Here is a 72,089-nt window from a genome sequence, read left to right as displayed (position 1 = left end):
GTCCATTTCATTTACTCCCGTTTTTTAGGTAAAAGCACTAGTTTTTCAAAATAATTGTGTGGGTTTATTGATTAATAATGCACTTTTTGAATTGGTGTGAGGTATGGGGAAGGGGGATTGTGCTTAAATTATTTGCAATTCCTTATAGTTAATTTCAATTTTCCAGGCTTCTATAGGAAGTGCAAAATTTGATTCGTGACGCGCGCTGTGTCCCTGGTTATCAGATATTCACTTTTTCCGCTATCTTGTTTTGTGTGTTCTATGTGGGAGTTTGGAACTAGTAATGACGCTGTACATACTTGGGAAGATATTTTCCGCAGCCGTACTGTACTGTACTCTGTAAAGGGAATTGTGCTGGCGATAAACGAAGGTAATTCGAAGGAGGAAGGGTAACTTCGACTGTCTTCTGACCAGATAGAAGTTTAGATCAAGGAGCCAACTTTTCTGGGTGCGTCGGAGACTACTGTCTTGCCTACTCTCCTCCGCCCGTTTTATTAATCAAGCTCCTACAAGGCTGAAGCTCAAATAAACTTTACCGATAGTTGGCCGCCGCTGCTGCACCATATAAAATATTTGCTGATGGGTTTTAAGGTTTATGGCTCTGATTTTTGTTGGCAAAGAGTATTCATAAACACTCTTATTTGAAGGACCAACCAAAAATGATATGCAATAAAGATTTTCGAGGTCTTCTCCATGTGATTAATAGTAAGTATATTTCCTACGCATATTATCTTCGAATAATTTACTTGGCAACAGATATATCACTTAGAAAAAATACCGAATGTTAAATGTTTTCAATTTTTAATTAAACTCCGTAATAGTATGCCGCCCCCATGAAGGTACGTAATAGACCAGGATCAAGAACGAAGAAATGTCTATTTTTGATATGTGTCACTCGTTTTCTGCAGTCAAATCTGTGGATAAAACATGGTAATTTTGAAAGTATTACTTCGTCTTTTCAATTTGAATTTAACATGCTTAAGTTATATTCTAGTGGAATTTAGTATTCTAAATCTGTTACTGTACATACCGGGTGATCAAAAACTCAGGAGAAATTTGAAAACTGAATAAATCACGGAATAATGTAGAGAGAAAGGTACAAATTGACACACATGCTTGGAATGACATAGGGTTTTATTAGAACCAAAAAAATACAAAATTTCAAAAAATGTCCGACAGTTGGCGCTTCATCTCATCAGAATAGCAATAATTAGCCTAACAAAGCAAAGCAAAGACGATGTCCTCAACAGGAAATGCTCCGTATGTCCACCATATTTCCTCAACAATAGCTGTAGTCGAGGAATAATGTTTTGAACATCACTGTAGAGCATGTCCGGAGTTACGGTGAGGCATTGGCGTCAGATGTCGTCTTTCAGCATCCCTAGAGATGTCGGTCGATCACGATACACTTGCGACTTCAGGTAACCCTAAAGCCAATAATCGCACGGACTGAGATCTGGGGACCTGGGAAGCCAAGCATGACGAAAGTGGCGGCTGAGCACACGATCATCACCAAACGACGCATGCACGAGATCTTTCACGCGTCTGACAATCTGGGATGGAGCGCCATCCTCCATAAACATCGTACGTGCCAGCAGGTGTTTATCAGCCAGGCTGTGGATGATGCGATTCTGTAACATATCGGCGTACCTCTCACCCGTCACGGTAGCAGTTACAAAACTAGAATCAGGCATTTCCTCGAAGAAAAAAAGCCCGATAACGGTAGATGTGATAAATCCAACCCATACTGTGACTTTCTCGTCGTGCAATGGAGTTCCCACGACAGTTCTAGGATATTCGGTAGCCCAAATTGTGCAGTTATGGGCGTTGACAGACCCTCGGAGCGTGAAATGAGCTTCGTCGGTCCACAACACGTTACTCAACCAGTCGTCATCTTCCGCCATCTTATGAAACACCCACACCGCAAATGCCCTCCACTTCACTAAATCGCCAGGTAACAGTTCACGATGCTGATGGATTTTGTACTGATAGCATCGGAGGGTACGCCTAAGTGTCAACCGAAAAGTAGTGTGTGGAATGCCGAAGCGAAATGCGACTGCACGAGCGCTGAGTTCCCCGTCGATAGACGAACCCGTTACCGTCTCCATTTCTTCCTGAACTGTCTCAGCAGCATTGCGCCTTGTGCTCGGTTGGCTACTACGGGCACTATTGTCTAAACCACCCGTGGCTTGGATTTTCGAAATCATTCTCGCCACAGCTGCATTTGTCAACGGACCTTTACCCGTTCGAATCCCCTTCCTATGGCGATAGGATCGTAACGCTGAACTAGCACATTCCCCACTTCCATAATACAGCTTCACTAAAAGCGCTTTTCAGGTGACGTCAACATGCTGCGACTGCTGGCGCATCTGATTCTCTCTCTCATTTCAGCTCCTTTTATACACGATTGTCATGCGCAGTCACTGACGTTTTGCTGTCCAACGCTATCTGTCGGGCATTTTGAGAACTTTGTTTTTTTTTTTTGTTCTAATAATACCCCACGTCATTACAAGCTTGTGTGTCAATTTTTACCTCTCTATCTACATTATTCCGTGGTTTATTACGTTTTTAAATTAATACTGACTTTTTGATCGCCCGGTACAATAGAGCAACTGCGAGATGCCAAGGTTACAAGGATGCACATACTGTATTTTCTATTGCATGAATTACTATGTGAAGCGTTCAATCAATTTATTATTTGTAAAAATATCGCAACTATTTCGAGACCATAACTAAATACGAGATAATGCATCACATAAGCAAACATCCAAAATTACTTTAAGCACTGTAGTTTGCGTCATCTGAAAAAATGTGCCTTGTGGACATACGTGTAGAAATGTCGGTGGGCAGTACAAATTCAAACACAGTCACCCATATCGAACATAACTGAAACTGCACGTGACTTACGTTAGAGATCAATGCTGGTATTAACATGCTGTTGTTCAGATAATTCAATAGATTACAAACAAGTTATGAAGTACTTGAAAATTAGGCCGTCAGTCACCGGAAGAGCACATACAAGGATATCAGACTTTGTGCTTGCAATTTCAAATGATGTAAACATACTGAAGCAGATACCTCTGGGCAGAATACTAATACGCCACTGGACGTCAGTGATTCATATGAACTACTGAAAAAGCGTGGGCTATGTATATTGAATGTGTTGTCCGCCTCCGGTAACTGAGTGGTCAGCGCGACAGACTATCAATCCTAAGCGCCCGGGTTCGATACCCGTCTGGGTGGGAGATTGTCTCCGCTCAGGGACTGGGCGTTGTGTGGTCCTAATCATCATCGTTTCATCCCCATCGACGCGAAAGTCGCCGAAGTGGCGTTAAATCGGAAGACTTGCACCAGGCGAGCGGTTTACCCGACGGGGGGCCCTCGTCACGCGACGTTATTATTATTATTATTATTATTATTGAATGTGTTTAGGGAGTAATATTCAAAACTGAACTAATGGCTCTAAACTTAAATATTACAACATGTGACTCAAATTGAGTCAGTTAACAGTAGTACTAAATGAAGCAAATACGCTGCAAGGAAACGGTGCTCTGTTCTCCAAACTGAACCACCAGTGCTCTTAGAGAATGGTCGCCACAGAAAGCGCAATCAAGGCATTCACCAACTGTTATTTGAGAAACTCTTAAGTGTGTCACGTTTAACATCCACCCTGCGTCTCGACCCCAGCGGAAGTACCTAATGTACGGTACGTGATTTCAGAGCAACGACTAATAGATCATACCTACAGTATCTGTCACACGATAGCCTCACATTATTCAGTTTGCTAAGTTCGTTGGCATTGGTTATGTATTTGGCTTAAGTGAAGAAAATAAATAAAAAAGTGGAAGATAGCGATGTAATTATCGTTTTAAATAAAAGGTGTAATGGTTAAAAATGTAGTACCATGTTACCCTCTAGTTCTGAAAACTGAATCTGCAACTGATTTGACATATCAATAGTGAACACATCGTTGTCACTCCTCTGCTCTGCGAAGCTCAAAGCAGTAGTACAAAAAATTTTGACTTAGCTACCTTTTAAGCAGGTTGATACTGACACGAATTAGTCGCCATACAAAAATAGGTAAGCTATTCCTCACCGGCAGTTTAATCTTTTAAAAAGACTTAGAATTGTTCACGACAGTGCACGACATATAAATTCTCTTCAAAATGAATGCAGAACTCTAAGCAACAGTGTAACAGAAAATAAATACTTAAGATATGAACCCGGGAGTAGTACACAAAATAATATTCGCTTAGCCTCCCCTCCAGCCGTTGTGTAATGGTGGTAACTTGAGAAAGAACTATAGTTAATTAAATAGGATTATTTTAATATCAACGTCCATTACGTAAACAACAATTTGGAAAATGAAATCGATAACCTACCATACATTAAACACACACACACACACACACACACACACACACACAGACACACACACACACGCGCGCGCGCGCGCTCGCAGACTCATAAGCCTAGTTATAGCACGCACAGCGATTAATTTTTACTTGAGTTTATGTAGCCTACTAATGTCCAGATACGTTCTTACGTTTACCGTGATCAGATTTTACTAAAACGTGCATAATAATGTGTAGTTATTGATTTTACCCGAAACACGATTAACCGAGTTAATTATGTGATCGCCAAGACGAACTGTTAAAGAAGTATTGTCGATCAGTTTGAAATGTATGCAATGGATGTAATCTATTATAATTTTAACTGTAGCTGTTTTACCTTAGAAGCGGTAAGTGGATCTTGCCGAGACCTCGCCTCAAGCTTCAATGAGTACAGTATCCGTTATTTCTCCACATTCTCGTGCTGATTACGGTAATCACATTGTTTTGGGTAAACGCTTACGCAGTTGTACACCACCCAGCACTGCTGTGTCTTAGTTTTTGAGTAACCAATGTTATAACTTGTTTGATGCGGCCCACAACGAATTCCTCTCCTGTGCCAACGTTTTAATTTCAGAACAGCACTTGCAACCTACATCCCTAATTATTTGTTGGATGTCTTTCGATCTCAGGCTTCCTCTACAGTTTTTACCCTCTGCAACTCCCACTAGTACCATGTAAGTTATTTTCTGAGGTCGTAATACATTTACTACCATCCTGTCCTTCTTGTCAGTGTTTTCCAGATACTTCTTTCCTCTTCTATTGTGCAGAGAACCTCCTCATTCCTTACGCTACAAGTCCATCTAATTTTAGGCTTTCTTCTATAGTAACCGACCTCAGATGTTTCAAATCTCTACTGTTCTGAATGTTCCACAGCCCACGTTTCTCTACAATACAATTCCGTGCTCCAAAGACGCATTCTCAGAAATTTGTTCTTCAAACTAACGCCTGTTAGATATTTGTAGATTTATCTTGGCCACGAATGCTCTTTTCGTCTAACAGTAAGTTACAGATTTGAAAGAACAACCCGAGACGCATTGCTGACCCAAATCTTTACGGCCAGTGCCAATAACGAGAGTGAATACAGCCTGATGGAGTTGCGGGCACGTAGCGCGGAGAAGAAAGCGTAAATGTTGAGCAGAAACGAATGACGTCACTCGTTCTCTAGATGCCAAATAGCGTAAAGAGATATCCCCGAAGCCTGTACCCAACCGAACTCCATAGTAACTGCCGTAAAGATAAACACCAATCCTTTTAAACGAAGTGGAAATTGACTGTTGGGGAATCTTTCCAGCGTCGATACAGTCCACAAATGCAGAAATCCACTGGGGTATGAGATTCTGACAACGGGTGGATCTTTGTGACCCGGTTGATGAGAAGGTGCATCTCGCAACCGACGAGCTGGGGTGGCTGTTTTCGTGCCTCTATCGTGAGCATCTATAGAGTGGTGCTGGAGAAGATACCATCAATAACCGACGAGGTATTTGACATGAACGCCGCAGCACAGATCGGAGGCCTTCCCGCTCTGTAAGGCAAGACAAGCCGCAAAACGTGCTAGATCTGCACCTAACGACGGAGTGCAGTTCTCGTGCAGGCACAAGCGTATCGGCGTGCACGTTTCAGTGCACTTTGATGACGATGGGTCTCCGCAGCAGACGGCCACTAGGTACTGCCATACTGACCCAAAGGTAATCGTTAATTATTGTTGTAGTGGTCACGGGTACATCAATACGTGACCGTGGACCAATGGCAAAGTGTCGCTGGTCAGATGAATCACGTCTTTTATATTAGTTTGTTGGCCGAGATCGCACACGCCCTCATCCAGATGAATGGTTTCTCGAAACATGCTCTGTATTGCAGCCACGTGTTGAGAATCACATAACATTTCATGGGCGGTGATCGAAGTTATCGTAGCCTGCCAATAATTTACAGGAACTGCATGACTGTGCATTGACATCTGGTGCCACCTACTTCTAGAAACATGGGAAGGTCAGTTCGAAACCATGCTAAGCAGAATCACTGTTGTAATATGTTACAAAGGTGGACGAATACGACATTAAGAAAGATGTCGAAATGATTTGATTCTTCAATGTATATGTGATCCATCTCATTTATGAATTATGGAAGTGCAATTTTAAAGTCTGAATCTATCCATTACATTCTGCCAGACTTTCAGTTTTTCTTTTCTTGTGGTTATCTATTCATCTCTACGTAACCACCACTTAACACTGCAAACTCTATAATCCGATTTTGTGTATGTGAATCATCATCTGTTCCTGTTGCTCCCCCACCACCTTCGCCAATGCTGTCTAGCCCCCTTGTGTAACAGGTTCATCATGTGCCGTGAATTAGCGCTGCCCTATTCCCACCTCGCTTTGCTTTTGGGTCTGTCGGTAGTGTTGCTGCATACAGTGCAACGGTAAGTCATGGAACATCATTTGGTTTCATGTACGGGAGTGAACCGGCGACATAAATTCTGAGCCAGCGATGGGTATTATTATCCAGAGCAGCAAACGAGACTTTCATGCTGCGCCGCGGCATGTTTATGTTCGGTATGGCTGGTTAAACATATTGTCCACCGAACTGCGGCATCTTGAGGTACAGAGGCGGGGGCCCTACTGATCAACGAATGCTAACGCCAACGTGCGAATATCGCTTATGTTTATGTTCTCCTGTGGCTGGTTCAGGGTGATGCCCGTGATGGCATCCGCGTGTAGAGGGAAAACGGAGCAACTACTTTCTTCATCTGGTCAAATCTTTGCGGAACGGAGGAGTATCAACACGGCCAGCTGGAAGGCAACACAGCCAGCAACTTCAGTAGAGATCAGTCGGCAAGATGTGGTGAACCAGGGAGTCATGGACTGAAGCAGCGTCGCAGCCTGACGAACTTGTAGCAGAGGCAGGTGGTCCTGAGGGGTCAAAACGTTACCTCATTCCGTTCTGGAACGGTGGACGTTGCTAGCCTTTGTGGCTCCAGGGATCTGGCGCTCTTAGCCGCAATGTGTTTTCACTGACAATGGTGAGAGTTGTATTTGTGGTTTTGGAAATGCTACAACCACTCACGTAAGAAGTGATGCGCCGTCCCTGATATTCAGGTAATGTCTAACGTGAAGTGTTTCCCGACCCTAATAAATATAATGAACAGTTAGGAACCAAACACTTTCATACAAACGAGCGCATTGTAAAGCTTGGAGTAGCATATCTCAAAAGGTGTACAATCTTTGAGAAAGCAACATGTGTCATTAACAAGTGTTGGCTCTTCAATTGCAACAAATACGTAGGGCAAAAGGCCCAAATACATCAATTCGCAGTGGACGCAAAAATTAAACATTGAATAAAACATTCAGTAGAGCTAAATCATTTACCGTACATATAATAATAATACTCCAATGCCGCAGTGCCACCACACTTAGTAAACCAGCGACAAGTTAGCCAGAAAACCCTTACTCAGTTCCAGTAAAACTAATTAGGATGTAAATGAATTTTCTGAATGCCATCGTCAGCTCTCTGACTTTCCGTATGGTGTGTAAACGTAATCATCAAAATGACTTCCACTCAGTTACTTCCCTGCCTGACTTCGGGTTTCCAAGACAGTGGCATCCTTTGTTTACACACATTTACGTAAAGCATGATCAGTATAGCAATCCATGATGTTGCTATGCAAAACGTACTGTTAGCAATCGGTTACACTGTTTTTCATGAACAGAACGGAAATTACTATCTCATCCCTTTAATAGTGTTCACGATACTACTTACAAAGCCATGCTTATGTTATTACAAAAATAATACAATGCCATTTACAAAATAGAACTAGCGCTTCGTGCGAATTTTGGCATCGAGAACTAAATACATGTCAGAACGCAAAGAACTCAGAAACGTTGCTGTAACCAGCCTCCAAGTACGTCTCTAAGCCTACACCACTCCATAATGAACACGCGGGCTCATTGCGGCAAGTGTAATGGTACAAAACATGATCTAAGGTACCTGAAATTATAGATCACAATTCAGCGTAATCTACAAATATCTTACCTGTTGTCTTGCAGGTCATAACACACTTTTCTAAACCATGGCTCTCCATTGAGCTAAACTAATGTCATACAACAACGACCTCCATCAAGCATAGACCCGTAAGCAGACAAGTATTACGAGTTGTCTCACAACTGTATTGCACTCGAACTAGCACTGGAATGCCGTGTAATGCCCGACTTCCCACTGAACAGGCAAGCACCCAAGAACTCTACCGTCCAAGTTATTGGCTGATGGCCAAGCCCTTATCAAAGAGTATGTTACCTTTGCAGTAGTTGATGAAAGAGTTTACGAAAGTAGTTATCTCAGTACATGTTGAAGTTGCTTAAGTTGATTTCTCAGAGAGAAAGGAAAAATTAATTTTATGGATCTCGAAAAAAGGGAAACTGGTGGTGAGGATATGAAAGAGACAACAGACTGGTACCTATTGACAGACTTGTAGTGCAGAAGATTGTGTCTAGTTTGGCCAGATTAATTGCTAAGAGATCGCAACTTTCAATTAGGGCGTGCGCGCCGTAAGACCCACAGTGTTAACGCTCGCAATACCGAGGGATGGGGTTGAGTCAGTGGACGTTATTCCCGCCTTTTTACAATAATTGTAATCTAATCAAGTTCTCTATATTTGAAAAATTTGAAATATTATTTTATGTTTTTAATAAATTCTTCTAGGGATTCCGTATATATTTCAAATTTTTCAATTAAATTTAAACCAACAGTTTAAGTCTCAGTAGTAGATGTCATTTTCCGCATTGAAGATCATGCTCAATATTTTCAGGTTCAGGGCATTAATTTCACATCAGCATCTCTTTAAAACGTATGTGGATAGTAAAAGTCAAAAACAATGAACAAAATTTGTATTTGTAAAATTTTTTTGTGGTGTTCATAAAGTCAGTAGTTATTAAAATGCACTGATACTGTAAGGATTGCGTTAAAAGGTATTTTCAAGTTCTGGAATGGGGTTACAAAGCAGTATCTCTTTAAAAGGTATGTTGTTAAAATAACTCTCCCAAGTCTGTTGCTACTTGTGGTTTTATACGTAAGAGCAGCCCATAGTGGCTCGCCTTTCGTGTATTCTTTTTAAAACTTTTTGTGACTGGACCCTTTCTGACTTGATATTTATCCTATACGTGACATGTAACTACTATTTCTTTCTTGTGCTGTTAGTATCTACACTTTTATGTAAAAGTCTTTCCCATAAATTTGTACTTATATGAGAATTTGAATATTTAATTTCTGATGAAGTCACTCATAGAAGTGTTGAAACCTGGTCATAAAGACGAAAAATTGTGACGTAGGCATATTTAGTTTAATTTGTAAACGGTCACTGAACCAAGCAGCCATGTTTAAAACTTGACAACAGTAAGCTAATTTTGTATTTAAATTTTTCCCCCACCCCAATTCCTTGGTAATGCGCGTTATGCAAAATGCCTTTTATTGCTAGTAATAAAAGGGATAAGTTCCATTTTATTTTTGTTGTATTCAGTGAAATTTACATCTCCCCTATTTGCCGACATTCATTAACTTGTTCTTCGCACTCATTATACCAAGCAGAAGATATCTTGGGCTGGTGTATTCTGGTGCTCATTTACTCTAATGTTAATTTCTTGTTTAGTGTAAGTTTGAGGTCGGCTTTGGTTCTGTACATTTTAGGCTTTGGTATTCTGGACTAAGACTGATTATTGTGTGTTGTCTTGTTCTCCTTTTATTACTGTGTTATTATTACTTGTATACTATTTCTCACTCATTTACTGTAGTGAACTTTCCAAGGAGCGGATTATTTTATAGTATGTTCTATTGAGTAAGATATTAAGTTTAGCAATTTGTTGAATTAAACGTTGAATACCTTACCAGTGGCGCACAGTGTATGTGCTTCCACTTGTTGAAATATATTACTAAATATACTGAACCACTGTTGATGTTTTACACCCATATAAACTCCGTCTCCTGTGCCACGATGACCATCATTTCAGCATTCATGTGCGACCCGTTGTAGGGGTATGATCGATCAGTGTACCTCATTTTGCATCATTCGTGCTAATAATTTCTCCATTTACCGCGATGCAAAGCACTGGCACATGTTTGAATGAGCACACTTCGTGAGGCGGCAGTTCTGTGAGATTCGTGTAAAATTAACAACGGAATTCAGGCGACAACAAGGATTCTTGTTAAGTACTTCTTGTGCCATGTTTCTGGCATCTTATTGACGTGTTGCTTGTACACCTAAGAGACAGCATTTTCTACCGTGATTTATTGCTTTTCGTAATGTATTAGTTTTCGTAATTCATTACTTTTCGTAACGATACGTATAAATTTGTGATTGAGAAGGTTTGAGGTTGCCAATAGGCACCCTTGTGAACATAGCAACATGAGAACCACAAACGTACGCGGTATTGTCTTTTTGATATGCATTAATTCAGTACTGAAGAAATGGCAGTAATCAGCTGATGCCTTGTGATACAAAAAATTCTTAACAAATGAAACTTGTCTACCAGACCGGAACTCCAACCCGGAACCTTTCAGTAGAGTTTCTGGGCTGTTCGGAAATTGCGTGATAGTGTCGGCAGAGATGAAGCTCTGAATGTGGATGGTGATGCTTTCCGGATACCACAGTCAGTATGACCACTGCCGATGACAGGTGAGATTCTGCGATTCATTCAAAGGCCGCTAGATAGTGTAATTGCTAGGGAGGAGTTGTGTGAGCCGAGGGTGCCAGGAAATAATTCAAAACAATTTAGACAAACTGTTGTTTAAATATGTAATTTACGAAGTAGCATTTGCAACACTTTAATCATTCATACTAATTGAAACAGCTTTACCAACCTGAAACTTCCTGGCAGATTAAAACTGTGTGCCCGACCGAGACTCGAACTCGGGACCCTTGCCTTTCGCGGGCAAGTGCTCTACCAACTGAGCCACCGAAGCACGACTCACGTCCGGCACTCACAGCTTTACTTCTGCCAGTACCTCGTCTCCTACCTTCCAAACTTTACAGAAGCTCTCCTGCGAACCTTGCAGAACTAGCACTCCTGAAAGAAAGGATATTGCGGAGACATGGCTTAGCCACAGCCTGGGGGATGTTTCCAGAATGAGATTTTCACTCTGCAGCGGAGTGTGCGCTGATATGAAACATCCTGGCAGATTAAAACTGTGTGCCCGACCGAGACTCGAACTCGGGACCCTTGCCTTTCGCGGGCAAGTGCTCTACCAACTGAGCCACCGAAGCACGACTCACGTCCGGCACTCACAGCTTTACTTCTGCCAGTACCTCGTCTCCTACCTTCCAAACTTTACAGAAGCTCTCCTGCGAACCTTGCAGAACTAGCACTCCTGAAAGAAAGGATATTGCGGAGACATGGCTTAGCCACTGCCTGGGGGATGTTTCCAGAATGAGCTTTACCAACCTGTCTTAAATATTTCAAATCAGTAAGCATAACAAGAACGACGTTAATTTGAGTTCTTAAATACTCTTGAATTTAACGAATAAAAACTTTCATCCTAGCATTTGGGAAGGAAATTTGATTTTAGTCTCCGCCACTGAGCACATATCATTAGCTACAGTTGGCTAACATAACTAAAACAGACAGATGTCGCACTGTAAAAAATAACAAAAAATCCAAATAAAATTAATAAACATTACCTGACACTAATTTAATCAGTTAATAACAGAGTAATAGTGAGTACGTCACTAACCATAAGCTTTCAAAGCAATAGCTTAAAACATTAAGGAATTAAGAACATTATAGGTCAGGACCAGCATTGTTAAAAGGATTTACAATAAAAGTACTAAAACCACCCGATAGTTGAGCATACCGAGCTGATTTGTAAATTATTTCCTTTGTGTTAGCGCCATAGGGAGTACAACAGGAGCCGTAAAGGCTGCTGAGGATCTAATACGCCGTTTGCAAAAATATGCTTCCTTAAGGATACTTGTGAGAGAAATTCTTTTGAAGAAATAGCCTAAAACATCTAGTACGATATGTCTCACTATTAACACGCTGATGCACCGGAAATATACTATGCTCGCCTCTAGAAGTGCAGCGGACCGACTTCTTCTATGTGGTTGGATTAGTTCCAGAACCTGTTCCAGTCGTCAACGGCCAACGTGTTGTATGTAACTTGCAAGGAAAAAAAGCTCTTTTCTCGCATAGACGATAATATCTCAAGCAGAAAACAGAAGTAGATACTAGGCATCCACGATGTACCATGCCGTGACTATTTGCAGACACATAATCAAGGTACTACGATCCGTAGTGGCTACTTGTATGTGAACTCTCGAACAACAGACTTGATGTAATAAGCGAAGTAGGAATACAGTATTCTCCGCATACAATGGTAAGGCAAAACGTTATGAGCACTGCCCACCGCGAAGCTGGATACCGCCTGATGGCGTTTCGGGTACGTGAGGCGGTAAATAATGCATAAGCGAAGCAGGTACGTACAGGGCATCAACCAAGGGAAGATATGGGCTCCATGATGACTGGGTGTTGTGTGCTGTCCTTAGGTTAGTTAGGTTTAAGTAGTTCTAAGTTCTAGGGGACTGATGACCATAGATGTTAAGTCCCATAGTGCTCAGAGCCATTTGAACCATTTTTTATGGGCTGCAAATGGGAAATTCATTGAGATAAGGGACTTCGATTTTTACACAGACACTGTGAACGAGTACCTCGAAAACGGAGAAAATGGTCGAATGTTCACTTTCTACTGTCGTGAGCACCTACATAAAGAGGTAGAAGGAGAGTCACACTACCACTAGGCGCTATATGGTTGGACGTCCACAACTTTTCACAGAACGTATCTAGTCTGCAAATTATGATAGTTGGTGATCTGTGACATCTCTGACGAAAGAGAACAATGTTGATGCACCCGCAAGTGTTTCAGAGCACACCGTTCACCGTACATTGTTGAACATGGAGCTCTGCAGCAGACCACCCCTACGCGTTAAAATGATGACACGATGACATCGTCAATTACGATTGCTGTGGGGACAGAGCCATCGGGATTAGATGATCAATCAATGAAAACGTGTCGGCTCTCAAAGTGAATCACACTTCTGTCACACCAGGTCTATGGTTCCAGAATGAGATTCTCACTCTGCACCGGGGTGCGCGCTGATATGAAACTTCCTGGCAGATTAAAACTGTGTGCCAGACCGAGAGTCGAACTCGGGACCTTTGCCTTTCGCGGGCAAGTGCTCCACCAACTGAGCTACCCAATTACGACTCACGCCCCGTCCTCACAGCTTTACTTCTGTCAGTACCTCGTCTCCTAACTTCTAAACTCTACAGAAGCTCTCCTGCGAATCTCTCCTGTAAAGCTTGGAAGGTAGGAGACGAGGTACTGGCGGAAGTAAGGCTGTGAGGATGGGGCGTGAGTCGCGCTTGGGTAGTTCAGTTGGTAGAGCACTTGCTCGCAAAAGGCAAAGGTCCCGAGTTCGAGTCTCGGTCCGGCACACATTTTTAATCTGCCAGGAAGTTCCAGGTCTATGGTTGTCTCCACAAAGCCGTCATCGAGGCGAACGGCGACTCGAAAATACAGGGCCACGCGGACGCAGGCTAATGGGAGCAGTATTATGCTGTGGAAGATATTCTCCTGTGCCTTAATAGGACCTGTGGTAGTAATCGAAGACGCACAACATCGAACCACCTGCACCCCTTCTTGCTTGATATCTTCCCCGACGACGGCGTGATCTGTCAGCAATATAACCATCCGTGTCTCGGAACCAGAATAGTGCTACAGTGGTTTGAGGATCAATATAGTGAACTTACGTTGATTTCTAAGCGACCATATTCGCCTGATGTAAGTCGTATGGAACCCATCTGCGACCCTATCGGGTGCAATCACCGTGTATGCAAATAAGCAGCCTGCAGTTTAGCGAATTACATGACCTGCGCGTAGACGCCTAATGCCACATACTTGCACAAACCTCCCAACACACTGTCGGACCCCTGATACGGAGAATCAGTGGTGATTTAGTTCCAAAGACGGACAAAGAAACTATTAAGCAGGCTCTGTCATGATATTTCAGTTCAACAGCGCATAAGGTCCAGCTAAACATAACGTTTGCCTCCAGAAGGCCATACTGATGTGCTTGTCTCCGTTGTGTTAGATTAAAGACATTGTTTCACTTGTTTCGGGGCAGAAGTTCCTTTTACTTTTATTCACCAAATTGTGGTCATAACATTTATGAAGAACGACACCATCATCAGTCGACGTGCTAGAAGAACAATGGAGATCAGTTATTAAGGATATTACTGTCACATTTGTGCCTATTTTCAGTCAGACACACGGATTTAAGTCACTAATTTACCATCAGATCTCTCCATCCTACTAAACAAAATTCCTGCTGGCACCTCTTAAGACGATTGTTGAGAAAGCTTCTGGCTTATCGAACGGTTCCATCTAAGAGTTCATCAGTTAGCCGGTAGTTCACTTTCTTGGAATTCTGTGACCGCAGGAGAACAAGAAACGCTCTTATAATCACTCGGCCTGCAACCCTGATTCGAAGAGGATTTTACGACTCTTTTCTACAAGCTTCCTTTAACCCTCCAACCTTCGGCAGCATTTCTGCAGATTAGTAGAAAACTTTCCCACAAAACACGGAGCACAATGGATTTATTCCAGCTGTCAGACCTGGAAGTCTTTAAAACAAAGTGAGAAAAGAACTGGTCAGGAAATGAAAATGGAAAAGTTGTTTCTGAAATGCAGCACTGAGATTCCTTAAACCCCGAGAGCTCCGTGAGAGCAGAATTGGTTGTTTCGTGTCTTGATCCATCATTATAATTATCTTCCATCTTACAACGAAGATGGAGAGAAGAAACGGTCGTCCTTTCTCAAGATGGTTACCATGCAAATGCCCATTCGAGAGGTAGACCATCTCTCTTACAGCAGTTGTTTGAATGTAATGAATTCATTTAATTTTGAAACCAATCCGATTTCAGAAATTAATTCAATAGCTTACACTCTTGGTTTGTTAGACCACATGGCGATGATTCTGAAATTTGTTTAATGTGGTGCATGTTTACTAAAGTTTGAGTAACATGTATATCCGGAAGATAGAACGACGCCGAAGGTGGAAGCGTGTTTATACCCTTAAGTAATATCAGAATATCTCATACTGTTAGTACAGGTTCTTATCGAGATATAATTTTATGGAAGAAGCGAGTGGATCGAGGTTGTATTCAACTGTCTTAGGAGCCTCACTGGCGCAAAATTTCCACGAAAACGTGAAGGTCACGTGATATATATATAACAAATGGCTCTTAGCACTATGGGACTTAACGTCTCAAGTCATCAGTCCCCTAGAACTTAGAACTACTTAAACCTAACTAACCTAAGGACATCACACACATCCATGCCCGAGGCAGGATTCGAACCAGCGACCGTAGCGGTCGCGCGGTTCCAGACTGAAGCGCCTAGAACCGCTCGGCCATATATAACACCAGTGAATGTCGCACACCCGATTCCTAAAATAATAATCGAACTCCCTTCTATGAAACAGATTGAAACATCTGAATTTTTAACATATGACTTAATGTCTTAATTAATTGACGTTAAGTGTGTGAGCGAGAAGAAGTCTCGAATAGGTTCAAAATTTTGGCCGAAATCTGTTGGAAGGCATTTAGTGCTCCTACTGTCAGAGGCTGAATAAGTATGGAACGGATAACTTGCTCTTCGTTTTTAGTGAATATCTACTTTTCCACGCATTTTAATGTTTATGACGTAATATATTTTGAGCTGTGCGTCGTCCAATAGCAGAAATTTGCTGGTATACTCGGTGGTCTATATGGCTGCTGTATATAAAATATTTACCGATAGAAGTGTTAGTAAGGAAGTAATAAAACTGAAGCTCGATACTCTTGTTCTACTGCATGACCTGCAAAAATGCTGTAAGTCATATTCATCTTTCCGGGGGCGGAGTGGGGGCTATATCAACGACAAAATCACTTTCAAAGTTTTGAAATTATGTGGTAAGTTTGTTGGTGGTCGCCAAAGGCCCTAATCCTCAAATAGTAGAAGAATCTAGTCCTACAAGCTTCTTTCAAACTCCAGAAAAAATTATACAGTTCCAGTAGAAGAAACGAATTGGTGTCGTAATTCGGTGACCATAAACGATAAAAATTACTTGCGAAAGTCAGGAATTTCACCATACTGTTCGCTGTAACTTGTCGAAAACCGTATCTATATATATTTATTCATTCTGGAAGTGTTTGGAGTGAACTGTCTTAAAACTAACCCCTGGAGTGCGAGATCGTAAAAGGCCAGTGATGTTTAAGGCATTCGATGCCCCATATATTATCTACCATGCAACTATAATACTGGCAACAGGGGGTTGGATGAGAGTATTCAATACTGAAGATAGCTTGAGACTACGGAGCGAAGATTAACTGCTTAGTCGACAAGTAACTCACAACAGCGCTACAGCATTAGGGGCATTGATACAAAGCAGAGCAATGGCAATGATAAAGCAAACATTGTACGATGTCAGCAACAATAATTTCCGAAGTTGTCATTTCGTCAGGTAGGGACCCAAGGAATTTAGCAGAGTGAGAAGGAATCGTCAGCGGAAATATTAGCGTCTCTGTAAGATGAGTCAGTGAAATATGTGGTCTCATATACGCTCAAATGTGCGGACAATTGACACGAGCGGTACAATAATGACGGCACGTGCTTAAAAAATGAAAGTGGTATTGAAACAGGTGTCGAGCCGTATAGTTTATCATCCTTCTCGGACAAGGAGCCACAAATCCTGTCTCCATTAAACGGTAATAAACGACAATCTTTGTCCAAAGAGCCGATATCAAATGTAATTACCCACCTGGAAGATCGTAGGCTGTACAGTAGAAACAAAAACAATGTGAATATATTTCGAAAAATTCCCCAACCAATATGACGGCGTAGCGCATGAGAAAAGCTGCGGATATTCAAGGAGGGACAAGGCAATCCTTGTTACAAAAACGGCTGCGGATATTCAAGGAGGGACAAGGCAATCCTTGTTACAAAAACGGGTGTTTGTGCGTTTCAAGGATGTTCGGTACAATTTACAAGATGTGCTTGATAGTGACCTACTATGTTGTGCAAACCAAATTATGCGCGATATAGATGATAGTGATTTCAACGAAATAATTTCAAACACTGCTGTAGAACTGGAAGGCGCAAGGCAATAAAATTTCGCCGGCCGGAGTGGCCGAGTGGTTCTAGGCGCTACAGTCTCGGAATAAAAGATAGCAAGAGAGTATCAAGATCAACTAACATCAATGCGTAACGTATTCTATACCATTATGTCGATTTCTAATGTGGATGGTAAATTGTTTACAAAGTTGTTTACTGTGTTGTGGGACGTCGGAGGTCTTCTACACTACGAGATTCTTCCTCGTTTAGATTACCTTGCTAGGGCAGTATTGAATATTTTCGCCACAACTAGCAAGAGCAGTAAAAGGGGCGTAACAGAACTTCAACTATGGTGTGAACACGGTTTTTGACCAAGAACTTGTCAAAATAACTTGCTTACGCCTCATTCATGATTTGAGTACAAAATTCACACCCCTTTAAAGCAAACAGTTTCTCTTTAAAGGTGTGTAAAATTGCAATCCATACAACAATGAAACAGTGGAAAAATTCAGCCTATGGGTGTTTGTTTTTTCCGTGCCTATAAAACATAGTATCGCACTATCTGCAGCCACGCCTTAAATGATAGCCAGTTCCACCGTAAGATCCACGACAGATTGTTTAGCATTCGATTGCATGCCAACACAGTCATTCAGTTCTCATCACCCTGTTACACCAACATGATTCTATATGCATTCTATAGGACTGAGTACATATCTGAACGCCCCGCACGGGTTGTAACTCCCAAAGAGATCTTCGATTTTGATGGTGAGAACCTTTGTGCACCTCCTCTGCTATCACTATCAAGCTCCGTTCTTAATTTGGGTTTCACGGTGAAAGTTAATGGTCTGTCATTAACATCTCTTGATTGTCGACGACGTTGATTTTGTGAATTTTAATACATACATCCGATAGGTGGTTTATCTCTACGCCTCCCGAAATACTCATTTTCGGTCGCCCTCCTGATGCACATGGTGAGTCATTAGCAGCTAATACCATGATTTTCTTGTCCAATTGTTAGCGCAACACTTTCAAATGTTACTGAAGAGCTTGCGACCTCGCACTCAACGGGTTCTTTATTAGCTGCCTCATCGAGTATGGAATTTGCGCATTAAATGAAAGGTATCCCAATGTCTTGAATTACACTTGTTTGCGGCATATCCATATCAATTAAAATCGATTGTAGTGTTTGAAATTGCTCTTGAGTGCGGCTGTTGCAAATTATAAAAATGTACAGGAACACCAGCGGCAAGATGGGAAAGATATGACTAATAAATGTTTATTTTAATAAACGATAATACCTTTGGAACACGTTTATTTAAATGCAGTTTCAATATTAGTTATACTCAGGGAGTGGCCGTGCGGTTCTAGGCGCTGCAGTCTGGAACCGAGCGACCGCTACAGTCGCAGGTTCGAATCCTGCCTCGGGCATGGATGTGTGTGATGTCCTTAGGTTAGTTAGGTTTAATTAGTTCTAAGTTCTAGACGACTGATGACCTCAGAAGTTAAGTCGTATAGTGCTCAGAGCCATTTGAACCATTTGAACCATATACTCAGGGAGAAGGAAGTATCGAGTTACCCATTATCAGTTCCAAGATTCTCAGGGTCTTTACCAGGGTGTAGCAACCGTCGTTGCTGTGGGGCAAACAGAAATGGCAGGCGCACTTAGGCGACAGCTGCCGAGAATTTTACGGGGCAGTAATCGGCCTGCCGGTGTCGTGGTGGAAGACGCGCTGCAGAACGGCTGGCCGCCCTCTCATGGCACCATGTGGGCAGTGGGAAGGAGTGCTGGGATCAGATGGCCATATCTGTCGGCCGCGCGTGGGCAGAAGGTAGTGCTGCTTCAATTATAAGTCTCCTCTTTCGCGTCTCGTCAACCAGTGTCTTCCTTCCTGGCTCAATCACAACTGCGCCTCCCACACATTCTCCAGAGTTCTTTCCCAGGGCGTGGCCATACACCCTATTGGCTAACTTATATTTTCTTCCACTCAATCAAAATCACGATTCATCACCCTTGTTAAATATTCCGTGTCGCCTACAGTTTCGACCACATGTAGTCTTCATTGTCAGCGGAATTCTCCACTGGGAGAGCTCCACGTCCCCAGTTAAGAATGTTATCCTGTTTCCTGTGTTTTAGTCACCCCATCCTCCTTTGTCAAAAATTTCCTTCCACTTCATCAGGATCTTTCCTACATAGGCAGCAGCACACATGCAGACACTAAATGGCACTAACAGCAAGCGTTCTTTCCCTTAGAAAACTTCGTCTCGTCTATATTTTTATCGGCATCTCACGTAACTTAGAGATATCCTGTTCTGAACAACACGGAGAAACATTTTGGCGTCCTATAGTAGTTACAGGGATTCCGCGTGGGAGGGTGAGGCGGGGAGGGATGTACGATGTGTAGCGGGCGTATAGGGCAGGCCACTATTTTCTGATCCACTGTACTATTCGGTAATATACCATGTGTCTGTCCTAAGAGTCATCAGACGCATTCTCTCTCATGTTTTATCAAATTTTGCAATTTTGTTCTGGCAATCAACAGTGTAAGTCAGCCCAGAAAAGTACTGCTCAACACATCATTCATGCGATGCCCAGTGTCGACAGACAGCGTCCATTTGTTCAGCATTACAAACAAAATGATGCTAAAGAGGAGTTATAATGTGCCCATTTGTTACGGCGGTCGTGAATTAATCTAGTGCGGTATCTGTTTTGTCGGTATGCTTTAACAAGGGCAACAAAACATGAAGAATAATCAGCCAGTACTGCAACAGCGCCTGAGCAGCGCTCCTGCATCGCAGTAGCAGTTTATTATGGGGCAGGGCAGCGCTCTCATTGCCGGATTCTTTGTGTTTTACTGTCCGTTTCAATAGATGTCGATTAAACGAACATCGCACTAGACTAAGGTAGGAAAGCTCTATCAAAAGGATCCGTAAAATTCCTTTTTGTCTCAAGCGATCCACATAGCAGGGTTACAAGGCATGCTCTTTATTTGCTATATAAGGCGATCGGCACTGTCCCGCATTGTTGTCTAATGGGGAAAGTATGGATTTTGAGAATATCACACTAACTGTGTGAAAAGACTGAGGAGTTCCCAGAAACGTAATACAAGATGCTATTCCAATCGGATTGATATCTTAAGACGTTGCTTCGGCTGTATACAAATGGGTGTTAAAACACCAGCATAATAGAGAAAACAAATTTTAGGAGCACACGACTGCAATGTTTATTTAGAATTAACTGTTGTTTTGATTGTAGGCACCCATTAACCAGTGGAATACATGATTTTGAAGTTTTAAATTCTTCAGTATGAAATAGAGTATTCAGTCAGTCAGAAGCTTAGTTAACCGTGGATTAAAGAATAAGGTATGCGGATACTTAATTTCCAGTCGAGGACGAGATAATCAGAAATTGCGAAATACTTGAAAATTTAGAAAATTGGAGAAATGAATCGGTCGTATCATTTACATGAAAACTATCGCAGTATTAACATTCAGGACTCAGAAGAACGACGATAAACGTAGAATAAGTCGGCTGGTGGGTCCATCGGCTGGTTGGCTACAGGGAGGCTGTGATCCCGGCAAATGTGTGTGTGTGACTAACATACCATCGTCAGAGTACTTGCCACTCTCCAAGAGCTGCACAAATTGCCCCGTCAGATAAATCAAGATGTCAGATGCCTTGATGTCATGTTGAATACTGATACTAGCCTGCCGCTCTGGTAGTCTATCTGGTATAAACTGGAAAGGTTTTGATAAACTCATGGATTACCACTAGTTGCAGCTCAATACTGGATGCTGTATCAGTTATCATCCGTGGATATGGATTGGTTGTCATCAGGCAGCAAGAGTACTTCCAAGATAGGACCGTTGCAATAACCAGAGAATCATGTGTGTATGATATGAATAGCTTGCTCCTACTCATCGACTGGCTCTCAGCTAGCAGCGTGGAGAATTTATGGCGCCAATCAGCAGTTGCCCTTTGCGACATCATCTGTAATGACGAAAACGGTCTTACTCGTTATGAGTCATCTGCGGTCTTCAGTTCTACTTTATTGGCTTACTCAATATTTTTCGGTACCATACCTGCTTCCTTAAAACCCTGAAAGGTGCTGTAGCATCCTACACACTGGTTTTTACATATTGCTACAAAAGTAGGCAAGAAGGATTGTTTTGCACCTGTCTTATACTTTCCCAGGGCACTCGCTCGCACACATACACAGGAATGTTAATGTTGCGGTTTTGGTGACCGAGTAACAATGCTGAAATACTTATGTTTAACAGATGGCTCATGCTGATACTTATATGCTCTTGAACTATGTCAGAACATGTTATTTTCGGATGAAAAAAGAATACTCCCTCACATACAATTATCGTAAAATTACGAGTTCAAACACAGCGATACATCTTTGTAAGTATCTGAAATTGCAATTGCGGTCGAACTGTGACAGAATATGTCGGAACTTATTCAAAAACATCGGTTTACAAAGCATCATTTTTGGACTTCAAACACAATTGATAATACCGTTTATTATATTACATTGTTACTACCTCTATTACGTTATACTGGTAAGGATGCCAGATTATTGCTTAGTTTTGATAATGATTCGTTGTAAAATAACATGTCTCAGTGGGGTAAGGTCATATTATAAAAGTGAATTAATTTCTCTGCCTGCAACTGAAAATGGAACATTCTGAAAATATTAGCAGAGGCTGCCAGTTGAAATGACAGATAATCGAGCATTGTAATTATTTTTCAGAAAGAGACTGCGTAACAATATGTGAAGCTTATAACACTGTAATAGGAAGTGTCATCTAATGATTCGAGTAATGTGTAATAACAAGAAGTCAGCAATTCAGCTGTGTGATGAACGAACGAACATTGAGTACTGGGAATGGACAGCACTGTTTTCGGTAACTATTAATTTTCAAATTTGCTTTCCAAGTTAGAACTTTCGGTATGGGATCTTATTCTTAGTATTTATTCACAAATCAAGATTCAACACATTTAGTGGTCATTCATATATATTTACTTTTTAGGGCTATCTGATACAAGCCATATGTTTTCAAAAATTCACAGTTCAGTTTCTTGATGTTGAAATTAATGACGAGTGCCTACTAGACGTTTAGCAAAGAATGAAGTAACACCGATAATGACTTCAGATGATATCACAAGACTGCAGTAGAGAGGGGAGAAGAAATATTCACATGCAGGTAAAGGTGAATCACATGTGCTTAAAATCATTCTCTGTATTTCCTTTTGCTTAGATCTTGTAGAGAAGCTTCCAGAATTTAAGGATTTACGTTATGTGTTGTACAAATTTACCATGTCTTCAGAGTACCACAATTTCGTGTTATGTAATCCAGCTCCTAACAGCTGCATCTGTTTTGCACTAATTTCCATCTAACAGTTTGATTCGTATGCACTAAGTTTCAAATCTTTTACACAAAACTTTCCCTTCACAGCATTGCAAAAAATTAGTACAGTATTCATTTACTATGCGTTTAAGGTAGATACACTCAGACAGACCATTCGGAACAGAGACCAACTATCGATATAAACCGTACCGTGCGATAGCAGCTTTGCATGGAGCGGAATGACAGAATGACTACTAGTCAGTCACGCACGGTGCATGTTGTATCAATGAGCGTGGTGTCCTAGTGTAGAATGGAGAAGGCACGTGATCTATGGCCAGTAGGCTCGGTACAAGCGTTTTGGAAACCGCATGACTTGTCGGATGTTCGACGAGTGCTGTGGTGAGTGTCTTCAACACGTGGCGAAACCAAAGCGAAACCACATCCAGACGTTGTGGGGTTGGGCGGCTCCCTTTGTAGACTGGCAAAACAGGACAGGCAACGAACTGTGGCGGAACTCACATCACACTTCAGCGCTGAGCGGAGTACAAGTTTGTCTGACTACGCAAGTACCCTGAACATTTCCAACGATGGGCCACCGCAGCTGACGACCCTCCATGTGCCAATGTTAGCACCTCGACATCGGCAACTACGACTGTCCACTGAAACGAGCATGCGACTATTGGCACTGGATGATGGTGCAGTGGCAAGGCATTGCATGATGTGATGAATCCCGATACCTTGTCCATTACCAAGGACGTAGCCACGGTTTGGCCAAAGCGCGGGGGGGGGGGGGGGGGGGTCCGATTTCTTAAGGAACACCTTGACGAGACTCGTCCTTTCCATTTATTCTGAAAGGTTCCATAAGGACGACTATGAATATTATTCGACAATGGTCTCAGAGTTTCTATCAACCGGAGATATAATGTCTCATTATTTAGGAGTGTTGTACTTTAGCAAACCACTTAGAACAGTCATGTTCCAACCTCCCTTCACCCTCCAATGTCGTTTCAAGCTCTTATGTTTTCAGTCTATATTTGAGGGGAGGAGGTGATCACGAATGGAGAATGCTAATATTTTGGTACACCGTTATTATTGCCAACAGATCTTCTGGAATAAGGAAATCTCTGTTCAACACAGAAGCTTGAACAATTTTTGAAGGCAAAAAAGCAAAGGGCCTGGCATTATTCCACCTAACGCTTTCCAAAATTTCCTCATTTAAGTATGTGTCTGTCAGTTTCTTCAATAAAAAAAAGATCATTTTCCGTTTTTAAGAATGTCCTAGGAGATGGACGCATGAGTGAGAATAATGAGAGTTGCCACTATTGTTTAATTATCATGTGGATTTTAGTGCCGGAAATCTCCGAAGAGATACTGAGCTCCCCTTCGGCCCAGCTCTTTCCATTTACTAAGAGGTGCTGCATCTTTAAGGGAATAGGATTCTCTCAGGAACGAATGATATTCGGAAAGAATTTGCTGTTTTAATTAACAAGGAATTTCTCCAAACAGAGGTCGGCGAAGTAATTTGTTTCACTGTCCCTGCATGAGATTCATATGGGGACTGAAGATGTCATATCGAATTTCCGAAACGGTTTGTGTAACTGAAGTAAAATAACTTCCCCATTTTGCACTGCTGTTTGACGATTTACCCTGTTAATCTTTGACCAGCCACTGTTTCACGTCCACAATAGATGAACAGAGACGGATTTGGCTAGTGCTTATAGTAAGGGACCAACTCCCGCATTTTTCTAAAGTTAAATTGGGAAACCCAGAAAATCATTTTCAGTGTTACTGGCGGATGAATTCACCCCCCAAATACAGGAGTTACTACGTAGCGGCCCAACACGCAGAGCTACCCCAAATTGATGAAGAATTTGGTTGAACGATTGTTGTATATTGTCTTAAAATAAAATAAAAACCATCATAACACATTCAAATCTAAACATTTTATGTTTTTCCTTTATTGTGTGTGTTTCGCCATTTCATAGTGTATGACTTGTAGCATATTTCAATTGCGCATATAGTGACTAGATTCAGTTATTGTAGTACTGTAAGAGTGTAAACAGATTTTTGATGAAAGAAGAAAGGAAAGGTGCAGTGCGGAGTCGGCTTGAACGAACTCAAGCCGACCGCTGAAAAACTCCTTTAGAGACTAACCAATTGTCCAATGTGTTGTTTGCACCTACCCCCTCCGCTCTCCAGAAACCCCATCGTTCCGTATTCGAACTGGTCTTCTTTACTGAGTACCGCGCGGGTGATTAGATTGGACGATGTATTGTCTCTTGGGCTACTGATCACAGAATATCGAGCAAATTTTTAAAGAACTACTGTCATCGTCGTCGGACTATATTTTGTTGATCAACGAGACTTTTGGGCGACACAGACAAATCTAAGTGTACTTTTACACATTAATTTTAATTTACTGATATTTGCAACGATATTTGCCGGCCGGGGTGTCCGAGCGGTTCTAGGCGCTACAGTCTGGAACCGCGTGACCGCTACGGTCACAGGTTCGAATCCTGCCTCGGGCATGGATGTGTGTGATGTACTTAGGTTAATTAGGTTTAACTAGTTCTACGTCTAGGGGACAGATGACTTCAGTGGTTAGATCCCACAGTGCTCAGAGCCATTTGAACCATTTGCAACGATATTAACTATTTAACTGTCTTGTGAAAATCTGAAATACTGTAACCCCAAAGTTCTACCAGCTTCCAAATAACGACGCCAGTACTGACATTTATCTCTTATAGATAGATAATTAGGCTATTACAGTCGTGTGTACATTTCCTTTAACTTACCATAATGTTAGTGGACCAATCATAATCAGTTTTCCTCGTCTTTCTTGTTAAAGACCTATCCATTATCACAAACTTTAGCAATAGCACTAAACACAAAGACAACAAACGGTAGCACATATATTAAACTGAATTGCAAGGAAGCACCGAACTTATTAACAAAACAACTGTTGTCAAGGACTCCAACAATGGATCGTGGATAAAACAGGCCTGGGCGATAGCCAATAGTGTTACGGATGTATGGATAGATTAAATCTATCCTTGGCAGTGCTGATTATCGATAGTGTGTATCCATTTTCCGTTGTATGATTAAACAAAATCAAATTATCTTCAATTTCACTATTCGGCTACTAGGCGGTATGTAATTTCGTTTTAGTGAAAAAGAGTCGGGGTGGGAATTTGCTCGCCCCCCTTGGAATCCCCTCTTGGCGACGTCCTTGACATCATGCAGATGGGAGAGCTCGAATCCGTCGTCTCCAGGGGACCACCTCTTTGTCACCTGTCATACAGGGCGGTGACAAGCCAGTGGCGGCTCCATTCTGCTCTGGAGGATATTCACGTGGGCATCCATGGGTCCAGTGGACCTCGTGCAACGCACCATGACGGCCTAGGTGTATCGTACGATTGGTTGCAGGCCACGACGAACTTTCATGACTGCTACGTTTCTTGATAGCAGTGGCATTTTTCAACAGAATAATGCGCCATGTCACAAGGCCGGGAATGTGATGGAGTGGTTCGAGGAGCACAGTGGCAAGTTTCAACTGATCTGCTGGCTCCACAACTCGCCAGATTTGAACCTGACTGACACTACTTTCAGTTATATCCCACACGTGTTCAGAGTTCATCGCTCCCCTCCCCGGAATTTACGGGAATCAGGTGACTTGTGTGTCCAGATGTGATGCCAAGTCTCTTCAGAGACCTACAGAGGCCTCATTGTTTCCATGCCAGAATGCGTCGCCGCTGTTTTCCCTGCCAAATGTAGACATACCGGGTATCAGGTAGGTGGTCATAATTTTCTGTCTGATTCGTGAATATACGGTATCTCATTTGTCTAGTAGTTAATCAATGTTACCGATATTAATGACTTTCCTGTTGTGGTTCGTGAGAGATTTGGTTAATTTTACCTTCACATGGGACTGTGATAGCCCTATATATAATTTTAATGCTACCTTTTATCAGGGCACCCACTAAATTTGTAACCTTTATATACTGAATGTTCAGGTGAAGACATCACCTCCATTTAAAAGTTACATACATCTGAATCGAAGTTAAAAGTCGCTGGCGTGCTGCATCGCTCTGTAGGCAGAAGAGAAATTGTTATAATTCTCATCGCGGAGAGATGTAGTGAAACGCAAACTAAGACAAGATGCGGTACATCATGAAGCGCCTTGTGTTAACTCATCTATACGCAGTTAGGGTGAGTTCGTTAACATTTTTAATTTTTCTATTGAAAAATTTCATCACAGTCATAATATTCTTACTAAAAGCGGAAGTAGTTGCTGAATAGCTGGTCTTTCGTGAGTAATTATCTGCGGTCGCCTGAACAGGACGATATCTGAAAGAAAGAAAGGCAATCAGGGAATGCTTTACTTTTTCTTTTCAGATTACAATCATACGTATTCAGATCAGACCACGCAGCTGGGTCGTACTTTTATTCATTAAATTTTTATTTCGTAGCTACTTGACCTTCCACTTTGTTATACAGACCTACGTATTTCTTACAGCATTTTGAAGTGACAGTATAATATTCTTTTAAGGTCCAATCAATGAAAGAAAATTACGGGAAAAGTCGTATAGTCGGAAATTTGTGGACAGCCGTAGAAGGGACATCTGCAAGAACTATATAACCGCGGCTCCCAGAGAAAATTTTTACAAGCTCAAAATTAAACTACATTACATTTCCTACAAAAAAGTCGTATTTATTTCTTTTTTAGTTTCCGCGGTGCAGGGGATAGAGAAATTCAAGACTATGGAAATAATTTCTCAAAGTATAAAATTACTGTTTACTGTTAAAAGATGTGCGGTATGAACGAATTTAAACGCGTGTACTAAGTGTAAAATTATTAAGAGATAAATTGTATTATGTAGATGCAACAGGATGAAGTGGTGGAGGTGTAATGTGCAAACGGGAGCTTCTTCATAGGTTTCCTGACTGAAGAGCGAGCTGGCGTTTCCACCCTCTTTGTTCCTCACCATGTCAATGAAAGCAAGTACAGGACGTTTCACAAACTTACATGGACCCTCTGCAGCGCTACTTTGACTGATTAGCCTGAACATTACGATCACCTTGCACGAGCTCCACTGGACCCATGGATACCCACGTGAATGTTGGTTGGTTGGTTTGTGGGATTAAAGGAACCAGACTGCTACGGTCATCGGTCCCTCACTTGAATGTTCCCCAGAGCATAATGGTGCAGCCTCCAAGTTATCTCCGCCCCGTGGTACAGCTGTCAAGCTATTGGTCCCCTGAAGAGGACAGATTCGCGCACTCCCATCGCCATGATAAAGAAAGTATTAGGACTCATCAGGCCAGGCAACGCACTGCCATTGAGCCAACGTCTAGTACCGATGGTCACGTGTCCATTGCTATCATAAATGCAGACATCGTAGTGTTAAAATTGACACAAGCAAGCGTCGTCAGCTACAGACTGGTAGCCGTCTTTGGTGCACTGTGTGTTCAGACACACTTGTTCTCCGCCAGCATTAAAGTCTGATGCCAGTTTTGCTACAATTCGCCGCCTGTCCTGTTTTACCCGTGTATCCAAGCTATCACGTCCGACAATTTCAAATGAGGAGTGGTCGCCCAACCCCACGATGTCTGGATGTGTTTTCACCTTGGTTTCGTCGCATGTTGAAGAAACTCACCACAGCACTCGTCGAACACCCGAGCAGTTGTGCCCCTGCCCAGAATCCGGGCCATCACAATCTGCCCTCGGTCAAACTCTGTTGCATCAGGCGGCTTCCCCATGGAACACACGGGCAACACGCTCACTGATACTACCTGCACAGTGCGCGTGTCTGAGCAGCAGTCATTCCCTGCCAGGTTACGCTGCTACTACCTGGACCGGTTTATATGTACAGTAGGTCGGTGATCAGAATGTTCTGGCTGATCAATGTACGTATCAACAGCAAAGCAGTGGTTAGACGAACCCGGGAAGTGTTCGTATTTCACAAGAGCATTAACACTACATGGAATTCAGATATAAGTTACTAACAGTACTAATGCAAGAAAAACATATGGACAAAATAACATAAATCTAAGCACACTGTCACACTCATAAGGAGCGGAAAATGATTATTAGTCGTTATGTATGGCAACTGTCATGTTCTTCTGGTAAAGGTAACTTCGCAACCTCCATGACTTCTGCTCGCATGTTAGGTTACAGGTAAACTATACGTCCCCAGCATTTCTGGTTGAATTCTCTAACGTGAGCAAACAAAATAACTTCACTGAGCTCGTCTTTTATTATGGCGCTACTATCAGAGTATGAAATGAGAACTTATTTGCGTACGTTAAGCTAGTTTTTATGTAAATCGCGTTGCTGTAAACAACGGGTGAGAAGTGTATAATGCGATGTGGTCAGTGACCTTTGAAGTATTGGTGGGAAAGGGACTTCCTCTGTAAATGTGGCAACTTGCTGCCATCTATCATTGCAGCTTTTTGTAAAGCCATGTAATTCAATCACAGTCGCTTGATGGTGAATTAATAAATGACAGAAAGTTAGTACCCTTCTCTCAACATTAACCATGTTGCTGGTAGACTGCATAAATCTCTTCCACTTAGGAATCGCTGGCACTTGTTGAGTAGGCTGCACTGTGTGAAGCCACTTACTATTCATGAATAAGGCTTTTAGTAGAAAATGTAATGTTTTAGTGTTGAATATTTCTCTACAGATGAAGATCTTTGTTAGAAGCCGCCGTTATCCAGTTATTCAATATAAACACCGCCACATCCCACCGTACTGGATTTTAGTATCTTCTCCATGACACTTCCTCCTACCGCTGTAAATAAATGTGCGACTCCTCGATTTTTTCCTCTTTTCTAACATTTTCGACTGAACTTTCAACAAAATTTTATTTTCTGCTAAACGTAGAACAGTACATGATCTCTTAATTTTTAACAAAGCAGTAAGACGGTTAAAATATTCATCTCCCTAAAGGAAAGGGTATATAAACCTTTTACTTCGCAGAGCAATCATTCAAAATTCAGAAAGGAAAAATGTCTTTAAGATTGACGATATCTACAGTCAACAGGACCTTTCGAAGTCAGCGTAAACGCATCGCGCAATTTTGTATAGGAGATACTTAGGATTATCTTATTATTTTCCTGTTGACGTTTAATAGTTCCTAATCATAAGCAGAAATAAATTACAGTACCGGAGTCTCAATAAAATGTCAGAGTATTCTGTTAACAGAACCAGCGGGAACTAGTACGCTGTCATAAACTAAATTTCATTACAATAGGAATCTGTATGATTGATAGCATAAAGATCAATATAATAAAGACAAAACCACTCTTCTGTTAGCAGAAAGACTCTTCTTAACGGTATCGTTAAACCTGAACTACTTGATACTAATAGACTTGTAATGAATTACACGTACGTAGCTTAACTGAATGCTGAGCCTTTGTATAGATAAAAGTATTCCTCTTCGAAAAAATTATTAAATATATGGAAGGAGACTGGAAACACAGAAAAAGTAAATATGCACATTGTTTAGAAGAAAAGAACACTTATAACGTCTCGTTGTTGACGACACCATTATAGCAGAGGCTATAATTAACAGTTTCGAAAAAATAATTGCCTGAAAAAAGTGAAAGGAGCCTTTTTTTCTAGAAGGAAATCAAAATGAGGTATCTTGGAAACACAAACGTTGTCGGAATCAGATTCTGTACCGACAAGAAAACGACCGTGGAGAACTAGAGATTTTCAGTGCTTAATGACAGAGACATTCGGAAGTTTTGGAAAGGTCGTAAATACATTAAGAGGAATATGCTGTATTACGATTCCTTGTCACTGCTACCATGACTTGCTAAACAATACATTAAAACATGATTGTAGACCTGTTCTGATAAGCAGTATATGACGATTAGTTCTCATGACTTTCGGCGCATGCAGAAGCAAATGTGCTCAGACAATAAAATCGCTGAACGATCGTTTTGCATTTGGAACCAATAAATGTATCTTGAATCAACGTTTAGTGCAGATTCCCAGCAAAATAAGGTATTTTGATGGAATGAATCGTTAGATATTCAAATAGCTTTGTGTAACTGTTGTACGAACTCCTTCTTGGTGCAGTTTCGTTGCCTGTTGCGAGTCTACCTTTTCACCTCGTTTAACTTAATATGGTATTTAACACACAGCAATTCGATGTTGAAGGGTGCTTCACCTGCGGTAAGATATTTATGGAGTTTGGCTCAAACTGATACGTGTATCCACTGCCAATACGTTCCTGTCAATTACCAACGGCAGGCGGCATAATTGATTTACGAATATAATAACGCGAGAGCATACAAAGAACAAGATAGACAAAAATGCTTATTCTAGCAATAAATGAAAACCAAAGGGTAATAGTCAGGCAAATAGGTAAAGAATTGATTAGCTTGTTTCTTCAAATGGAGAAGTCTATTTACTAAAACACTGTCTCTGTAACCAACGGTAGGAACGTTCTAGCTATAGTTCAAATCTTCGACGTCAGAAACCTGATCGTTTGGCAATGAGCTATCCGGGAACTGCGTGTGTTTCATCACTGGCAAATCTCTTCCTCCAGCTGTTCTTTCTGCTTGCTGGTAACATAGGAATGACACGGGGCAAGATCTAAGCATTATCTACGTACATACAGCCTTGGTCAAATTCTTGACGAGATTTTACTACGGCTGGACTTCACACAGGATGTTTTCCCCACATACCGACATAACTTTGCTGTGTATTTGTGAGAATGTACAGGTTTTGTCCACAGGAATCGTGAGGCACCTGCTGTGATGCACCTGTTATCACCCGGCAGCAGAACTGTTTAGCCTACCCTTTTCTGACAATGTGTCACTCTTGTTACACTGTAGTGTTAGCAAGGGATGACATCTACATCAACAGTCGGCAAGCTAGCTTACGGTACATGACGGAGGATAGTTCTGGTACCACTAACTGATCTTCCCTACTCTGTTCCACTCGCGAATGGCACATGGAAAGAATGATTGTCGTTATGCCTCTGCATCAGCTCAAATTTCTCGAACTTTCTCGTCATTTCGCGAGGTGTATGTGGGAGGAAGTAATTTTCTGTGCGACTCTTACGGGAAAGTACCCCCTCGAAACTTCAATTGAAAACGTCCCGGTTCTCATCCCTTTCGTGACCGAATTATTTTTTGCTGAGTTTTTTAAATTTTTGTGTTGTATATTGCTAAAGAAATAGATTCTAAACTGAAACCTATATAAAGTGTGTGGTTGCTACGACCAGTTTTCTTAATATTCTAAGTGGGACTTCTATGTCCCAATGGTCGTTAGGTGCGAGTATTGCATAGGTTTGAATAAAAACAGAGCCAAAGAGAGAACGTTTTATTTCAGCTGCACCTTTTACAATAAATAATTAATTTTTGTGACCAGTTTATACAAATATAAGGATTATATAGCTAATGATGTTTCATGTAGATTTTACCAATGCCAATATCATGAACATTTATTTTCTATGAAATTTTTCGAAGAAGGGATGTGCACAAAGGGGAACTATGCAGTATATAGACATCATGTTGCGTCGTACTTCCTCCTGCTTTGTGCTGCAGAACCTGCACTGTTTCCTTGTGTAGTTTACTCGGAAATGTTTTCGAGCTTGAAGGCGAACTTCGCTTGGTACACTCGTCACACCAGGTTTGTTACCTCTTAGAAAATTTGGTGTTCCTCTTCTTTGGATTTCAAGACCATCCGTTAGTTGTCTGATAAGCGAAGGGCGAAAGGATAACTGGTTATGCCCTCCTCCATGCTTACAGTTCCACATTACGAAACTGTTAAAAATTGCCAGGTCCATTACGAAAAAGAAAAAACGATGCTACCACTTTAGAGATCGCCTTCCAATTGCATAACTCTCACCCATCTGTTCAAAGCGATCCACATCTCCCATAAATGTATTGTACTCTGCAACTGCTTTAGGACAGAAGACCATCTTTGTTTTTCCTATTGACAAAGATTAGATCTTTTGGGCTATGATAAGTACTTAATATTGTCACAGTCTTGTAGTCTTGCCATTTTACTGCTGAGACACATCCCTTTGTTTTTAACATAGACTACCCCCGTTGTAATCTGTCTTATTTCTTCACCATACCTGGAAGTCCCTTTCTATTTTTCCTCACTGGTCCTAATCCAAAAAGTCTTCTTTCATTTAGTGACTTCATCAGGTAGTAATACATGAACAAGTTATCGAACACTATTAGTCGGTGAGACTGCATGTATGATTCAGTAAGACAGAGCACAACATTTTCCCCCAAACCGAACAATGAGTCTTGTGTGTCCTTCTTTCCAGTATACACATCAAACTGGTTTATAAAACTTGTTTTTGAATCCGCAAGACACCAAATTTTGTGACCTCGTTTTACAGGCTTCATTGGAGAGTACTACTTTGTAGAAGAACGACCTTTGAATGGGACCATACTTTAATCAGCTGCCATGATTGTTATTCACAGCATCAATTATTGGGCGTAATTTGTGTAGTCGATCATAGCCGGCTTCACCTCTTGTTACTGTTGTAGCATTGTCATTGCAATGAATGTTTTCAGTCAGTTTTTTGAACCTGGTTTTAGTAATAAGTGGACCAATAGTGACTCAGCTCAGGCAGCCTATGTATCCCCATTAGAATGTGAATGGCTATAAAATTTTTTTTCTTCAACGTCAGTGTCATTCCAATTGCAGCTGGCCTGTCCTATCTTTTAACTCTTGTAATGTCGTCACGTATTTGAGTTGCATAGAGGTTAGTCTCATCTTTGGTCTTCTTCAAAAAATCATCAGTAAAATTGTAACAACAGTAACCTATTTCCTTGTCATTTTGTCCAAAATCGAACTTTCTAACTGCACTTCCATCAAGAGATGTTGATAAGTTTTCAAAATAAGTTACGTCGTCAGTCCACTCTGTTTCAGTTTCATTGACATGCTCGGCCCCATCCTCTTGTTCTGCACACACAATAACTTCATTTGCAGTGTCACTGGTAATTTCGGAGACATTTTCCTTTACTGCACACGCAGTACCATCATTTTCTGCCACTTCCATTCTAGCACTGTCACCATTGTTGTGAAGAACATAGCTAGGTGCCTCAGCCAATGTCCGAGGCAGTGTAGTATGAATAGATGTACTATAGGATGCATCAAGACGCTTTAGTTCATCTGCAGCTTCATCATCACCTCCTTCCTCCGAAAATTAATACTCAAGAAGTTCATCTTTAAGACGTGACAGTTCTAAGAAGAAAACCGAAATAAGGTCTGCAGTTCGGCTACCACACTCTATTTTGCAACAAATTATTCTTATTATCATTATCATTATCATTATTGTTGTCGTTATTATTTTTATTGTTATGGTATGAACACTTTACCAAGCCAAGTGATGTAGCATCGCACAGGGAAAGAAGTAAAGTCAAAATTTCGAATGTATAAGGAAACTGTAAATAATATGTGGGACAAATATGTCCCACTGGTCATGTGATTGATATTCCATGCAGTCAAAAACTAAAAGCTATATTCCAAGTCACTGAAATGCATTTTACACTGAAATTCCACGTAATATTTACAAATAAATGATAAGAAACACAATAAAAATGGTGTTACAAAATGGTACGGCCAAATTTTCAGGAAACATTCCTCACACACAAAGAAAGAAAATATGTTACGTGGACAGGTGTCATGAAACGCTTGCTTTCCATGTTAGAACTCATTTTATTACTTCTCTTCAAATCACATTAATCATGGAATGGAAACACACAGCAACAGAACGTACCAGCGTGACTTCAAACACTTTGTTACAGGAAATGTTCAAAATGTTCTCCGTTAGCGAGGATACATGCATCCACCCTCCGTCGCATGGAATCCCTGATACAGCCCTGGAGAATGGCGTATTGTATCACAGCCGTCCACAATACGAGCATTAAGAGTCTCTACATTGCGTAGACAAGAGCTTTCAAATGCCCCCATAAATGAAAGTCAAGAGGGTTGAGGTCAGGAGAGCGTGGAGGCCATGGAGTTGGTTCGCCTCTACCAATCCATCGGTCACCGAATCTGTTGTTGAGAAGCGTACGAACACTTCGACTGAAATGTGCAGAGCTCCATCGTGCATGAACCGCATGTTGTGTCGTACTTGTAAAGGCACATGTTCTAGCAGCACAGGTAGAGTATCCCGTATGAAATCATGATAATGTGCTCCATTGAGCGTAGGTGGAAGAACATAGGGCCCAATCAAGTCATCACCAATAATGCCTGCCCAAACGTTCACAGAAAATCTGTGTTGATGACGTGATTGCACAATTGCGTGCGGATTCTCGTCAGCCCACACATGTTGATTGTGAAAATTTACAATTTGATCACGTTGGAGTACATATTGACGAAACTAAAATGAGCTCTAACATGGAAATTAAGCGTTTCTGGACACATGTCCACATAACATCATTTCTTTATTTGTGTGTGAGGAATGTTTTCTGAATGTTTGGCCGTACCTTTTTGTATCACCCTGAATATGGTTATTATGCTTACCCTGCTTATTTACAAAAGAAAAGTTGAAAAATACACGAAAACTTTCAGAGAAGCGATGAAACAAGAGCACTGCGTAGAACGACTTCCAGCTGAATGCAGCTATTTGGTGGAAGTCTGTAATGGTTTCAAGTAGCAGCGAAGGCTTCCAGTAGATGGCAGCACACTACAGATGTGGGTTTCTATTGCCCCTTGGTCGTGAAGCACGAAAAAGTGAAGTGACACACACATGTCCCGTGGTTCACGAAAGGGTTATTTACGTAAATGATATGCCCTCTGCTGCTACAGGCGATTCTAAAATACTTATATTTGCTGATGATACTAGCTTAATAATAAAGGATGCTTTATGCAACGTTGGCACTGTTTCAAATAGAGCAGCTCAAGACACAAGTCCATGGCTTTTAGAAAATAAGCTAACTCTAATTCACTCTAAGATTCAGTTTTCATAGTTTCTAACGCACAATAAAACCTGATGTTTTAATCTAGCACAATGAGCAAATAATTAGTGAAACTGAACAGTTTAAATTTGTAGGTTTTCGGATTTACAGTAAGCTGTCGTGGAAAGCCCATATTCACGATCTTCTTCAAAGTCTTAATGCAACCATTTTTACTATTAGAACAGTATTTGCAGTAATTGATAGCTCGACACGAAAAGTGATCTACTTTGCTTATTTTCACTAGCCTATGATGTATCGTATTATATTTTGGGGTAACATTTCCCATTGTCATATAGTAATTTTGGCCCAGAAACGGGCGGCTCGGCCACTAAGTGGTATAAGTTTGGGAACTTCTTGTCGACCCTTGTTCATTAGTCTGGGTATTCTGACATTGGCGTCTCAATGTATATATTCTTTACTGTCGTTTCTTGTTATCAATATCAGCTTATTTCCAAGAATAATGAGCTTTAAATCAGTCAATACAATGTCGTAATCGAATCTGCATTTGGATCGCACCTTCTTGACTGTCGTGCAGAAAGGCGATCAGTATTCCGCTGCATCTATTTGGAATACGCTACCACAAGAATTAAAAGATCTTGCAGTTATCCACATGCTTTCCACATGGGTCACTCCTTCTATTCTGTAGAGGAATTCCCTGATACATTAAGCTGATTCCTGTGTTACGTCTTTTTAGGATTCATGAACGTTCTTTTCTGTTATATCTTTTCTGTTGTAATTTCTTGTACTGACACGTTCTATGACAATGGAGATTTGCTTCTAAATATGGTCCTACGGAACGAGACGTAGAAAATAAAATAAATAAAATAAAGCTCTTCGCGTTGCACATCCTCTCTTTGGTAGTGCCTGCCACTGGAGTTAATTGATGATTTCCGTAACGCTCTCGCGCCAACTGAAGGATTGCCGCTCTTCGTTGCATGTTCTACATCTCGTCCACCAGTCCTACCTTATAAGGGTCACATATTGACGTAAAGTACTCAATAATCGATCGAAAAAAAAGTTCTAAGCCACTTTATGGTGGATATGTTACATTTCCTTACGGTACTTCCTCTGAATCTCATTCTGGCTTCCGCATTCTCTACTATTTGTTACGTCTATACATTCCAGTTAACGTCACTGTTATACAGTAATGGACTTCGTTTCCGATGTACAGGCAGTATGTTACATTTATTTACGTCCATGGCTACTGCCAGAGCCTGCACCATCAGTAATTTCTCTGTAGGTAATTTTTCAAATCGATACTGTCTTTTGGGGTTACAACTGTTTTATAGACAACCGTATCATTTGCGAATAGTGTTACAGAGCTTTAACCATTTCTACTGGACCTTTTATAGAAGCTGAAAATTAACATTCCTTGTTATACCCATGGAATGGAATGGAATGGAATGAAATGTATGGGTCTGGGGACCTAGAAACGACGGAGAGGGTTCGTCCCCGACGTAGCCCTCAGTGGTACACAACCCCTCAACAGGCTATAGAAGTCCAGTCAGGCCAACGACGCCCCACACCGAACGTGGGGTTATTGTGAGGTTCGGCCCCCAGTGGACCACCACCACCAACACCAACACCAACCCCTACCCGTCCCCGGAAACGTCTCACACCAGAAGAGTGTAACTCCAATGTTTGCTTAGTAGAGTAAATATGGTGTACTCGTAGGTGGAGACGGTGTTTGCACAACAATCGCCGACATAGTATAACTGAGGCGGAATAAGAGAGACCAGCCTGAGGCAGATTGAAAACCACCTTAAAAACCATCCACAGACTGGCCGGCACACTGGACCTCGACACTAACTCGCCGGGTGGATTCGAGCCGGGGAACAGGCACGCCTTCCCTCCCGAAAAGTAGTACGTGACACCGGCCGGCTAACCTGGCGGTCTTTGCAATACCCATAGTCGTAGTTGCTATTACCGCTTTATAATAACAAATAGCTTCCTCTACATTAAATAAACTTAGGTTTACAAATATATCAGTGCCACTAATCGATGTCATGTAGGATAAATGAAAAAATATGGCAATTCACAAGGTATTCTTATATTCAATTCTACTTCCACAATTGCTGATAATGCTACATTCCACTGCTACGAGAGTTACCAGCACTTCAGTTCATACTTTCACTTGGTATCATTGTCGGGCTTTGCGTTAGCTTGATTCTAACACTAACGTTTCCAGTCAGACAGACAGACTTAGCATTGTCGATCTCGTGTTACTGGATACCAGTGCAATCTTATTTACTCGTTGCTGGTAAGCTGGTTTACACATTCTTCGACTTCATATCACAACGACCATTCTCTGTGTTGTTCTTTTCGAGTAGGTTAATAAAATTTCGTGATTGATACGTCAGCCGTGTTAGGAACACGCACCCCCGTACAAACAACCGTTTAATTAGAATAAAGGCACGTTGTATTGCTGTGTTAACAGACGTTAATTCGGTATTGAGGAATTGGCTTCACCCAATTAACTTCGTGTCGAACTGCGTCACGTAGCACCTGTAGTTAAAATTGAATAGGGTTCTACATTTTTTTGAATAATTGCAGTTTGAATGTACGGTCGCTGGATGTCTGTGTTCGTGCCTCCTAACTCTTTCAAAGCAGAGAGCTAGGGTTCCATCAGAACACACGTACATTCTTCTGTGTTTGTAGCCATTGGATTTGTTGAGCCTGAATTCGAAATTGTTTTCTTTGAACCAATACAGCAGATTCATATCTCGTGAAATGGAGAAAGTGTTCAGTGAAATACTTCTTTAGAGAGAGAGATATACGATGGAGAGCCAAAAAACTGGTACACCTGCCTAAAATCGTGTAGGGCCCCGCAAGCGCACAGAATTGCCGCAACGCGACGTGCCTTGGGCTTGAATAATGTTTGAAGTAGTGCTGACGGAAACTGACATCATGAATCCTGTAGCGCTCTTCTTTAATCCGTAAGAGTACGAGGCGGTAGAAATCTCTTCTGCACAACACGTTGCAAAGCATCATAGATATGCTCAATAATGATCACGTCAAGGAAGTTTGGTGTTTATCAGAAGAGTTTACTCTCAGTAGAGTATTCGTGGAGTCACTCTGTAGCAGTTGTGGACTTGTGGGGTTTCGCATTGCCGAAGTCTATCGGAATGCACAATGGACATTAATGGAAGCAAGTGATCATACAGGATGCATAACTACGTGTGTCGAATCTAGACGTATCAGGGGTGCCATGTCACTCCAACTGCACACGCCTCACACCCTTACAGAGCCTGCGCCAACTTGAACGGTCCCCTGCTAAAATGCAGGGTCTATGGATTCATGAGGTTGTCTTCATACCCGTACACGTTCACCCACTCGATAGAATTTGAAACAGGACCCGACTGACTAGGCAACATATTTCCAGTCATCAATGGTCCAATGTCGGTGTTGACAGGCCCAGCCGCGCGGGATTAGCCGAGCCTTCTCAGGTGCTACAGTCGTTGACTCTGCGGCTGATCCCGGCGGAGGTTCGAGTCCTCCCTCGGGCATGGGTGTGTGTGTTTGTCCTTAGGATAATTTAGGTTAAGTAGTGTGTAAGCTTAGGGACTGATGACCTTAGCAGCTAAGTCCCACAAGATTTGACACACGATTTTTTGACGGGCCCAGGCGAGGCGTAAAACTTTGTGTCTTGCAGTTATCAAGGTTACACGAGTGGGCCTTCTGCCCCGAAAGCCCATATTGATGATGTTTCGTTGAATGGTTCGCACGATGACACTTGTTGATGGCCCAGATTTGAAATCTGCAGCAGTGTGAGGAAGGGTTGCACTTCTGTCACGTTGAATGATTGGCTTCAGTCACGGTTGGTCCCGTGCTCGCAGGAATTTTTTGTGGCCGCAGCGATGTCGGAGATTTGATGTTTTGCCGGATTCCTAATATTCACGGTACTTTCGTGAAACAGCCGTACGGGAAAATCCCTACTTCGGCGCTACCTAGGAGATGCGGTATCTTGATAATTTGCCTTTGCCTTTGTAGCAACAGTAACCGATGTAACAACTGCTCCAGACACTTGTTGCCGACAGCAGCGCTGTATTCAGCCTAATTACATATCTCTGTATTTGAATACACATGTCTTTACCATTTCTTTGGCGCTTCAGTGTATGTCTCAAAGGGATTCGTTTGTAAACATTAAAATCAGTTACAATGACTCAGTATCAGGCTCATTATCCTTGTCATATGCTTTGTTCTACATCACTGTTCTGTTTATTTGAATGGCGACTGACCTGAATGTGTGCAATCAGACACGTCAATGTCGATTTTAAAAAAAATATCAAATTGCGACACAACATTAGTTTTAAAATATGAGTTTCAAATGTTAACAGTTCTTACAGCCTCAGAGCCAATAAACTGGGTAGTTCCTACTATATCTCACACCATGAGGCCCCTGGCACAAATTTGTCCGCAATGTTGTCAGTTCAATATTACGGTGAAGGTAATCTGTGAGTGCTTTCATGTGGGGACTGGAATTGTCAAGTTCCTTATGTACAGCTCACATGATGTTCGGTTATGTACAGTTCGCATCGGTGTATTTTTCCCCTTCTTATTGTAATGACTTTACTGATAGACAGTTTTGTTTTCGTGTGATTGCATATAATTAGCGCGTACTGTTCTATACTCGTATATGCATTTAACACTTAACTTTGTTTCTTATCGCTGAGGTGCTTTCGTATCGAGTAAATAAATAACAACAAATCTGTACGTCTACGTGGTAACTGCCTGGCAGCGTTTGAGGCTATTGAATCCCACTGAAGTAAGTAGGGTTTGAGTCCCTCCATACCATACTTTTGCCTTGTATTATTTGTTGATATGTTGCAAGCGTAGTATGAACGTAGCCGACGTACGCTGAACGTAAAACACTAAGCCTCAGGCGGGTATATGACAGTCATTTACTGCCAGGATGTCTTACCAAAAGCAGACCTCGAGATACAGAGCCTTGGCGGTGGCAGCCAGGTGCGGCATTGAACACTGCTGTGCCCAAAGTGGGAAAGCAATGGCGTGAGACGGGGTTGGCTGGCCGACTTCGAGAATCGGGCTGAAGAAATATGTCGAAGATTCAGCGAGGCAATGTGTTACATGACACCTGCATACACAGTCCGTTTCTAAGCTCCGCCCAACTAAATAGTTACACAGATTTCTCTGGATACTACGATGCCTTCGTAACTGCTTGAGAGTCTTGTAGCCCGTAAGGCTGATGATCATAATCTTTATAGGTCTCCACCGAACAGATTGTAGACAACGACCGTAACCAGGTAATTTTTCCATATGTAGTATTTAGCGGTGCGGTGATGCTCTGCAGTTCAGAGGGAGCAGATTACGAGCCTACAGCATGTGGGACAATAGTAGTGTAATGGTCGCATCACAGTTACGTGCAGGGGATGGATGTCATAAAATGGGGCAGAAGTATATCCCAGATTTCATGGTTATCTCGCCGCGGATCAGTATGTGCACTGAGGATGCGTTATCGAAACGGCATGATCCAGTGCCAGTAGGATCACTCACCGGCTCACACTTATCGAATCGTTTAGCAACGATTGTCGCAACTGGCAGGAGCCCGGCACACCAGACCAAATGTGAGACCTAGTGTTTAACACATGGGAGACTCTCGTGGATTTTGAGACATACTTCCAGAATTATCCAATGAGGCAAGTAATTGATGCCAGTGGTAGGTGGATTACATGGTAGTCACGTCCTCTATGTGACACTTTCCTCGTTCCCAGCAGTCCACTTCATATCACAAAATTTGATATAACCGTATATTTGGAACTGGAAATCTGGGTGAAATCCTAGTACTTCGTATTTTTATTATTGAATTCGTGCTACGTAATCAATCTAAAGTGTAAAACAGCACGAACAAGGCAATTTGAATGGAAATGAAAATTATGTCCTAATATGAGACAGTCCAAGGCAACACTTATTTCCGACCAACATAAGAACATACTACATTTACGATACGGTCCGTTACTGCAGTTACTCTGTTGTTCAGATGAACCATGCAATGTTCCTTCAGACAAGTGTGCATGTCGTATTTATCCGGCAATACCAGGCAGCGATTTTAAAATAAAAAGTCCTCCCCTGTGCAGGAATTATGCAGGGTGGTCCATTCACTGCGACCGGGCCAAATATCTCACGAAATAAGGGACGAAAAAACGTAAAAAGAATGAAAGTTGTCTAGCTTGAAGGGGGAAACCAGATGGCGCTATGGTTGGCCCGCTAGATGGAGCTGTCGGATATCAACTGCGTTTTTTAAAAAAATAGAAACCCCCATTTTTATTACATATTCGTGTAGTTCGTAAAGAAATATGAATGTTTTAGCTAGACCACCTTTTTCGCTTTGTGATGGATGGCGCTGTAATAGTCACAAACATATGGCTCACAAGTTTAGACGAACAGTTGGGAACAGTAAGGTTTTTTAAATACAGAACGTCGGTATGTTTGAACATTTTATTTCGGTTGTTCCAATGTGATACATGTATGTGATACATGTACCTTTGTAAACTTATCATTTCTGAGAACGCATGCCGTTACTGGGTGATTACCTGTAAATACCGCATTACTGCAATAAATGCTCAAAATGATGTCCGTCAATCTAAATGCATTTGGCAACACGTGTAACGACATTCCTCTCAAAAGCGAGTAGTTCGCCTTCCGTAATGTTCGCACATGCATTAACAATGCGCTGATGCATGTTGTCAGGCGTTGTCGGTGGATCACGATAGCAAGTATCCTCCAACTATCCCCACAGAAAGAAATCCGGGGACGTCAGATTCGGTCAACGTGCGGGCCATGGTATGGTGCTTCGACGACCAATCCACTTGTCATGAAATACACTCCTGGAAATGGAAAAAAGAACACATTGACACCGGTGTGTCAGACCCACCATACTTGCTCCGGACACTGCGAGAGGGCTGTACAAGCAATGATCACACGCACGGCACAGCGGACACACCAGGAACCGTGGTGTTGGCCGTCGAATGGCGCTAGCTGCGCAGCATTTGTGCACCGCCGCCGTCAGTGTCAGCCAGTTTGCCGTGGCATACGGAGCTCCATCGCAGTCTTTAACACTGGTAGCATGCCGCGACAGCGTGGACGTGAACCGTATGTGCAGTTGACGGACTTTGAGCGAGGGCGTATAGTAAGCATGCGGGAGGCCGGGTGGACGTACCGCCGAATTGCTCAACACGTGGGGCGTGAGGTCTCCACAGTACATCGATGTTGTCGCCAGTGGTCGGCGGAAGGTGCACGTGTCCGTCGACCTGGGACCGGACCGCAGCGACGCACGGATGCACGCCAAGACCGTAGGATCCTACGCAGTGCCGTAGGGGACCGCACCGCCACTTCCCAGCAAATTAGGGACACTGTTGCTCCTGGGGTATCGGCGAGGACCATTCGCAACCGTCTCCATGAAGCTGGGCTACGGTCCCGCACACCGTTACGCCGTGTTCCGCTCACGCCCCAACATCGTGCAGCCCGCCTCCAGTGGTGTCGCGACAGGCGTGAATGGAGGGACGAATGGAGACGTGTCGTCTTCAGCGATGAGAGTCGCTTCTGCCGTGGTACCAATGATGGTCGTATGCGAGTTTGGCGCCGTGCAGGTGAGCGCCACAATCAGGACTGCATACGACCGAGGCACACAGGGCCAACACCCGGCATCATGGTGTGGGGAGCGATCTCCTACACTGGCCGTACAACACTGGTGATCGTCGAGGGGACACTGAATAGTGCACGGTACATCCAAACCGTCATCGAACCCATCGTTCTACCATTCCTAGACCGGCAAGGGAACTTGCTGTTCCAACAGGACAATGCACGTCCGCATGTATCCCGTGCCATACAACGTGCTCTAGAAGGTGTAAGTCAACTACCCTGGCCAGCAAGATCTCCGGATCTGTCCCCCATTGAGCATGTTTGGGACTGGATGAAGCGTCGTCTCACGCGGTCTGCACGTCCAGCACGAACGCTGGTCCAACTGAGGCGCCAGGTGAAACTGGCATGGCAAGCCGTTCCACAGGACTACATCCAGCATCTCTACGATCGTCTCCATGGGAGAATAGCAGCCTGCATTGCTGCGAAAGGTGGATATACACTGTACTAGTGCCGACATTGTGCATGCTCTGTTGCCTGTGTCTATATGCCTGTGGTTCTGTCAGTGTGATCATGTGATGTATCTGACCCCAGGAATGTGTCAATAAAGTTTCCCCTTCCTGGGACAATGAATTCACGGTGTTCTTATTTCAATTTCCAGGAGTGTATGATATTCAATACCGCTTCAACCGCACGCGAGCTATGTGCCGGACATCCATCATGTTGAAAGTACATCGCCATTCTGTCTTGCAGTGAAACATCTTGTAGTAACATCGGTAGAACATTGCGTAGGAAATCAGCATACAATACACTATTTAGATTGCCGTCGATATATTGGGGACCAATTACCCTTCCTCCGATAAAGCCGCACCATACATTAACACGCCAAGGTTGCTGATGTTCCACTTGTCGCAGCCACAGTGGATTTTCTGTTGACCAATAATGCATAATATGCAGGTTTACGTTACCGCTGTTGATGAATGTCGCTTCGTCGTAAACAGAACGCGTGCAAAGAATCTGTCATCGTCCCGTAATTTCTCTTGTGCCCATTGGCAGAACTGTACATGACGTTCAGAGTCGTCGCCATGCGATTCCTGGTGCATAGAAGTGTGGTACGGGTGCAATCAATGTTGATGTAGCATTCTCAACACCGACGCTTTGATGTTCCCTATTCTCGTGCTATTTGTCTGCTACTGATGTGCGGATTAGCCGCGACAGCAACTAAAACACCTACTTGGGCATCATCATTTGTTGCAGGTTGTGGATGACGTTTCACATGTGGCTCAACACTTCCTGTTTCCTTAAATAATGCAAATAGCCGGTGATCGGTCCGGACACTCGGATGATGTAGTCCAGGGTGCCGAGCAGCATACATAGCACACGCCTTCGGGCATTTTGATCACAATAGCCATACAGCAACACGATATCGACCTTTTCCGCAATTAGCAATTTTAACACGGGTAATGTATCACGAAGCAAATACCGTCCGCACTGGCGGAATGTTACGTGATACCACGTACTTACACGTTTGTGAATATTACAGCGCCATCTATCACAAAGCGAAAAAAGTGGTCCAACTAGAATATTCATATTTCTTTACGTACTACACGAATATGTAATAAAAAAATCGGGGTTCCTATTTAAAAAGAACGCAGTTGATATCCGTTTTACCAATGGCAGCGCCAACTAGCGGGCCAACCATAGCGCCATCTGATTTCTCCCTTCAAGCTAGACAGGTTTCTTTTCGTTTTTTGTAGTTTTTTCGTTTGACGCTTATTTCGTGAGATATTTGGCCCGGTCTCTATCAGTGGTCCACCCTGTATAATATTTGTACGAGTACAGGTTGTGACACATACGTAGGGAAGTTTAGGTCTGGCCTTGAGTCGTACACGTATAGCCAAACCGCTTAAGGCGACCGTTCATGTAAAGCGAGAAATCTACGTTCGAGGCCCAGTCCGATTCGTACTCGCAGCTGTGAATACATTCCATGTAATAAAAATTCAAGTGAAATCTATGTGTGCGTAATTTTAAAAGAATGTATATCATTACCACTTTGATTTGAGCCAAACATTAGTTATTATTAGATTAGTCACCCTATCCCACAAGTGAAATACGAGATTCGTAGGAGGTACCTTTCTGCTAGAAATCTGACTGATACAAAATAACTTTCTCCCCAAAACGAAAATATTATCTCATTCCTATAAAACGAATGCACTTGAAATAGCTTGCGGGAATAATGTTTGAAATTTTGTCAATTTAGGGATCCAGGTTTTGTTATGTCATGCTACTATAGTTCTGTTACAGCTATAACCGGTAAGCGATAGTATTGTACTCATCAATACAAGAGAAACTACCACAGAAATGCCGTTGGCAGCTACCACGAAGAAGACAAAGAAATTTAGGATGTATGGCGGAACGGAAGTCTAATTTAACGAGTGAAGATCATGTACACTGGCCATGAGGTACCAGCACATTAAGAGAATACCATCCATTTCGACTGCATCCAGTGCTTACAATGAAATCACTTCATTTTTCGCGATCGCTGGTATTAATTGGTATTAATTTGCAATGTTGTGTGTAATACATCTTGCTGGTGTGACAGTATGTTTTTGCTACAGCCCAAGAAGGGCATTAACGGGGAAAAAGCGTTTCCTGAAACACTGACTTTTCTCTATATGCCGAGAATGCCCGATGTGGCTATTAACAACTTTTTATGTCAACTATCCATTTACCTATGATGGTAACAGTATGTCCCAGTATACGTCTCAGTTGTCCTTAGTTTTCCACTTCATACATAAAGCACTTGCTATTTGTGATTTTTTGTTAAACAGTAGCATCGAAAGCCTAACTTTTCCATAAAATTATTAAATCATCTTTCGAGCTTGCATCTAGCTCATCAACACTTTCTCATGAGGTAATGCGGCTGTGGACTTCACAGCCGTCTTCAACGGGAGGCACTAATTTGTATTCCAGACGAAATATCTCAAGAGGAATTGTTGACAACCATGATACACTACCGAAAGACATTAAATTTTGTATCCACCAGAAAAACTTCAAGAATTACATTTCTTATCCTTCCGTAAGTAGAAACCTCCTGCAGAGTACCACAAATTTTCGACCTCTGTAAGAACATAGCTCACATCGATCAACTCTCCATATTAATTCTTGTTCATTTGGTAACGTTAGATTACCTTAGTAGGTCCATTATCAACTTTTGAACCATTTATTCCATGACTTTGTATTCCCTTTCTTAAAATAACGGCAGCGACTGTCGAAATATATCATTCATTGTCTCTATTTCCATATTAATAAGAAAGTACTAATGAATTATGGCCTGTGTTAACATTATCAATACTACATTAATACTTGTTTTATATATGACGTATTTGGTAAACATCTCATCAATCTAACGTTTGCTATATTTGGAGATTGATAACAAGAACGAGACCACTAGGTGATGATTGTTATGTAGCGTACAACCTAATTTTGGGATGTACCATACAATAGATATTTGACTATACCAAATAATCATCATTTTACTGAATGAGATATGAGAATATAAATCGAGTTTCCGCAATTGAAATTTCTGTGGACGGCACAGACATGAGTGCATGCGTTTTCCATTGTGTATAACCGTTTATTACTGTAATATTACTGAGTAGGTACGTTCACTGGGAGACACAAAGTGCATTATGATCTTTGTGGAAATTCGTTCATGATGCATTCATGACGGCAATCTTTCTGACATCTTCCCGTCCTGGTTTTGACAGGCCAACAGAGAATAGCTAAATAACGCACGCCTCGGCGCCAGTTACTTTCTTTTAAAATGAATTTGGAGAGGATTGTGTTCTCTCACTCAATACGACAGATTGCAATATTTCAGAAGGCTAATTTCTCTTGCAAACATTTTTTCAGAGAACTTTTTTCCGATAGTGGCCACACTATGGCACTGCAAGTAACGTATGATGCAAGTTGAGTGTCTTAATGCTGCTACTGTCGGAAAAAATTCCCTCAATATTGACATTAATAGCCACTGAATCATAACAATTTGTGGTGTTCGAGGGAGTAGACATCATACACATATATATGTAGTACATTATTTAATATACATTTTCATAACATGGACGAAACATTGATTGATTTTCATATACGAGAGAAGACGATTCGAGGTTGATACTAAAATTATAGCGATGACCTTCAACTTAATTTTTCAGTGTGTAATATCGTTTTAAATATTGATAAGCTCATTTTTAACACTACCAGCTCCGTTCAGAGGTTACTCATACCCAAAATTGAATGGCTTGTATTTAGTGAGTTAATGCATTTACTGTAATTAGCGATTGATCTGTACAGTAACTTACAGTACAGCCTAAAGAGAACATCCAGGAAGAGACCAAGTAATCGTCCCACGATCGTGATGTACAGCCTACTCGAGATTGTAACTGTGGACATTGATGCCTCTAGGGAACAGTAACACAACACGCGTCGACCGCAGTGGCAAGCGTTTTCCATCCCGTCAAGCTATCACACGGAATTGGCATTCACATCTGAAATGGTGGCCGCTTGCGACAGCCACTGACAGATTGTAACAGGGGCATGGCTGCGGAACCAATCAAACCCGCTTAACAACTGGCTTCTCGGGCAGAAGTTGATGCGCCGACATAAATCTAAGTGGCGAGTTATATTGTGTAGATCCGGTAGTTTTAAATACATCCATGCCGTCCGTAAATAGTACATTGAAGACTTGCAAAGTGTACGGTCGTTCAGGCGATGAACAATATTTCGAAACCATACGAATAAACGACGGCATTGAGTGAGTACCCAATTATTGATCTTATTTTCTTTATTACGTGCTCTTTCAGACGTATAACTGTATATGTTTACTTGTTTTGCCGGCCTGAGTGGCCGTGCGGTTCTAGGCTGGAACCGAGCAGCCGCTGCGGTCGCAGGTTCGAATCCTGCCTCGGGCATGGATGTGTGTGATGTCCTTAGGTTACTTAGGTTTAATTAGTTCTAAGTTCTAGGCGACTGATGACCTCAGAAGTTAGGTCGCATAGTGCTCAGAGCCTTTTGAACCATTTACTTGTTTTAGCACTATTACATTTGATGAACTGCTCCTCAAGATTGCTGCTTCCGTTACGCGAAAACCGATCACTCCAGAGCAAAAAGTCTTGCCGCGGCGCTCAGGCACATAAATTTGCATTACTAATAGTTTACGGCAGCAGTTTTTTACAGTTATAGTACGCTTATTTTATGAATTAGAAAAGTGTGTATCGCTGCAAAATTTTGAAAACTTCTTCCTGGCGTTCGTTATACGATAATCATGTATTTTCGAGTCCCTGCGTCTTTTACCGATATAATCCATTAAGAAGTATGATATTCCACTGCACCTTACAAGCACTATTAGTGAGACGAATCCCGTGTCAAGCTATCGCATGCTGGTAGTATCAACCTACACCTTTGGTTAGCTAGAATGATATCTTAGCTGATGACTACTTATTCCTTTAACTCAGTCTGGCACACATCACGTGTGCTGTGTATGTGCCATACATTCCATTTACTATAAACAGACATACAAGCTGACGAACATTACAAATGGAAGGTCGATACTATGTACTGCCTCATGCAGAAATACGTACTTGTATCTAAGAGTAAGGATGCTCGTATGACTACTTTAATCGTGGTCTAGTGGTAGTGTCTGAAACTACTAATAAAATATGTTGAGCTCTTTACCACCCACTGCTTAGATTTTGAATACAGGTTATCAGCAATAACACTCGGAGACTTCCGCTTTAAGAAGTCACCCTCGTTCTGTCAATTGACTTAACAAAGAGGGTGGAACAGCGGAAAGAGTTTCAGGGCACTCCCTTGCCCTTGGGAAGACAAACTGCCCTGAAAAGGTCGATCAGCAATGATCAACGACGTGAGGATGCAGAACTCAATGGGAACAATTCCATTAAAAACATATAAAGAGTATACACGGAATATGCGGCCTGTAACTGAAATAATGTCGTGATCGTCTCTCCACTGGCAAAAGATTCCGAAAAAGTTGCCCATTCGCATATCCGGACTGCAAAGTCGGAGGTCACTATGAGAAGAGAATTGAAATCCAACGACAGGATAACATACTACTTGATGAAGCGTAAAATGTCAGAAGTTTGGACTTGGTAGGAAAGCTAGAAAATCTGAAAAGGGAAGTGCAAACTCTAAGGAGAGACTTAAACGGGATAAGTGAAGAGACATGAAAACATGATAACGACTTCTGGTCAGACGAATGTGGGCTAAAATCAACAGGAGCACAAAAAGATGTAGTCAGAGTAGGGAAGTGGGATGAAGAGTGAGTTACAGTGACAAAGATATTCTCATCAGCTTTGAAAGGAAACCAACACCGACGATAGTTCAGGTATTCATGCCAAAGTCGCAAGCAGCAGATGTAGAGTTAGTGAAAATATATGGGATATTGGACAGGTAATTTTGGTCGTAAAAGGAGATGAAATAATACTTGTGCAGGACAGGAATGCGTTTATACTGGAAGAAACAGAATAAAGGGTTGCGTGGGAGTATGTGCTTTTGAGTAGGAATGAGGGATGAAGCAGGCTAATTAAGTTTTGCAATACATTTTAGGTGGTAATAGCAAAAACTCTGTTCAAAAATCGCAAGAGGAGGGCGTACACAGATGAGCCAAAACATTACGACCATCCGCTTAATACGGCGTTGTTCCACTTTTCAGACATAATAAAATAGATATTCTGCTTGGTATAGATTATACTGGTCCTGGGCAGGATTCCAGAGGTATGCAGCACCAGATGACTACACACAGATCAAGAAATTTCTGGAAATAAGAGAATGATAGTTTACGGGCGCGCATATGGCGCCAGATATATGTTCCAATGGATAGGTATGAGGCACATTTGCTGGCCAAACGTAAGTTCACTACAATGACTCTCCAACCACTCTAGCACGATTCTGACTTTGCAACACTGAACGTTATCCTACCGGAAGATCGACGTACGGGGAGACTTCAAGCAGGTGGTTAGCAATAATGTTCACGTAGTTCAGTGCTGTCATGACGTCTTCGTTACCACCACAGAACCCATGGACGCCCAACTCTATGTACCCACAGCATTATTCTGACCACACCGGCCAGACACCGACATGGTATAACAGGAAATTCAAATTGTTCAAATGGCTCTGAGCACTATGGGACCTAACTTCTGAGGTCATCAGTCCCCTAGAACTTACAACATCTTAAACCTAACAAACCTAAGAACATCACACACATCCAAGCCCGAGGCAGGATTCGAACCTGCGACGTAGCGGTCGTGTGGTTCCAGACTGTAGCCCCTAGAACCGCTCGGCCACCCCGGCCGGCTAACAGGAAATGTCATTCATTCGACAGGCGGCACATTTCTATTGACAGAGATGCTGTGCCCATTGCAATCATAACTAACGATGTCGTCAGGTCAACACAGGAACACATAGAGGTCGTGTAATGTGGAGCTGCACATTGAACAATGGCCTTTGAACACTGTGCTCTGAAAAACTTGCGCCTCCATCAGCATTGTATTGTGTCGTCAGATCTCCCATAAATCGTTGCCTACCCTGGATTACGCAGTGGGTGGCCTCTACGTTTTGTGACGAGATGTCGTCCAATACCGTGCCGCCTGCTCGTTATTTCACCATCCTTGAACCCCTTTGCATAGGCGCTCACGACAGTAGTACGCCAACAGGCGACCAGCTTCTCCTTTCCAGAAATTCTCGTTTCAAGGTGAAGTGCCGCAATAATGTGCCCTTTATCAAAACCGTTTATGTCAGTGGATCATAGCAATTGTTGCCAGTGGTTTCTCTGTAATAACTGCACATTAATCTCTCCGCCGCTTATGTGCTTCCCTTACAGGGTCACGTGCCCGCAATACCACAAGAAAGCATTCAGAGTCACAGTCGGCAGTGGTCATACAAAACGTTTAGGCTCGGGAGTGAATACTTGTAAATCACCCGTAAACAGGAGGAGGTTCCTGCCGGATTACAGCATGGTCAAACAGAGATTTCAAAATCGAATATGGAAATGTAAGGCGTACCCAGGTGCAAATACAGAGCAAGATCACAATTTAGTAATTAAGTTTAAGGCAATCGTCCAGTTTGGAAGGAGGTGCGATACTGAAGTATTGAGGAATGAAGAGACGCACTAGTTTCCTGAGGACTTGGACACTGAGATAAGAAACATAATACTAGGTAGTTCACTTGAAGAGCAATGGAGATTCCAAAATGTGCTGTCACAGATACTGGAGAGACAAGCATCTACAAGGAAGGTGCCTACGAAGAAACGTGGGGTAACAGATCAAATACTTCAACTGAGCCGGCCGGGGTGGCCGAGCAGTTCTAGGCGCTACAGCCTGGAACCGTGCGACCGCTACGGTCGCAGGTTCGAATCCTGTCTCGGGCATGGGTGTCTGTGATGTCCTTTGGTTAGTTCGATTTAAGTTCTAGGGGATTGATGACCTCAGAAGTTAAGTCCCATTGTGCTCCGAGCCATTTGAACTTCAACTGATCGACGAAAGTAAGAAGTACGAAAACGTAAACGGAAAGAAAGGAATACATCAGTATTAATGTCTTATGAATGAAAGAAATATCATATAGCGTGCAGTAAGTCGAAATGGTTACATGAAAGCTGTGAAGAAATCGAAAATGAAGTGACCGCAAGGAGGATTGATTCACCATATACATAAGTCAAAAGAACCTTCCCTTGAAATTAAAAGCAGAGCTGGTAACATTAAGAGTGCAATGGGAACTTCACTGTCAAATGCAGAAGAGAGAATTGTCTGACGAGGTATAGAGTCGATAGGTATAACATCTCAATATTAGAATTTCAAAGAACTGAGATCGAATAAGGCAGAAGGGACTGATAGCACTCCATTGAAATTTTTAGTGTTATCGGGGGAAGCGACTAACAAAGGACTCTTCAAGTCAGTGTGTGGGATCTGCGAAACTCGCAACATGCTCTCAGACTTCAGATAAATATCATCCACACAATTCAGAAGACATCTAGGGAAAATTGGTGTGGAAAGTATCCCACAATCAGCTTAATAGTGCTTGATTCCAATTTTCTTATGGGAATAATTTACAGAAGAAAAAATCTGAGAATCTGTTTTGTGACGATCCGTAAGACTTTGGGGTAGGTTAATTCACAAGGGAGGAACTTTGGGGTTCATATCACAATGGCAGAAAGACTGATGAGAAATCAATACACGGTTTTTCGACCTACAAAAAGAGTTCGACAGTGTAAAATAATGCAAAATGTTTAAATTCTGAGAAAAATAAACTTCAGCAGCAAGGAAAGGCGGGTAATGTACAATACGAGGAGGAAACAATAAGTTTGAAAGACCTAAAACGATGCGCTCAGATGAAAAATTTAAGACTGGTATGCAGTCAGAATGGTTCAAGAATGGGATTAAAATTGAAGGTGAAACGATATGATTCGCTGATGACATTGCTGTCCTTAGTGAAAGTGAGGAAGAGTCACGGAATATGTTGAATGGAACGAATAAGCTAATGAGCGCTGAATATCGACTGTTAGTAAATCAAGGAAAGACTATAGTAATGAGAAGTAGCAGAAAAAAGAACAGCCTGAAACTGATCGTATTTGTGGATCACGATGTAAACGAAGTTAATTGATTATGCTACCTACGTGGCAAAATTATCGATGATGGACATAAAAAGGAGACTAGCACAGAAATAGAGGGCACTGCTTGCCAAGAAAAATCTACTGGTATCAGAGTCCTTAACATGGGAAGAAAGTCCTTATAATATGAATTTGGAGCACATCACTGTATGATAGTAGATTTTAGATAGTGAGAAACCCGGGACATAAGAGGATCGAAGCGTTTGCAATGAATTCCTACAGAATGATGTTGAAAATTCAGTGTATTAGGAATGAGTTGTCGCCTTGTTAGGGTACATAATGCACTCTGGCATACGTTCGAACATGATCGTGGTCTAGATGTTATCGTGTGGCGAGTCATGATGTTGCATGGGCTTAGTAACCTCCAAATCGATCATTGTATACTCACCGGTCAACGTTACTGTGACACTGCACTCCCTCCCCGTGTGCGTCTTTCAAGGGTGCTTTAGGCCGTGACTTCATTTTTATGAATGACAATGCCTGACCGCATCCAACAAGGCAGGTGGGCGAGCTCTTAAAATGAGAGGATATTCGGCAAATGAATGCGCTGCCCGTCCTACCGACTTAGATCTCATCGAGTACGAACGCGATGCTTAGGAGAGAAGCATTGCAGCACGTCCACATATACCAAAGTCCATCCAGCAGCCCTCAACAGTACAAAATGCTTATTTATCAACTTTTTGGACAGCACAAGTCACTATGCAGGGCATCCATCGCTGGCCATGCTGATTATACACCCTACTACGAACCATGTGTCACATTTTTCCATGTCCTGGGGGCCATCATGAATAGTGGTGACGTGTCTTAGAAAAAGAGTATCACTTCTGTTAGTCTCATCGTGTACTACTTTCAATTACCTTGTATCCTACTGTAGCAGTTGTTTTCACGTATGGTCAAAGTTTCATCTATGTTACTTGGCACTGACACGTCATGTGAAAGCTACTTTCGTCCGGAAGTTTTGCACGCCATTGTATTATATTTATCATATGAATGTGTCACATAATTTACCTAAGCTCAAACTTCGTACGTGTCTATTTTAACAGTCCTGTTATCACTTTAAGGACAAATGAAGTGTTGGACTGTGATAAAAAATATCAGAATAATAATTGAGTGGCTTTGGATTAATCTCCTCTAGTAATTACGTTAAGTGTCATAATAATATTTACATCCTGTTAGCAATAGTGTACCTATGTTTCATGCGATTATTTTACGTAGAGCTAGAGGACTGATGGTAGGTCAGAGCGTGCCTACAATTAGCTGGAACTACATCCAAAGTGATCGTTGTACCTAGAAGTGGAAATAAAGAATCTCGCTGTTATGAAGAATATTCTATGGTGTACTCTCTGTAGGCATCTGTAATTGGATTCTGTGCCGTTGGAGTTGTTTTCCATCCAAAACCTCACAATGAATTTTATTTTGCTGCAGTGTGAGGTAAGATATGTCGTAGGAATTAATGGGTAGTTCAAAGAACATAAAATCATATTAATGGCTTACATTTACATTGTTCTAGTCTTTTGCGTGGAGAAATCTTTAGAAGTTACGCATAAGGAGTCAATGTTCTTGCGGATGCCTTCCTGTTCGAAGTCATAAAGTTTCCTTGCCGGAAGCTGTTATGCGGGCTGGCTATGATGTGGATGTGCCAAGAACGATAATGAAAACTCGTCAGAAGAGTAAGGGCCAAATAAGTCAGTACGCATTACTTACAAATGGTATCAGGAACGATACGATGTTTGAATCGACTGTTCATCTCCTGCAAACACTGTCATACAATACAGTATCTGTTCACCTATTTCTCTTCTCGTTAATCATATTATGCGTGGAAGAGTTGTAAGATTATATTGTTGTTTATATTGTTTAGTCCCACCCGCATTTGTCATTTTTCATCTACTTGCTGTACGACTGTACAATACCTGTCTTAGTCCATTACCGATTACCAGTATTTTACACAAAACACATCGATTGCACATTATACAGCAAAAGTGTCTGCATCGGTGTCTACTTAAATAGCGTCCACAGTTACTGTGCGTGTGAGTGCAGATATATTTCTCATAAAACTGAAAACACCAGGCCATTTACTACATATGTACGTTGAGTTTTTGAAACACATATTTCACATTCGTTAAGACTCAACATATACGTTGTGGCTGCACAATGTTTAATTTTTGGGCTTGCTCGTTTCCTGCGTACTTTGAACTTATTTACCTAGACGATTAAATGACGATATCAAGTTTATGTACGCGTATCACAATGCCACCTGGCATTATTGGCATTAAAATCATTTACAGGGGGGGGGGGAATAAGTGGTATGTAACCGAAAAATCTTTCCATTGGGTGAGGGTTCAAATAAGGACCAAAATCTGCAATAGTAGTTGCAAGGCAATGTGATTTTCGTATCAAAACATTTTCTTAGTTTCATATCGCAAGAGTTCATCGGGTAGGAGTACTTGAGTAGTAGTAGTAGTAGTTTTATTCGTCCGTGAATAACGTTTACATGGTATTACAGTTTGAGAATCAAAAATAATTTACATTTACAGACATTTAAATCATCATAGGTCTCCTTAGACAACGATGGGACAATTGTTGGAATAAACCTGTCATTCTCCAGACGTAATTAGAGAAACAACAGCTTCAATATTGATAGAAGGAGGGTGATTAGAGCTTCCACCTGCAGAAAACACGATCTGTCTCCTAGCAACTCTGCAGTCTCGCTTAATTTACCAATAGTTTGCAATACTGTTATGTTAGCACTATCTTGGAAAGCACACATGAAAATCTAAAAAGATGGTTTTTCACGGATTATTCACCACTTAACACAAATAGATGAAAACACGTAACACACTAACAGCTGACGTAAGGACCGTGACGATATATTCTGGTTTCCATTTCGAATACCGTAACATCCATTTTTAATGTCTGTGTAGTTGAATCAGCATCCCTTCACAATGGCTGATATAAATAGAGTAACTTAAGATTATCTGCTAAGTTCTCAATAAACAAAAATGTTATAACAGGGTAATATGTTGTGATACTGAAAAACTATTTTATTATTCTTCGTATAAGTTTCACATTCAGATCTAAGTAGTATAAAAATTATAACCTAGGAAGCCAATTTAATAAAATCATCATAAGACAACCTTGCTCCAGAATCCCTTTTACAAGAAGTGTCTTTACTTTTCCATTTATTATATCAGTCAAATGAGAGGATTATTTCTGTAACAACATACTTGTCCAGTGTACCTTACATTCCGTCTGTAGAGACGGTGAAGGTCGCTCAATATTAATCCACCCTTTGCTTCCGGAAGAATGCAATTAGTATTTTAGTTACCGTCTTTGTAGGAAATTGTTTCATTCTCTGCGTTCATTAACTGATAATAACAACACCACTTTATCGATGTTGAAATATTCGTCATACTCTAACCAGTTCAGCCTCATAGTAAATCTCATTTACATTAGCTTACTATTTTGGGCATAAAAGTGTACCCCATATTTATTCCGTAAATTCATCAGGCAATCAGTACCTCAACAGTGATTCTCGTTTCCCCTATATGCCTCTCAGAACAGCAAACTTAGGTGACGGCTGCCAAACATCAGTGAAGGATTTGCAGTCCTTCAAAAGGCTCTCGGTTAACTGATGGCGCCAGCTGTTGATGACAAACAGTATATCTCAATTTAGCCAAACGGGCGAGAATTTATGCGTAAAGAATCTAGTGCGGCCGTGGTCGTCATATAACGGCATGCTACAGCCTCTGAAAGCTGTCAGACCGTGCCCTCTAATCCATTTACGCAGAATGGCAAGTAGTGTCCGGTCGTTTTTTTGGTTAGGATACATGACAAAATCGAGTAGGGGGTGGAGAAATATGACTCAGTGTTTTGTGATCAGAAATACTTTCAAAAGCGTCCCAGCAAACGCAAGTGTCACAAGAAAGCACACATGATGAAATAGCCAAGTTTTATGTCTTACGCTTATCACGTTCCGGAGATGACTTGTCGCCCTGTGCTCGAGCATAGTAGTTATTTTAAATTATGAAACAGTTATAATATTGGAAATTTCCTAATTTCTTTATGGATCGTCAGCAACTGGTTAGCGGTCCAGGTACTTAGTTTACAATCTTTGAATAAACGTTGAATTTACATGTTAAACGTTTGGTTTAAAAGTGTAAATACATAATAAAACTGCCAAAATAGGCATGTTATTTTGTGCTGTTTGCCTTTGACGAACGAAACGAGTGGACAGAAATTACAAATGAATGCAATATTTTAGTAGGTCCCTAGCGACATAAATGCAGCGTAGGCTGGCGAGTAGTAGTTTCTAATAATATAAGTGCATAAATATCCTAAGTTAATTCTTATAGACTATATTCTGCACGAAATTAAATCTGGAAAAAATCTAACTTAATTTGTTAAATTTGTGAATTTGTGGTAAGATCTTATGGAACTAAACTGCTTAAGTCATCGGTCCCTAAGTTTACACACTACGTAATCTAAGCTAACATGTGATATGGACAGCATACACACACACACACACACACACACACACACACACACACACACACACACACACACACACACACACACATGCCCGAGGCAGGACTTGAACCTCCGACGGGGGGAGCCGTGCGGACTGTGACAAGACACCTTAAGACCTCGCGGTTACCCTGCGTGGCTAAATGGTTAATGAACACACAGAGGTTGTTTGAACGTAAGTACATGTACTTTGGTGATTGGCACCTCAATAGGTACAGACTTCAGTTGGTTTATCTCTGCATCTACCAGTCTTCCCTCAAACACGTCACACTATTTACTACCTGTTTTCTGCTGGGTCGCAACTACGCCACTAAGTGTATTACGTCTGTCAGTATAAACTACCCATTTTGCGGCTATTCATCCATACTTTAACACCTGACCATGCTAGCCAGGCAAAAATAAGCATTATTGACTTGTTATTGCCATATGTACTAGGTGGTACTAACCACCTACCAATTTGCTGATCCTAATAGCTGTAACTATTAATCTGAAAATAAAATAAATACTGATTTAATGGTGTTGAGTAAAATTTCCCTACTCACCAATAATAATATCTGCACTTATATCCCTAGCACCCCATTTCTTTTTTTTTTTCTTTCTTTCTTTCTTGGGGCCTTTTCCCCGTTTCAACGCGGGGTAGGCCGTCTTACTATTGATTTGGCAGTGTTAGTAGCAGAGGGTGGTTGTATGCCCTTCCTGCCGCTACCCCGAGACCGAACCCCCCCCCCCCCCCCAGGATGGAATTAGTGTACCCCAGCTGTCTTCATTTAGTGGAAGCCATGGAATAGGGCAAACAGTTTTAAATGTCTGCGAGTCGTGTAACTGAGGCGGAACATGGGGCCAGCCCGGTATTCACCTAACGGGATGTGGGAAACCGCCTAAAAACCACATCCAGCCTGGCCAGCAGACCGGTCCTCGTCGTTGATCTGGCTGGCGATACGATACGTGGCCGGCGCGCCTGCCCGAGTCCAGGAAGCAGCCCTTAGCGCTCTTGGCTAGACTGGCGGGTACCCTTCAAACCCCGTATTTACAGTTAACTGGTTTCTTTCCATAAAAAAATATTTTATTACTCAATGAAGCGAGCTGGTTTCTAACATTAGAAAGATCAACGCTGTGCTGCCGACATCGACTCGCAACTGGGACCAACCCTCTAGTGGGAAACACTTTTGCTGTCTGAAGTATCTAGGCACGACTCACAACGCTACCTTACATCTCAGCCTGTTCTTTTCTGCAACTTACCAAACTTCACCAAAGTTCTCCTACATTCCTGGTAAGTATCCAGGTTCGATTCCTGGTCCTATACAAAGCTTTATATGCCTAGTCTGTTTTGCCTCTAACTGTCATATTGGGTGAGACTTTAGGATGAATATACGTGTAACAGCTGCCAGTTCATAAGAAACAGGTCACGTGCGTGTAGGGCTCGCGCTCTAATGGACCCCTGGTAACTTAATAATGTATGCAGATATTTCATTCATAGGTTTTGGTGACTGGGTTTGCGAGTATCAAAATATGTGATATAAATGGCTGTATCGCTTGACTGCATTGGCTTAAATTTTTTTACAGCCAAGGGTCCGTAAGCCTTAGTAATTGACATAAAATTCAACTTGACACATCTACCCGTTAGAGAGAGAAAGGGGTCTTAAAAGGTAGACGGACGGAAAAACCGAGAGACAGACGGACAATAACTGGCCAAGAACAAATTCTTTAAATGATTGTCTAGAATCAGAAATTAACCATTTTAAGATTTTTTTTTATATTTATACTGTAAAATGCTGCTATTTTCTAGAATTCATTATTCCAGTGTAACAGGAAGTACGCTACAGTGTTTGACTGGGGAGTTTGAGGGCAACAAAATACGTTTATAAATGGTCGTATCTATTGCTTTCACTTATAAGATTAATTGTTTTATACCGACAAGTGACCGTAGACCCTGCTATTTGAGATGTGTATCAACTTGATACCTCAACTATTTCCAGAGGAGCAGGCATCGTAAGAGACGGACAGACAGGCAGACAGCCAGGCAGTCGGACGGACAACAAAGTTTTCCGTCAAATGTTCCGTTTATACCGACTGAGAAACGTAGCAATAAAAAATAACATTATCGGTCACTATATACTGTATTCTCGGCTTCCATCAGGAACATGAGGATGTTGCTGCATGTATGTTTTTCTAAGTTTCGTTTGTATAATGTGTTGACTTGAGGGTCGTGGTAAAAACAGAAGTTGACGAAAAATATCCGTCGACATGGAAGACGCGCAAGATACCAGTGCACATGTAACGAGCCTAGTCGTAAATGTTTGTTCATTGCAACAAATAATTACCATACAACGCGAGATTTATCTTACAGTATTTATTTGTATTTTTTAATGTAAAGACATATAAATTATTGCCCGCATCTCGTGGTCGTGCGGTAGCGTTGTCGCTTCCCACGCCCGGCTTCCCGGGTTCGATTCCCGGCGGGGTCAGGGATTTTCTCTGCCTCGTGATGGCTGGGTGTTGTGTGCTGTCCTTAGGTTAGTTAGGTTTAGGTAGTTCTAAGTTCTAGGGGACTGATGACCATAGATGTTAAGTCCCATACTGCTCAGAGCCGAGCCGAGTAAATTATTGATAAAGTAGCACCAAGGAAAACAAGTTTCTTTAGTAAGCAGCTTCATCATGCAGCCTTACGGCTACCTCATTGCTTCGAGGATAATGTTTCCTGGATCAAATTGTCTTAGTCTGCAGAAATTAACGAAAAAGTAATTCCTTGTTTCGACTGCCCCAGCAGTAGGTAAACTAGTGAACTAGCAAACTAAATTATTTAGTACTTAAAATGTCGTATTTATTGTTCTTGACAGGGACATCAAGTGTCGCCAGCGGGACCAATTTTTATGTGTGTTCGTCAGGGGCTACAATATGATTCATGTAGTATTGGCATTTTTTTTATGAAAATAATACGTAGAAGTTTTAGTAGTCCAGCCTTCACCTTCGATAACGAAGACGACGTGACACGACGACTTCATCATGGCTCGGTTATTTCAATTTTCGTATCAGTAAGACACGTAATAATAACTTTCTGAGGCGGTAAACATCAGAGAGATTCTGGCTCAAAGAGCTGCAGAAATATAGAAAATGTCACGAAGGAAAAGAAATCCAGAACGAGAACGTAACCTGAAATTTATCACAGATTTGTTATGGACACCGGAGTATAGAGATACTTACTTGTCTGTTAAGACTATATTCAACCGGAAATTTATCCACTGACTTGTTTGTCTCGCCACCGTTGAATAAATGTTGGCAAACATTACTGACATTATTATAATACTGAACGGCAAAATAGCTGCTGTATTTTAATTACTCCACTACTGGGCCAGAGTGGAAGACCTATAGGAAGCTTCTGTGGAGATCTGACTTTGTTTACACGTTCCTGATACTGGTAACTCAAGATTAATGAACTCAGACGTGTACTTATAGGAAGAAGAAAACTCATCTAAAAAATTGTGTTAGAAAGCTAGGGGCAGAGGCGAGAAGGACTCTTCGTACTTACGTTTAAAGAACACTTCTTTGGGGCTAAGAAAACCCTATCCTACCTCCGCCTTAACGACAGTTATGTTTTTGTAGCATCCACTACACCTCCATCGTTCCACGGGAGCTGTATCCGAGTTAATTTTAGTGTCCAAAGAATGCTTCTCACGATATCTGCATGGAATTGGTTACCAGTGGTTTAGACGGTATAGTGAACTACTGAACTCACTCTCTCTCTCTCTCTCTCTCTCTCTCTCTCTCTCTCTCTCTCTCTCTCTCTCTCTCCCTCTCTCTCTCTCTCACACACACACACACACACACACACACACACACACACACACACACACACAATCTAAATGGTCCGGTACTAGTGATATATAGACTCAATCGCTCGACAACAGATAGTGCTTCAACTTTCCAGCTTAAACTTCCTACCCCACAGAGGCAGTTAACTGAAATGACACATCTGCCGATGCAACGTTATCTCCTGCAACACATACGAACTATTTCGCCGTGAGACTTCTAACTCACTGCCTACAGTTATACTGGAAATAAATGAATGGAATGACCGTATGGCATTGTTGGCCAGGAGGCTCCATTCGTGTTCGGCCTCCAAGTGCAGGTCTTATTTCAGTGGGCGCCACACTGGGCGACCTGTGTGCCGATGATGAGGATGAAATGATGATGGGGACAACACAACTCCCAGTCCACGAGCGGAGTAAATCTCCAACCCGGCCGGGAATTGAACCTAGGCCTGCAGCATGGGAGGCAAGCACGTTACGGCTCAGCTAAGCAGGTGGACACAGTTATACTGAAATTATTATTCCTTTTAGAAATGGGCAATGGAGTTATGAAGGGCCGGTCGAAACACTTCCGTGGGACGGCGTTGCTGCTGCGTATATTCAAGGTAGCGCGACTCCGGTCCGGGTATATAAGCACCAACATGTAGTCAAGGGATTACTGCGACATTCGTGTCTTTAGGAAGTGCGTACGGTAAATTCGGAAACGTGACCTCTGGCGCGATACCACCAAATGCGTCTACACACGACCAACGTGCTGTTATTCTTTTCTTGGCTGCCAAAGGACAAACACCCATGGGATATCCATCAGAGAATGATTAACGTGTAAAGGGTAGCATTCCTGTTGAGAAGCACCATTGTGGGATGGTGAGGCAAGTTCCAAGCTAGTCATCACTCGACACAACACGCCAATCGATCCGGGAGCCAGTAGAAGTTACTCCAACTGGGGTGGGAGCCACTCTAGCACTTGCGCTATACTTCTGATCGCGACCCGTGCCTCTCTTACTTCTTCCGTCCCTTGAGAAGGGCCGTGAAAGATCGTTGATTCCTGCCGGACGAGTATGCGCAACATACAGTTACGGACTAATTTACACAGGATGATTTACCAAAGTGGTATCTTCTACATGGTGCATCGGTGATGATTTCCTTAATGCTCACCGCTACTTCAGCTGATTGGCATACAGATTCTGGACGGTACGGCCTCAGAACTGAAATTTTTTGTTCGCCCCTTATGTTAAGCAATCAGAACATGACATATTGTGATCGTATTCTTTATGAGGATCGCTTGGCTGAGGCAAAATGACAGCTGTTAAGTTTTCCTGGTGATTATACATCTACGAAAATAAATATTGTTACACCTTGAATAACTTGATCGAACTGTATCAAACTGATCCTCCAGTATTTATATAACTGTGGGACGCGTTGGTCAAACTTTCATCACTAAGCGGTTATTTTTAGCGAAAAAATGAGTGAGTCCTACAGAAGAAAAATAATGTGAGTATATGGCGGCTACTGGGTGTGCCTAACGTTACTTGAACTAATATTATTAAATTTTCGTTGAGGCACCTGAGTCGCTACTTTATCTACGATAATGATAGAGCTTCGGCAACAGTAACGATCTAAGGAGGGGAAAAACAGCTGAAGATGTGAATTGAAGTTTGTGTTAGGGAGGCTTTGGACTAGGGTTGTCTGTACCGTGACAACTTCAGTGTTCAAATGGTACAGCGGCTAACACACCTGACTGGTAAGTACGGAGACCCGGGTTTAAATTTTATTTCATTTGTTGAGATTCTTTCGTAGTTATTGTTACTTTTCAGGCGGAGATCGCATCATAGCATCATCTAAAAGACGCAAACTTGTGACTTATTCCTGTGTTTTGTACTAAGAGAAAGATTGAATCATTTGCATGAGGAACACAGGAGCATCATATCCACAGTCACACAGACAGCCACTTGTAACACAATGACTACAGAACTGACGGTGGCAAGATGCAATCGGATGACAGTGTGACACTTAGGACAGGCAAGACCTATTCCGGAAAGACTACACCACGAGAAGGTGATACAACATTTAGACTGGCTGCGACGAATAGATGGATGAAAACAACGGAAAACCTGACCAGAGATAAGAAGCAGTCTGTCACCGTAAACCGTTGGGGAACAATTTCTACAAGGTGTATTCAGACTTCCAGTTGTCATGTGTCTTTCACGACTGACGTCACACCACAAACAACAGGGGCTAACATGGAGAACAATCAGAGTCAACTATAAGACTGAATGGCATTCTGTAGTGTTCAGCGGCCGGTCTCGCTTTCTATTGCAGATGCTTCTTACATGACCAGGTGGAAGCTAGCGGGAAGCAGCTATTCTCTGTACCCATACATGTCCAACTCATGGATCACAATGTAGGGGCCAATGGCCACCGAGCCTTTGGTAATTATCGAAGGAAGATGAGTTTCCCCGGTATGTGTAAACAACAGTAAACCCTGATGTCATAACTTTCATAGGATACCAAATTGCATATTTTGACAGTATAATGCAAGCCACTACAGGAGAGCCTTGAGGAATTTACTGAATAATGGCTCGCATGTCTAGTTCTCTCGTTTCTCATTCAAAGAAATCCTCTGGGATGAGGTGTAAAGTGCACTTTCATGCTAGCCCGTAGCCTACAGTCTTCATGTGCAGACACAGTTAGTGTTTTAGTTTCGACAGGAAAATGCTCAAAATGATATTGGAAGTGCGTTTGTACCCGTGTTACAGTAAATTAAAATGCATATTCGAGGATGTTCGTTCGCAAAAAATGAAAAAAAAAGGCTCAAGTGGCTCTGAGCACTATGCCACTTAACTTCTGAGGTCATCAGTCACCTAGAACTTAGAACTAATTAAACCTAACTAACCTAAGGACATCACACACATCTATGCCCGAGGCAGGATTCGAACCTGCGACCGTAGCGGTCACTCCGATCCAGACTGTAGCGCCTACAACCGCACGGCCACTCCGGCCGGCTGTTCGTTCACATGCCATACTATTGCAAATTATGGACAAGTGTTCCAATTAAAGTGAGATATTAATAATTTAATTGTAGTTATGTGATGAATGTCTCCAAAACTTTTACCAGTATCGGAATGGTGCTTCATGTTGTACCACTTTCCGTTTGGCTTTCCACCAGTTTTTGTTGTTACAGGGACTGCAATGTCGACATCTCAGCTCTCGTCCCAAGTCGCCGTGTTGTACGGTTTGTTGGTACTTGCGATCAGGATTGCTGCTTCAAGGGAGATGTAGGAGATTATCATTGCTTACGAATCTTCTGACAGATCGATTGCGTCGAAAGTGTTCCCACATCAACGCCGTTCTGACTATCACAGTCCGTGGCAGAATGTGCCGGACTGCCTGAGAATGTATCACAAGGTTGGCTTGAAATTTATCAACATTTCCTCGCTGCAGTCTAAGCACTCAGTGCCCCCACAGTCTACTACATTCGAACGTCGAATCGCTAAGCTATTTTAGATTATACTTTACAATCTGATTTTCCTGCCTACAGTGAGTAATCTTTTTTGGATATCTGTCTCTCCACAAGTATTGAATTGACACTCTCCTATTCTTATGATATGTGACTTTTTCGTAACCCTTTAGAAATCTGCATCAATTTGTAATGTCGTACAGCATTAAGACAATTTTTTTCCATCACTTTCTATTCCCTTCAAATTTTCTTTTAATAGCCTTTCGATGTAAGCAGTTTTTCCCCGGCAATTTTCCTCATTCTTATTACTTTAACTAATTTTCGCTCTTCTGTACCCTCAGAAGCACTTCTCCACTTGTCATTCTGTCACTCCATTTCAATTTTACCAATTCGCTCCACAACAAATTGAAGATCGAGCAATTTCAATCTCTCGAGGCGTAATGAATAATCCGTTGGATTTCGGGCATCCCAGCCGTGGATGCACTACTTCACTGATATTTATGCAGCGTATTCTCCGGCCGTCCTCAAAGTGAGTCCTAAGACTGACGAAGAGGTGTCAAACGCGACATTACACACTCCTCCGCGCCGGTACTGCTCTTGCGGGTCACAGATGTAGGTCGGCTGCCTCACCAATGGTGAAAGCACTCAGACATTCTATTCGCTTATCGATGTATATTCAGCTACGGTAACACATTGAATAATTATTTGCGATTTAATTACACCAACAGCCGGATTTCATGCTTTGTCCAAATTAAAACCATCATGTCTGTTAACTGATTTATCGGTTAATCTAACTTCTATGGCTTCCTTGAAAATATAAACCCAAAAGGAGGTGATGGATGTTAAAACCATCAGGACACCCGTTGGTCATCGAGTGACCGGTTCTCCCACAGCTGACTCTTCTGGCTGTAGAAAGCCTGCCTGTCTTCGGTGTTCCACGAACCAACCACGAACGGCGTGTGCTGTCTGACCTATATGTGACTTATCACAATTTCCGCAATGAATTTGATACACACATGCCTTACATAGCAAGAAATCATCCTTCACGGAACCGAGTAAGGTAGCAGTGTTCGTTGGAGGCCGGGAGATCCCGTTAAAATAGTTTTTCTTGAGAATGCCGCCTACTGTCGAGGAATGAGCACCCACTTAAGGCAAAAACGCTCTTGATCTCAAGTTATTAAATTCTTTTCCATATCACGTACTTGTATCCTAGAATTAACATCCAATGCTCTCCGAATTTGTTGCTGGGAACATCGCCTCGCTTTAACAAATGCTCATGAACTGTCTGAGCCCTCCTTATTGTCGGATATACAGTATGGCGTCTGTAATAAGATCTTTAGACCCCCTACGGTTCGTGAAGTGCAATGGCAGCTATTGGCATCTACATGTAGATTCACGAGCGTTGGTTTGCGATATACAGTATGTTCTAAGGAGCCGCTAACTTTACGACAAATTAAAACATCCAAAAAAGGAAGGCCGCCATGTCTTTCAATTCCCATAATAAATTTGATACTAACGTTGATAGAAATCGGATGCTCAAGAAATTGATGTAATTCATCAGTAAGACCTTAGTGCAAGGGCACACTATACATCCGATAATCAGAATTTGCAACAAGAGTTCACACATCTGTGTTTTTCAAGAGAATAGCTTTTCCCAGCACCAGGTTCACAGAGCATTCGATGTGAATTGTAGAATGCAAGTAGCTGATATGAAAGAAGAAATACCTTCAGATCAAGAGTTTTTACTTTTAGTGGGTGCTCTTTTGTCGAAGATAAACCACCTTCACAAGAAATGCCGTGTTAAGGTGGCTTTCCAGCCTTCTGTGAAGATTGCAGCCTTACTCGTTCAGTGAAGGATAATCCATTGCCTTGCAAGACGGGTGTTTGTTAGATTCCTTATGGAAATTGTGGTAAGTCTTATACAGGTCAGACAACACGCACCGCTCATGGGAGGTGCGTGCAATACCGAAGAAACACACTCTTAGTACAGTCAGACAGGTCAGCTGTGGCAGATTATTGTATAAATACAGGTCATTCGACATACGCATCTTATTTTTGGGCTTCTATTTTCAAGGAAACCACAGAAGATAGATTAAACGGTAACTTAATAAACAGAGGTAATGGTTTTAATTTGTGATTTGGTGTAAATAAATATCAATGAAGTACTCAAGGTGTTACCACCGCTGAATGTACATCTGTAATCGAATCGAATGTCTGATTGCTCTCGGCACTGGTGACACGCGTTTAAAAGTACCTCTTTGCTACCGACCAGCATATGTGATGCGCAGTACCACCGGGTGGTGCATATAAGGACGCGCATGGCAACCCGTCGTCTTGCGACTCACTCTGATGATGGCCGGACAATACGCATCCGAAATATCAGTTGAAGAAGTAGTATTTGGTAGGCTACATGCCAGAAATTTAATGGAAGTTTAAGACTGTCCTACTATTTGACTCTCCTTTGGCTTGCTGAAACAGAATCTTGTACACTACGCACAGTCCTTGAGAAATAAGTACCTTAATTCTGTCAGAATGAATTTTACTACAAAAAAAAACATATATCAAGTTGTAAAGAGCTGTTTTACTCATAGTACTGAAAATATAATAGAGCCAACGTTTTTAATGGTCCTGATGATGACAGAAATTTAATGTTCGCCGAATCTTAGATCTTTCGATTTCAGTTTCCAAACACTTTTCACTCTTTTATTATGCTATCCTACATAATTTTACAATTCTTTCTCTCTTTCAGCCAACTCTACCTTATCATCTATGTGCTTAATTAATCTTATCCTACCTCCTGCTAGCAGTATACCTCTTACGTTTCGGCCGGCCGAAGTGGCCGTGCGGTTAAAGGCGCTGCAGTCTGGAACCGCAAGACCGCTACGGTTGCAGGTTCGAATCCTGCCTCGGGCATGGATGTTTGTGATGTCCTTAGTTTAGTTAGGTTTAACTAGTTCTAAGTTCTAGGGGACTAATGACCTCAGCAGTTGAGTCCCATAGTGCTCAGAGCCATCTGAACCATTTCTTACGTTTCGTTGTCGTTTACTGTGAAGCGACAAATATTGGAAACAGTTGGCAGAAACCAATATTGTCTAACAACTCTTCCGTAACCTGCCTCATTTGTTTCCTCAATATGCATCCTTAGCACAACAAGTTGTCTAATTTAAGTTCAATTATCAGTCTTCTGCTTTTTAGTCTATCATTTTCAAGGTCATCAGAAGGTTACTCGTTCCTCCAGTATTTCAGATGCATTTTCCCAATCAGCAAAACATAAGTAGAAAGTATAACGCTAATGTGAATTAGGTAGAAAACTGAAAGATAAACTAAAGGAATTTTTGTGCTACCTTCTTCAAACGGCTAATTACATGTCTCTTTTCGTTTTCTGAATCAGAAATTGATACTCCACCATGTTTTCCTCAACTTTTATTTCCAATTTCCTGCGTAAAAGGATACATCGAGCCTTTTTGATGTGACATACGAAATTTATTGTTTTACAATCTTTGCATTATTTGGTGTTGTGTTTTTGGGTTACATTAAATCTTCAGGCCAAATGACCTCGTTACATATCGTATTGAAAAAACTTGGTCGGTCGTGAGATGTTTGCGCTTCACAGCTTCTTTGCAAAGTGAGCATTTATTTTATCAGAGCCTTTTGGTTTTCCCATTCTGACCCACTTAACTTATCGCTTCACTTCTTTTCTCAATACTTTTCGTTCTAAGTCAATTCTATCGTATTCCAAATTATGATGATATCTCATACTTATTTGACTTCTTTATGTGAAATACAATTCTTCACCGTATTACTTCCAAACTTTCTGATCTCTCCTGTCGTTTCCGTGTAGTATGTCTCTGTTTTAATCATACATCGCCCATCAACGAGTAATGATTTGTGTTTGTGTTTACCCCATGTAACGTTATCGTCATTTTGGTATTTTGTTTGAATAGTTGGTTGGATAAAGTAAAATACATCTTATATCAAGCACTATCACCAAGAACATTATACATATTTCCATGATGGTTCTTATGAGTATTTCTAATACGGTCAAAGCAGTACAAAAAGGCCACTTGTTTTTCACCCTCTTTTATATTCGTACGTCCATATTCTTCTGTATACTATGATACTTAATATTGCAGACATAGATTTTAGCCAAACATTTTTCGCTATTTTTCATGCACATCGTCTGCTTACTCTTCATCAAATTCACATGTCCGCATATACGTTTGATTTTACAAATAACCGTTCCTTTTAAGAAATTTACTTTCGTAGACTCCATGTTCAAATTCTCCTTCGCCTTATCACAGCACTTTCCTTAATCCTACAGTATAAATGTAGACGATCTACGGTCTCCTATAACATTTTCCATTTCTCATCCTCTATTCATCTTTCTGACATTCGACGTTCCAAGTAAATGTGTCGATAATTTTCCACGTGGGTTTTCACACATTCACACGAACGGCTAGTTCTATATGCTGGCAGCAGTGTAATGTGCTAGTTAGGCAAAAACGTATTAAATTAGTCCTTTGCGTAATTTCGTTTCCCAATACTAATACTCTACAGCCATATGCCATACACGAAGCCTGTTAAAATGGTTTTAATATTGTTCTGTACTAAACAATGGTAAGGAAACACGCGATAGAACTACCCACGTAGCTATATTGTGACAATGATCAGAGTGATAATACCCTATTGTGATGTGATTTTACATTGAAATGCTTTTAATTATTTCAATAGAGATTAAATTCACTTTTTTAATTAAACCTGCTATCTCACTGTTTTTGACCAAAGATATTATTACTGATAGAGGCTAGAGCTTTGAAGTTTATTGTTACTTAAGTTCAGATTGCAATCAGTCTAACTTTAATATAATAATCATCAAATACTACTCAAAGCTTATTGAAATATATTCCTATGCTTATCTGATCGGATGAAGCACGTGTATAATTAACGTATCCAAGTCTAACCTGTGGCTGCCTGTGCTCTATAAGGTCGAACGAAAACAGATGGCCAAAAGAATCATCATAGCAGATTATTTAATTGTTGTTTTTATACTATTTCACACTGATGGAGACGAAATGAAGGAATACGCAATTACATTTCATACATATAGTGTGAAAAGACACGTACACTGACCTCCGAGAAAATACGTCTATAGTTTTTCGACTCCAGTTCAAAAGTAAAAGCATAGGTCCTTATCATCATAGATATGATTCATTATCAAGGACTTTATAGAATATTGCTTCTTTTCCCTATTTTCCGCTTCCAGAACAAAAGTAAAAGTATTCGTCTTTAACATCAGACATATGGTTGATTTTCACGGTCTTTCTAGAATATGGCTAGTTTTCTCTGTTACAATATTTAGATAAAACATAATTACATTTAATTTTCCATTCAGACCATCAAATAAATTTCACTGTTCTCTCTCTCTTCTCTCTCTCTCTCTCTCTCTCTCTCTCTGCAGTTTCACATTTATTTACAACTACGGGTAATCGGTGTTTTTAGATTAACATGAAGTTTTCCTTATCTCTTTTGTTCTCACACCATTTTTCCTTTGGACATACTTTTGAAAGAATTGGTCCATGCAACAGGAAGAATCAACATGGTTTCCTTTTCTCTTCCTAATCTCTAATTCTCAAAAGTGCTCGGTATTCCCTTGGTGATCCGAATACGGGGACTATCAATTCTTCTAAGAACATATGATACTTGTGAAATTCGTCCGATGGGACAAGCGAAAGCACAACAGTCTTTCATGTGATTTATTAAAGTTTACTGTTGCCTTCCGCGCCTTAAGCCGTTAATGTTAGCAGATTTACCGACCTTTAAGAATGGTTTACCACTTCAAGGCATGAAAGTGGCCCAGCTTCATATGGCTCAGCCGAATTTATTCGGCTCAGTACCAGAACGAAAACTTCCAGAAAATCCTAAACCACTCTAAATGTTACAGGCTTATCTAGCAGCATTTCTCAGGTTCCTACTTCGATGGTATACTGCTTCTACCTCCCGAATTCTGGTGCTGTTCTTCCGGCCGTTGTTTCGAGGTCGAGGTCTGCCTCATTTGAAGGTTATGAATAATTGTTATACTTCTTCAGACGATACTGCTATCTCTGTAGCGACGTGGGAGCTATTTCTCCAAGTTTCTCCTCTATTAATGGACAGACCTTCGGTTAGCAGTCTAATTTATGAACCAGCACAGTGACAGTCCAGATGCTAATTCCCTCGTTAATTGCTGTAAACGTTTAACTTGTATTGACAATGATGGATATAGCTGAGGATAATCATCATTGCGATTTGCTGAGTAATCAACACAGACACATTGGATATGATAGTAATGGCATACGAGAAACACTCATGTTTGCAAATTCAGCAATTATCCTCATGTAGACCAAAGCGTTAAACTTAAACGTCCGTAATTGCTTAGGATGTTTAAAGAACCTATGACTATCGGATAATTTGTCCATTTTGCACTGCGCTATTAGACTGTCGAAGGAGAGATGGTGAATATTCAGAGATTTCAAAGGAAACCTCATCTGAACCAAAAAGGTTCATATGGATACGTGACTTAGGCTGAATGGTTTTCGAGGCATAGCACATTTGATGTATGCTTGGTTTTGAGATGGTTGAGCGCATGTATCTGTCATGCCCAAACAACCTCTGTGGCGTTTTGTTCTAGCCCAACGTACATCGTTCCTTTCAACGTCTTCGCTCGGAATGTATTTCTGCCTGTGTTGTGAGTGAAATAGTTCGTAGTAGTGAGAGAGTATCACAGAAAAGCATGGGCTGGTTTTCTTTGGGCACGTGCCGGTTAAAATGCCACACATCAATAATGCAGATACGGTGTATGTTGACGGCATTCGCAGTAGTGGTGCTTTTGATGCTGTCGAAGAATAGCATCGAAGTTTTCTGACACGTTGAATTCCTGATCGAACAATATTTGCCAGATTTTGCAGGTACTGCGTGAAAAACGTATTATTCCAAGTTCCCAGTTTTCTTCTGACATGTATAGGAACATGAATACAGTAAATTGTTGAAATGCTGCATAGTAGTCCTATTACCAGCACACGTTGATTTCCTAATCGTATGTGAATGTGTTAAAAATACTTATTTATCCATAGAAACTCCGTATAACGCACGTAGTAATGTTTGCTGATAGTTGTGCATTAGTACACGCGCAAAACTGCAATGTGCTGAATAACAGAAAATAAATAACAATG

Source organism: Schistocerca piceifrons, chromosome 3, assembly GCF_021461385.2.
Source record: "Schistocerca piceifrons isolate TAMUIC-IGC-003096 chromosome 3, iqSchPice1.1, whole genome shotgun sequence".
Lineage (NCBI taxonomy): Eukaryota > Metazoa > Arthropoda > Insecta > Orthoptera > Acrididae > Schistocerca > Schistocerca piceifrons.
The sequence above is the reverse complement of the archived record's forward strand: the minus strand, read 5'-3'. Positions refer to the sequence as shown.